At 37.5% G+C, this 72,089-nt stretch overlaps 1 protein-coding gene and 1 non-coding gene across 2 annotated transcripts; one reads left to right on the top strand and one right to left on the bottom strand.

The window, feature by feature from the left end:
- Positions 1 to 21,764: 21,764 nt before the first annotated feature.
- Positions 21,765 to 56,917, bottom strand: Gc (GC vitamin D binding protein). Its single transcript, XM_090343450.1, has 13 exons — positions 56,728 to 56,917; positions 46,910 to 46,979; positions 46,236 to 46,368; positions 43,525 to 43,736; positions 42,304 to 42,436; positions 41,862 to 41,956; positions 38,950 to 39,079; positions 37,950 to 38,152; positions 34,756 to 34,885; positions 34,172 to 34,269; positions 31,666 to 31,798; positions 28,491 to 28,543; positions 21,765 to 21,934 (listed from the first exon to the last, which is right to left on the bottom strand). The coding sequence occupies exons 1-12, from the start codon at positions 56,783 to 56,785 to the stop codon at positions 28,508 to 28,510; spliced, it is 1,431 nt and encodes a 476-aa protein (XP_090199576.1). The 5' UTR covers positions 56,786 to 56,917; the 3' UTR covers positions 21,765 to 21,934; positions 28,491 to 28,507.
- On the top strand, positions 23,173 to 23,300 carry LOC150055631 (small nucleolar RNA SNORA40). The gene has a single exon (XR_016537539.1). It is a non-coding gene; the product is annotated as a small nucleolar RNA SNORA40 (small nucleolar RNA).
- Positions 56,918 to 72,089: the final 15,172 nt, after the last annotated feature.

The raw sequence follows: 72,089 nt of genomic DNA, 5'->3' as shown, positions 1-72,089 counted from the left end.
TCCAGAGGTTTTATCAAAAAGGGGTGTTGGATCTTATCAAATGTTTTTTTCTGCATCTTTTAAGATAATCATGTGGTTCTTATTCTTGCTTCTGTTGATATGATGAATTATATTAATTGACTTGCATATATTGAACTAACTTTGCATTCTGTTTGGTCATACTGTATAATTTTTTTGATGAGTTGTTCAGTTGGCCCATATTTTATTGAGAAGTTTTGCATCGATGTTCACCAAAGAAATGAGTTCACAGTTCTCTTTCATTGTTGAGTCCCTATATGTTTTTGGGATGTGGGTTATGCTGGCTTCATAGAATGAGTTTGGTAGAGAATTTTCACTTTCAATTTCATTGAAGTGTTTGTGTATGGTCTGAGTTCTGATTTGAAGGCCTTATAGAAGTCACTTGTGAGTCCATCATATTCTAGATTTTTCTTGGATGGGAGGTCTCTTATTGCTATTTCTATTTCATTCTTGAAATCAGTCTATTTAGTTGGTTTAGATCTTGGTTTAGTTTGGGTGTACTATAGCTTAGTCAGTCACTTGATTCTAGGAGGGTTTTTTGTTTGTTTTTGGACTTTTAATAGACTTGAGATTTTCTCTAGATATATCATGTTTCCTGAAATAAGGATTTCCTTTCTCTTTCCTACAGATTGGAAAGAGGAAAGAAAAATATTTTTCAAGTATCTCATTGCACTTATTAGGATTTCTGTTATGGTATTAAGATGTTGCATAGAAGTAATGGATTTTTATGCTTATCTTGTTTTTGTTTTTCATAGAAAGTATTCAGTTTTTCACAATAAAATATAATGTTATGATGTTTCATTGATAGTCTTTCCTTCTAGTCCTCGTTTTCTGGGAATTTTTATCATGTATGCTTCCAGTTTCTTTTTATAAATAGTTGATAAGATTTTTATGGCTTCTAACCTTGGGCTCTCCTAGCAGAGATTTACAATACAACAAAATCTAGAGACATAAGGCCAAATAGTATGACACTAAATGTAAGGACCTCCAGGATAAGGAAACAAAAGCCATATAATGAGTGACTGAGGTCCTTAATGTACTATGTTATCGCTCATCTCTTTTGCCATCCCTTGGTTATCTCATATTGTTACAATCTTTCACCTTGTTATCTGATATATTTTATATGTGCTTAATTGGTTATTTGAAATTGGATAGGGAAGGGGGAAATCAAGATAAGCAGTGGGAGGGTGGGAGGGAAATAGGGACGATATCATGAGAAAGGGTATCAATGTTTGTGAAGTTATGCACCTTCTATCTAGTGAATATAATGTAATAAAAAATTATAAAAACAAGATTTTATGGCTTCTATTATTATATACTGTTAATATGGTGATTATGTTGATGAATTTTTGAAAATTAAACCAACTTTCCATTTCTAGGTTGAAAAAAATCACTTGCTCATGGTGAATGTGTGTGTGTGTGTGTGTGTGTGTGTGTGATGTTTAATTGATAATATTTTATGGAGAATTTTTCATCTGTTTTTCTTTATTTTCTTTCTTCAATTTCAATACTAAGTTAGGCATCATATATAAGGTGAGAAGTATTCCCTCATATTCTATTTATGAAGCTCTGTGATTTCTTCTCTTAATATTTGGTTTTTGGTTGGAATTCACCAATGAAAGTGAGAATTTCTCTTCAGAAGGTATATAACCACAAATTTAATTTTCTTAAACACCATGAAGATTGTTTTGCAATCCTTGAAGGATTCTTATTCATGATTTGGCTTCTTTTTAACTCAGAGAAAGAGGAACCCTTTGCTACAATTCTTGGTGTCAGAAGACTAAGCCCAGTCTCACAGAACTCCATCTCCATTGACCTATCTTGCCAGTCAATTGCCTTGTGGTGGTTTCATTCATCAACATTTGCTAATTTCATATCTTATGACACTTGTGGTAAGCTTAAAATATCATTTCATATATTTCTTGTATGAAGCATAGAAATTCTTGCATTTTATACCTTCCCTTTAAGTTTTAAAATATTCTTTTAAAAAAATTGCCAAGCAGTTCAGGAGGTGATTGGAATGGTGAGAGTTCATGCTATGCTGAAGCACTCAAAAAGAGATGATTGCATGTAATTGACTGGAATCCTTCTTGCATTTATGTTACCAGTAAATCTCCTGTAAGCAGTTTAGTTGTTCACACACTGCAAAGTATGTGGATTAGGGAGGGAAAAGATGGTGTGGGAATTTCTAAAGATCAAAAATGTGGCTGGGTCTGTTGAATCCAAGTTTCTACTCCAGATGATCAGTGCAGAATAAATAATTGTCTTAAAATGAATACTAGTGACAATTAGCCTATGGAAGAAAGAAATAAGTAAAATTAATCAAAAGCTTCAGTAGACATGGACAGTATGTGCTAAGAGTAGGTCTTGAGACCTCTCTCTCTCTCTCTCTCTCTCTCTCTCTCTCTCTCTCTCTCTCTCTCTTTCTCTCTTTCTCTTTCTCCCTTTCTCTCTCTCTCTCTCTCTCTCTCTCTCTCTCTCTCTCTCTATATATATATATATATATATATAAACATATATGTCTTCTGATCTTCAAACTAATTGTACTATGTCTACAAAATGTTTCTATAAAACTTACCATTAGCTGTAATCGTATTCTGAATGACCCAGCCACCACCTATACCAGATACACAGGGAGTTTACATTCCTTTGAAACCTATAGGTTTGGGATGTTTGAATTCTTTCGTACTGTCATACACATATCCAGCTGGAGGTCACAAAAAGACTAACAGGTCAGGGGTTCATGATCCTGCACTTTGGTCACCCAGCAGGACAACATCACAAGGTTTGGTTGCATGGTCCCCAGTAGTAACTAAGGCAAACATTTCTGAGAGTCCATGTGTCTACTGCTAGGCTTTTCACTGATGATGAAAAGGCTATGCTGGGTGGGTCTTTGACCTCAGTGAGTTTATGGTGTAATGAGTCTATATTGCAGAATTTTCCCTGAGCTAAAATGAGAGATGAGTTATTATTAGTTATTCTTTTTAATTTTCTTCCACTTTTTATATGGAAATATATTATTTTGCATTACTCTTTCTAAAGGTGGCAGAAATGCACACAACACACACACACACACACACACACACACACACACACACACACACACACTGGGGCTTGAACTCCAAACCTTGGACATTGTTCCTTAGCTTTTTCTCTCAAGGCTGGTGTTATAACTTGAGCTATAGCTCTACTTCCAGTTTTTTGGTAGTTAATTGTAGATAAAGACTTTGGAACTTTTTGCCTAGGCTAGCTTTGAATCACTGATTCTAAGATCTCAGCCTCCTGAGTAGCTAGAATTACTTTGCATGAGCCATGGGAACCCAACTGAAGATTTTTTTGTCAGTCTTGGGGCTTGAAGTCAGTGCCTTTGCACTGTTCCAGAGCTCTTTTTGCTCAAGGCTAGCATTCTCCTATTTTGATCCACAGCTCTACTCCCAGTTTTCTACAAGTTAATTGTAGAAGAGACTCACAGACTTTCCTACCCTGTCTGGCTTCAAACCACAATCCTCAGATCTCAGCCTCCTGAGTAGCTGGGATTACAGGTGTGATCCAGCAGTACTTGCTTTTTTATTGTTGTTGGCTATGGTCCTGGAACTTGAACTCTGGGTCGAGGAGCTGTCTTTGAGTTCTGTTTGCTCAAGGTTAGTACTCTACCACATGAGCCACAGCTCCTTTTCAGATTTTTTCTGATTAATTAGAGGTAAGAGTCCCATAGACTTTACTACTCTGGCTGGCTTCAAACTGCAATCCTCAGATCTCAGTCTCTTGAGAAGCTAGGATTATAGGTATGTGCCACCACCACCACCACCACCACCAACAACAACAACAACAAAACATTTCATCTGCCTTTTTGAAAGTCCTGACACATCTTCTAAATAAGCACTATGGTAAGCAGATAGATTCTTAGTATTGCCTCATTAAATGGACAACCATACTCTCTTTATTCTTCCATGCTGCCCAAACCACACCAGCAATTGAAAGTCATTGAGCATTGCTGAGTCTGAAGTTCTTGTTTTCATACCTTTTAGCATCTAAGGATGAAAGATGGGAGATGTTTTCAGACTCAGCTCATGCCTGTTTCTGCTTTCTTCTGACCTGCTTTGCACTTGATTGAACCTCATTTGCTTTGGGCTGGGCCATGTTCTCTGACTCACCACTCCCTGTCACACTGATATCTTGAAGTGAGCTTACCCCGTTCCGGGGACGTGAAATCCTCATGCACCTATATCATGGCTCAGCAAGTTGTATGCCAAATACTGAATTGCAATGGAAGAAGAAAAAGTTGTGGCATGAAAGCTCCTTAGAAAAAGAAGTGAGGGGTGAGTGAAGACATGGTTTCTGGTTGCAAGCACAAGCAAGCTTTGCTTTTCACTTTCATTCTGTGAGGTTTTCCAAGTATTTCCAAAATATTGATAACTAATCAGGACAAAGGAGCAAAGTGGATCCTGTGAGTTTGGTTTACTTCAAGGACTTGATTCCTTTGACCTTCTTCAGTAGTTCACATCTTCAACTCTTTAAGTCAAATAGTACATAACAATGCTTTTTGGTGAAGTTAATATAATTGATGATGGTAATAAGCCAACAGAACTAGTTCTAAGAAGAACCAAATGCACTGGCTTTTGTGATTAAACTTAGGTTTCTTTCACAATTACTCATCTTGGTTGAGTGTTTTGTTTGTTTTTGTTTTGTTTTGTTTTGTTGTGGTGCTAAGATCAGAATCCCCAGAGACCTTCCAGCTGACTCCTTACTCCATAAGAAGGAATTGAAAGGCCCTAGATTCGGATCACTGAGCCCAAATTCAGATCACTGAGCCTTAAGATCACCCAGGGAGTTCTGTGAGGCTGTGTCAGTGCAAATGACAAGAACTCTTGGACTTCAGATCAAAATCCTGAACTTTCCACAGCACTTACACTAGAGATTATGAACTTTAATGCACAAAAACCACAGTCTGCAGCCATTGACTCAATGCCTACAAACCTTCCACGAGAGTGGGGCTGATCACCAGAGTTCGAAATACTGTGGACAAACCACCTGCAAGACACCAGCACCAACTAATTCCTACTGGCCTTCAAAAAATTGCTACTTTCCCACTCAATAGATGAGGTAATGCAGAAATGTCAATGACTCAATGTTTCATAGATAAAACATGGAATTTCTCTTTGTGCCCATTTCAAACTCTTTACATAGCTCATGGTAAAAGGAAGGAAGGAAGGTAGGAAGGAAGGAAGGAAAGAAAAAGGAAAGAAAAGAAAGGAAGGAAAAGAAAGCGAGGACATCGCTAATTAAATGGGCATTGGTCTTGCAATGGTAACAATATTCATGGTTTTATCTCTTTGAGTCCCTTTGATTTTATAATGGAATCAGTAACTTTCAAAGGTTCATTTGTTCAAGATCATCCAAGTAGTAAATGAGCGGGCTGTGAATAAAAACTGGAGGTTTTCATATGCAAGGCATAGTTCTTTGATGAATTTTTTGACAGCCAAATTATTGTTGGTGCTTCGCAATCATTCCATAATCAGAGTTTTGCTACCATCTAGTGGATCAACTGAGTTATTGCTCTTTTAAAGCTCAGCTACTACATTTAGTGAATCCCTCCTGCATGCACACACACACACACACACACACACACACACACACACACACACACACACACAGTGTTATAGAATTTGGGTGAGGATGACTTATACAAATTTTTAAATCTATTCCATACAGTTCACAGAATATACACTGAATTACACCTTTAAGATCACACAGTATTACCTAATATTAAAAGTAAGACTTCAGATCATTTTACTGTTGGTTCAGTGCTCTTTTCCTGTTCTATGAATAGGTCCCTTCAATTTACAGAATAAAAAAATCAAAGTATTTGCCTAAATATTGTGAGATTTGTTTTAGTGTATACAATATCATTTCACTATTTTGGCAGTCAACTCAGTGATAATGAAAGGGAAAGCCGTGTGTGTGTGTGTGTGTGTGTGTGTGTGATATGAATATATATGTAATCCCATGTCTGTATACATTCATGTTTCTGTTTATCATTGTATTTGTGATATTTTTTATATTAATAGAATATATTTCTATTGCTTGGTATCCCAATGAGTTATGATAACCCAGAAGTATATTTAATGGCAGTATATTGCTGGTTAGTATTTTAAAATATGATTAGTAAATGCCAACACAATATAAGTAATGAAGAATTCTGTATCCAATGTATCAAATGTATTTATGCCATCATAATCATAGAAATAGAGGAATATTGTAACAACTTTCAAGCAATTCTAAAAGCATATTTTACACTTGATAAATTCTCTTTTTCATACTAAGTAGCACAAAAGATCTATGATGGTGTACATTTTATGAATTTTTAAGGATTGTTTTGTAAATGTGTGCAAGACCTTCAGTAGTAGTAAAGTAATATTTCATATATTATATGCACATAGTTATTGAGACTTTGGAATCCGTTCCTGTGCACAGAGGGATTGCAGTCATATGAGTCAGGTCATGAGTACATTCTGTTTCAACAATGTTAGCTCTTTCCTCCTTTTCTCCCCTGTTTCCCTCCTGACCTGCCTCACAAATGGTATAGTTCATTTTTACCATAGGTCAAGTGTCCCTGCTGCATTTCTTCACCCTTTATCCCACCATTTCCGTGCTCCCTCTCACCTTCCCCAAACAGATAAATGTACAATGCAAAAGATGTGGAAAAAAGAACAGCAACAAAGGATGGGGGGAAAAAAACAAAAAGCAAAGTAACAAAAAGCAAAGTACTTCCATTTCTTGGAGTTCATCCTGATAAACATCATTTTATATGATCATATGCACATAGCCATTGAGGCTTTCTGATCCGCTCCTAAGAATATTCTCCTTTGGTCTCACTATGTGAATGTCTAGAGACCTGTAGAATTTATCATGTCCTGCTATATTTTTAAAAATCATACAGTGGATTTATATGCACATTTCTAATTACCACATGAGAGAAACCAAGTGTAACCTATGTTTGTTTGGGCATTTATCCAATAAAACCCAAACAACGTCACATTAAGGCTATCCACACAACCATGCTCATAGCAGCATTATTTCCCAAGATATAGAAGCAGCCCAGATGGATCAAGAAAACATGGTACATACATAATGCAATTCTACTCACCCATTAAAACAATCATCACAAGGCTCACTTATTATCATCCTCTTTAATGCTACACAATTCTGAACACATTTAAAATCTTTACCAAATGTGGAATCATTTTTGACCAATAGGAAAAGAGGCCAAAGGAAAATTTAAGAAAAAACTTTAAAATCTTTTCATGTAAACAAAATATATGAAAGGAACCTAGCTGTTAGGATATGTCAATAGGAAATTACCTTTCCAAGCAAATCAAACACAATTCCTTTCATTACAATGAATTGCTTTCAGTAACCACCATGTCCAATGGGAGAATGATTGTCCTGGTTCTGTTTAAGTTCAAAGTCTCCAAATCAGATTGCTCAGGTTTAAGTTCCAGTACTTTTGACATTAATCAAACTGCAGCCTGCCACTTAAGTACTTTCTGTCAATTTTCTGACTTATAGATTAGCATAATTATTGTGGCTATCTCCCTCTGTGTGTCTATGTGTATATTCTATGTGTGCTGCTCATACAGCTATTAAAATTATTATTGTTGTCTCTGGTTAGAGATTTTGAAACTCTTTAAGTCTAGGCTTAACTCAATGGATCATGAGTCAGATAATATCTCCTAATCTTTGTTCTAATCATTTGTTAGTAATCCTGTCCCTGGAGGAACAGTTTCTCAATGTCTTGGACAAAGCAGGATTACTCTGAACATGTCAGAACTGCCTGTAGTCTATTCTGTGTAGGGCTATACTAACACAGCTAGACCAAAATTGAACTAATGTATGGGGAGGCATTATGCTGACAGCTTCTCATTAAGTGTTGGAGTTGTTTTGGCATCCTAAAATCAAAAGATGAAATAGGCTAGTCTTCAAATGGAAAAGGACAACACTAATTTCTGGCCTCATTGTTGGCTTGCAGGTTGCAGATGACTATAAACAAAACTCATCTCTCAGAGGTCCCAACTTTGTGAAAGGTGAGACGTGGGCCAAGAAGCCCTGGGCATTGTTGTGGTGAGATGTAGGATTCCTTAGGAAATTGTGTTCTCCTCATTTCTCTGTTAGTGTCTTAGACTGCGGGAGAGTTGGAGAAAAGCACCATGGAAAGTTTGTACCTGAATCATACTGTAAGTAGGCACAAAATGACAAAATTCTAGCATAGAAAAATTTCTTTCTTTCTAATTTCTATCTTAAAACTTATTTTTTAAATCTGATGTATAAAAATGTATGTATTGATGGTTTGCAGTGTAATATTATAGTATATGAATGAACTGTATAATATTTAAATCAAGATAAATGAATATCCCCATATATTTCTTATTTCTTTATGGTGTGAATTTTTTTGAAGATTTGGTAAATGTGTTCTATTATGTTAGTATAGCATTGGTTCAGTCTTCGTTCTCTGGAGCTTTGGTATTTTGTAGATTACTTGTCCTTTCTTAGTGAATGAAATTTAGCTGGCTGATTTATTAATAGTTAGTTATGATATATTTCTTATATTCAATTTTTCTTCATTTTTCAAATGTCATTGTCTTTTATCTAAAAGTAACTTTTCTTCATGCTTCCTACATGTGCTTCCATTGTATATGTCCTTGTAAAATATGGTCTTATTTAATATGTATTTTTAATTTGTATTAAAATGATGTTTCTTATTTTATATCAACACTAAACTTAAGATCTGTCCATGTTTCTAACATGGATAACTTCTTTTTTTCCCATATATTTTATTGTAATTAATAGAAGGGTTACATTATATTCACCAGATAGAAAGTGCATTACTTCACAAATATTGATACCCTTTATCATGTCTTGGTCCCCATTTCCTTCCCTCCACCTACACCCCTCCTTTCATCTTGTTTTCCCTCCTTTCCTATCCTAATTCAAATAACCAAATACACACATATATATAATATATCAGATATCAAGGTAAAATGCTGTAACAATATGAGATAACCAAGGGACAGCAAAAGAGATGAGAGATAACATAGTACATTAAGGACAACAATCACTCATTATATGGCTTTTGTTTCTATATCCTGGAGGTCCTTTCATTTAGCGTCATACTGTATGGCTTTATGTATCTATGTTTTATTCTATTGTAAATCTCTTCTAGGAAGCCCAAGGTTTCTACTGATTATGACAAATGAGGGAAACCATTGAGCCTATATTCCTTTGAGTCTGTTTTACTTCACTTAATATGATTTTTTTCTAAGTTTTTCCATTTCCTTACAAATGGGGCAAAGTAATTTTTTCTGACAGCCGCATAGAATTCCATTGTGTACAAATACCACACCTTGTTGGATCCACTCATCAACTGAAGGGCATCCAGGTTGGTTCCATATCTTTGATATGGTAAATAGTGCTGCAGTGAACAGTGGATTTAGTATGTCCTTTTTTCTGAACGACTGGGTAAATGCCAAGTAGTGGAATTGCTGGGTCATAGGGGAGCTCTATGTTTAGTCTTTTTAGGAATCGCCGTACTGCTTTCTAACATGGATAACTTCTGAGTCTATTAACTTCATAGTATTCCATGGTATGTATCGGTCACATTCTAGCTGTTAAGTTATATTGTAGGATTTCCTGCCTATGTTTGTACAGAACAAAACCTTACTACTTTACCTCACTATATTACCATGTAGATCATTCCAGACTACCCCTTTTCAGGCCTATGAAACCCCTCACTTCTCTTCATGCATATATTTAATTGTCCAATACTGAACAATTAAATAATAATATATCATTTGTATCATAGTTTCAGCTTTTCCAGACTTCGTGTTTGGGGAAGAGAGTCAGAAACCTATTTTTTTTTTTTTTGCCCGTCCTGGATTCAGCTCAGGGCATGAGCTTGTCCTTGGGCTTTCTCAAAGTCAGAGATCTACCACTTGAGCCACAGCACCACTTCTGGCTTTTTTTTTTCCTATGTATGTGGGACTGAGGAATTGAACCTGGGTCTTTGTGCATACTAGGCAAGCACTCTACCACTAGGCCAAACTCCTGGTCCCTCAGAAACCTATTTTAAGTCAGTAAGCATTCAGTGTGCTATTTGTTATTAAATCTCCTCCCTCCCTCTCTTTCTCTTCATTTCCCCTCGTTTTCTCCTTCTCCTTTCCTCTCTGTCCCTCTCTTCCTCCATCTCTCTCTCTCCCTCCCTCTCTCTTTCCCTTCCTTCCCCCCATAAGTGCTAGGTGAGCATTTATCACAGAGTTACAGCATAAGGTTAAATCTGCTTGGGTGGATTTTTATATTGCTCTAGGCAGAGAAGATATAGATAAAATATATAGGTGACTTATTTCGCTTATTTCAGTATCTCCAAACTACAGACCTGACCCTGATTCTGCAGTTCCAGCATAAGAATGCAACTGAAGGTGCACGTGATACATATCTAATACTGAAATCCTTCAGATCATGCTGGCAATCTCTTAAATATGCTCTATTCTTGTAAGTTGCCAAATAGATCTTCACAACAATTTGGAAATCCAAGTTTTTTTAAAATTCTAGACTCCAAGCACTTAACAGAATGTACATGATCAACTTTCAACTGCCAGCCTGTCCTCCCCCCCCCCGCCCCCGCCCGCTCTAATTGGGGGATCTCATATATAATGCAGGAGAAGAGCTTGCTCCACATAATATCCATGTACTTCACAAACTGGGGCCTCTTGGCTCTCCATGGTATCTGCAGCATGGCTCAGAAACAGTGGGGCATGCTTAAAGAAGAGGCCTGGGTAGGTGATGGAAGTTTGCTTAGAACACTGGGTGGAGCATGACAAAAGGGAGAGTGGACTCTCAAAACAAACAAACAAACAAACAAAGAAACAAAAAACAAAACTTTGGCCCTATGGCTGCCAGATTCAAGGGGAGGAGTCCTGGCTAGAAGACTAGATCAGGACTTCTTAAAGTGTGCTTGGTGCCCCAGAGCTAGTGTCTAAGACAGAAGAAACTGGTCCTTACAAAAGACTTAAAATTGTTTTCATTTCATTTCCTATAGGCACAATTGCTGCCTAAGATGATGTGAAAGTGGCTTTTCTATTCGAGGAGTAAAATGAGCTATGAGTTATAACGAGGGACATGCTGTAAGTCTTCTTGCGTTCTGTTTTACCTGAATAATACAGATTTGAATCACAAGGTCCTGGTGTTTCAGGCCAGCTATTTCATGAGGACAGAGCAGCTTAAAATAGACACTGGGAAATGCGAGCGGGGAAAGAGTCTACCTTCTAACAGAATTTTCTTAATATAGGAAGTGTAGTTGTTTCAAAATGGGATGATTCATAGGTTTCAAAGAAAATAATATTTATTTGATTTTCTGTGTATGGATGTCTACATTATGGATGATCTTGACATTTTATTCAAGGGGTGCAATGAGTCTTTTGTTAAATTGTACAGTGAGGATAAAGAACACAGTCAAAACCTTACTCGTAATTTATATCCTGAATCTCTATTGCTACTAGCCTACACTGGGAAGCACAGCTTGGAGCTGAAGTGTGAGACTCTGATTTCAAACTCTCAATGCTACAAACAAACAAACAGTATAGTATGCTGAACCTGTAGTTTCATAAACAACATTTTGATTGGAAAGAGTCAACAGATAGGCTTACTAACTGGAGAGACAGTGACGCTAGTGGGTGTGTTTACTTGTTTATTTAAAGTAAGATCTTTTAACATAGCCCCATCTGGCTGTGAATTTGTAATTCTCCAGCCTTAGTCTTCCAAGTGCTATTATTACATGCATGTATCAATGTGTCCGGCATAAGGTGATTTATTAGCTTTCCAGTGCCTAATTCTTTCAAGGTATTTGAATGATTGACAGAAATGGACTCATGTCATTTAGAACCCAAAGAATGATTGCGGGTGATGGTCACTATTGTGACAGAGTGCCTTTCTGGAAGAATGTGTCCTGTGAAGTGATTTCTTTTTGTCATTTGTTTTATTTTGTTTCCCTGTGGTTTCTTCCGTATTGTCACTGTATTTGATTTTGGTACTCTGTGTCGTGTGTGTGCGTGTGTGTGCGTGTGTGTGTGTGTGTGTGTGTGTGTGTGTATTTATCTGATTTGGGGAAGGGAAGAGGAATAACAAAATGGCAAGACAAAGGACAAGGGTAAAACAATGCAACAGGGATACCCACAAAACACTATGTTAGACATGAACTTAATTTGAGGGCATGGAAATCAGGGGGAGGGAAGTAAGAGAAAAATGAGGGAGGAAATATTGTTCAACAAGAAATGTACTCATTGATTCACATACATGAATTAATACACCTTCTATCTGGCAAATATCATGTAACCCTTTTACTAATTACAATAAAAAAAATAAAGCAAAAAAAGAAGAAATGTACTCATTGCCTTACTTATGTAAATATAACCCCTATGTACATCACCTTTACAATAAAATTTAAAAAGAAAATAATTAGCATGTCAATTGAATATATAGATGGCAACATTAAAATAAGATTATGTAGAGAGAGATTATAATGACATGAGTCAGGAAATGAGTGCATTTCCTTTTGTGCAGTGTCTTCTGCTCCCTTCCTATCTCCGGGTCCCTTCCTCCCTTCCTCCATCTCTACCCATAAGTAGTATAGTTTACTTTCCTCAGTTAGCTCCACTGTTACATTTTTTACCTTTTCCCTGGAGGTCTGTGCCCTCTCGCTACCCTCCCAGAGATATACATGCAAATCAAACATATACAAAGAAAAAAAGAAGGCCAGATAAAAAGCTTCCACCCCCGAAAAAAAAGAGAGAGAGATCCCAGTCCAGGAGCATAGCCTAGTGGTAGAGTGCTTGCCTAGCATGCAAGAAGGCCTGGGTTCGGTTCATCAGTACCACATACACAGAAAAAGCTGGAAGTGGTGCTGTGACTCCAGTGGTGGAGTGCTAGCCTTGAGAAAGCTCAAGGACAGTGCTCACCCCTGATTTCAAGCCTTAGTACTGGCAAAAAAAAAGGAAGGAAAGAAAAAGTTAAAAGAGAGATCTATATCTATATTGATATATAATTTCATATAACTATAAGGAGGCATGTAGGCCAATTGCACCTTGTTTTTCTCCTCTTGGTCTCACTATGTGTGAGTGTCTAAAATTCTGTATCAAATCCCACTGTATTTTGGACTTAATTTCTACATAACAGAAGGAACATGTGCCATTTGTTACAAACCGACTTGCAATTTTCAACTGATGGAAATATGGATTTTATTGGAATCAAAACCACGGGTTTCGTTGGCACTTGTCAATAACTGAGAATTCTTCACAGTGCAATTCTCTCCTTTTCTCACAGAAACAATTGGAGTGCTGGCTGAGGGTAATTGCCAATTTCACTTTTGGATCACATAATGGAGATCTTATGAATGACAACAATCAAACATATGATAATCTAGATGAGAAAACAGTCTGCAGATTAAAATGAGCTATTTCCTCCCATGCTATTCCCTCTTATTTTGAGTTTAGTATTTCATTTTTATTTTATTTGACAATGTCTAAACTTATTTTATAAAGTACCTCCTGAATTACTAATATAGAAAGTTTATTTTTTCCATATATTTTTATTGTAATTAATAGAAGGGTTACATTATATTCACCAGATAGAAGGTATATTACTTCACAAAAATTGATACCCTTTATCATGTCTTGGTCCTCATTTCCCTCCCCCCACCCCAGCCCATCATCTTGTTTTCCCCCTTCCCTATCCTATTTCAAATAACCAAATACACATATATACGATATATCAGATACCAAGGTGAAATACTGTAACAATATGAGATAGCCAAGGGACAGCAAAAGAGATGAGAGATAACATAGTACATTAAGGACAACAATCACTCCTTATATGGCTTTTTTTTTTCTTCTCTGCCCAGAGCTGAACCAATTGCTTCATGGCCCTTAAATTCTTGCTAGCTAGTGTTCTGTTTCCCTTACATGGTGAGGGAATATGACAATCAATGGCCGAATTTGAATCTCCATTAGTAAGGAGCCTTTAGTCCCATTCCCTTCCCAATAAAATTAGGAAATAATCTGTGTCCAGGCACCAGTGATTCATGCCTGGAATCCTAGCTACTCAGGATGTGGAGACCTGAGGATCACAGGTTAGGGAAAGAGCTCAGTGCTCTCTATTGTCAAGCCCAGTCTTTGCTTGTCAACGGTGTGTGACACTGGTAGAGTTTATCTTAGAGAGCTGATTTGTCTGCACATCACAAGTTAATTGGACCTGCATTATGGGCCTCATGTGGCTATGATGAAGACAAGATGACATCATACACTGGCAGTTCCTCCCAAATCAAGAAAGTGGATAAAAGTCTACTATTACTGTTTTATTACTATTTTATATGCTTTTATTAATATTTTAATTTTTCTTAAACTTAGCAAGAGTTTTATAGAGAGAATATATCCATACTCTATCACCAACACTATTTTTGGAAGAGATGAATCTGATTTATTTTAGAGAAAAAAAATACACAGTTTTCAGGAATTAACTGAAAAATTCGCACGAATATTTGGTGTGTTGTGTGCCAACTTGTTAGATGGACATCATTGCTAAAATAAATCAGAGTCTCTCAATATAAGTTGGAAAATCTGCTTCTAAACCCCTTTCCATGTTGTTCTACATAGAGCAGTTGCACCAGACATATTCCTAGCCATCAAGTAGTAATTTCATTAAGATCTGATTTTAGAGTCTCATTCTATGCAGCCATGTGCATATACCCACAAGGTGGAGGCAAAGGTTCTTATTTGAATCTCACGTGTTCTGAGACTTCACAGTGCAGTATATAAAAGATCCCATCTTCACCTTGAAGACTGGACACAGACACTGAAAGGAATTCATTCCGCCCTGGATCTAGGAACGATTGAGTAGGCCCTGCTATTGCTCACTGCAAGCTTAGACCTTGGCAAGCAACATATGTTACGAAATAGGAGCCTTGAGGTGGTAGGTGTGGTGGAAAGGACAATAAGGCGCTTTCTTGGCCTGATGTGGAAAAAAGAAATATGACATCCAGGAAGAACTGGACAAGGAAAAGGCTGTCATTTGATACACTTATGACTAGAATTTCCTTAGGGGAAGATGAAAAGATTTCATGCATTCTGTAGTTTAGGACAAATACTCAGTGTGCAATGACAGATGGAGGCGATGAAGTGTTAGACATTTAACCCTTGCTCGGGTGTCTTCAATTACTCAGCCAACATGTGAAACCCATTGGCTGAGCTCAGATTCTTTCCTAATTTGGGTGAGAACACTAAGCTGTTAAAGCAGTGATTTATCAGGCTTTCCTGCACCACAGATGTTACTCAAGGCTGATTAACTCTGAATCTTAGGGTGTTGGCATTTTCTTTAAAATTCACATTTCAGTTTGTAGGCAGAACTGTGGCTCACCTGTCCACGAGTTGGATGTGAGTGAGAGCTCCCTGGTGAGGGCAGCTTTGCAAAAAAGGAAACTAGAGGCATAAAAGGCAACCTTCAGAATCTTCTTGTTTTCTTGGGAAAACTGTAATGTTACTGAATTACATGTCATCATAGACTGTCCAGTTCTACCTGATCAAGCATAAAAGTTCTTGTTGAAATGGACCAATATTCAGTACTTCAGGGGTGATTTGTAAATGTCATTTCTCATAAAAGAACAGAGCAGAATTTCCCAACCTTTTACTCAGAAACAATTCCAAGCAGTACAAACAGAAGAAGGCTTATGATTTAAATGTACTTGGAAAATGTTGAGTGAAAAACAAAATTGTGGCTCTTCAAGTGAGATATGCCAAACAAATGTGTTTTTTTCACCATATCCCTCAATCTTCCATGGAATGCCAGGATGGAAAAGTAAGTCTCTGCCTTGTTCTTTACAAACTCCATGGCTTTAAGCCATTGATTTCTTTGGTGGTTTATCTACTGATATTTTTTATCACTGCTTGTTTGAAGCACCAGTAATACAATTTTTCAATACTATGATTTAAAATTTTACCTATAATACTACTTTCCCATGCAGTGGATACTTTGTTGTTTTGTGACATTGTGGCATCTGAAGAGCTTATTTGAGGTTAATTTTCTATTTTGGAAGTTTTATGGGTGGTAGGGCTGCAGCTTCCACACATACACTACCAAGGAGCAGACATTTTATTTCCTCATTAAAGGTGGGGACATTTGACCTTGGTTTAGTTAACAAAAGGTTCCTTGTTGGGACTTAGAATTTTGAGAAGTGCCAGGGATGGTTTTAATTAAATTAGTTGTAATTATATTGTCCACAACATGTTTTATCTCTTATCTCTACCCTATATTGACATGAATATATGAGATGAATATATATTATCTGATTTGATTAGCTCTACATATAGAAGAGATTTCGTGGCTTGTATTATTCATTTCAGAGAACTATTCTAAAAATAGTGGTAAGTTATCTTCACTTTTTTTTACTATCATACCTTTTTTTAATACAGTAGATTGAGTTCAGTTGAAAAATTTATCTCAGAAAGTTGCTTTTAAGAGTTATTAATAAAAATGACAAACCTTGGTCACAGTGTCAGCTCCCGAGTCTGCACTGTGTCCCTGGCCGGTCAGTTCTCCATCTACTTCCCCAATAAATTCACCTTTTTATGTGAGACTCTCTCTGTGTGGTGGACTCTGGTGGGACGTGGAATCCCCACCTGGAGGGATGTGGAATCCCCTCCTCTTGACCCCATAACATTTTGGTGCATGGGCCGGGAAGAGTCCTTAACCACAGGGTGACGCGTGGGTTCAAGTCCTACTGGTGGATGTGGAATCCCATCGATGGCGTCAGACCCAAGGGAGTCTCTGATTATCCTCTAGGAATTCTTAACCATCTTTTTGGGGGAAATTGCCCCGGTGAAAAGTAAAGTCCTCCGAAGGTACGTATATCTGGAAAGTGCACTGTGGCCTAAAACAGAGAGGAAAAAGCTGGATGCAGCAAGCTCTCTAAGGCCGGGGTGGTCAAGGGACGCCTTGACCCCCTTGGGGAGGTTCCTGTCGGGAGGGATGTGGAATCCTCTCCCTGGAACCATCAGATCCTTGGCGGGAGGGATGTGGATACCCTCCCCAGGACTGAGGTGATACTGAGTCTTGCCAGAAACGAAAAACTTTTGCTCCCTGATAGCAGTTTTGCAGGTAGGATGGCCTAGGCTGCCAGAGATAGGAAGTCTCCACGGAGAGGCACCCCTGAGAGTTTTCAGGGCCCCAGGTGTCTTCCTCACTCTGATTGCTGTCAGGCATGCCATCAAAATTTGGGGGTACTTAAAGGTCTCTGCTTCTGTCTTGTGAGGTGTTTTTTGTGTGTCTGGTTTTGTGTTCATAATTGGTACCAGTCCTAAATATGGATCCTTGTGATTTTTGTGTGTGTATGTCTTTGTTATTTATTTGAATGTTTCTGGGTCTCAGGCCTGGTATGGCCGCTCCTGCATGGCTGCAGTTGTAAATCTAAGTTTAAATTGCAAGAAAAGTGTTAGGGTTAAAAGTTTCCAAAGTTTTAAAGGATTACTGCATTGTTTTAGAGAGGAACTGGTAAAAAGTATTTTTCTAAAGATCCTGAAATCTGCATTTTAAAAATATGGTATTGTAATGCATAGAGCTGTTTACATTGTAAACATTGTATCCTGTTTAGCCCAGGGGTATTAGGGAATTTGGAATTTATTTCCTTAAGTTAAAGTTTGGAGACAAGTATTAGAAATTTATATCAGAATTTGTTAATCAATGCCAGAGGTGATGGGATTAGTGTTTCTTAAACTGCCCCCTAAAACGTATTAAATTGGGGAAAAGATTTTTTAAAAGGAATGTTTAAAAGTTTATCTATGTATGATTTGGTTTCATGCTACTGGATTGCAATTGGACGTATTTTAGAAAACGAAGGAAACTAAGTCCAGACTTAGACTTTTGGTGCACTGATGATGTTTGTAGTTCTTGCATTAGGAAAAACTTACTTGAGTTTAAACTGTTGGAGTTCTAGGCAGTAATCTAAACTGCAGGAAAAAAAAAAAAGACCTCTTCTAAAAGGCAAAGGGAGTGTCTTGAGCCCTAGGAGGCCTGGAGGCAAAAGGAGTTCTTTGAGCCCTTAAAGGTTTTTTCAAATGCAAATAAAGACTAAAGTGTTAAGTGTTTAAGCAAATATCAGTAAAAGTTTTAAAGAACATTAGAAATGGGTTTCTGAACAAAATTTGAAAGTGAAATTGTCCTAATTGTTTGTTTGAAGAAAGAGAAAAAAAGGAAAATTAGGACTACCAAAGTGATTGCTTAATTGCTATTTCAGCTTGCTCTTGTAAGTTACTTTATAGCAATTTCCCACAGGCCCATGGAGAAGGACAGCAATCCTTATTCAGATGTAACTTTGGCTCTTACAAAGTTCCAGGTAAGATCATGCTTAGAGACTATTTTTGTGTTGACCACTTGTTGCTTTAATTGGAGTATCATGGCCTTTTGAAGGACTCATTGATCTGAAAGCTGCAGTTTTGAGCCAACCAGGGCAAAGCAATGTCCCCGTGAGACTGTGGTGTCTAATCTGCCAGCAGAATGCTAGGGCAGAGTTGCTTTGGAGCTCAAAGTGGCAGAGTGCTAGCTTTGAGCCAGAAAGCTGAGGGGCAGCGCTCAGGCCCTGAGTTCAAGTCCAGAAACCAACCAAGTGAAATGCAAATGGGATGTTTATCCCTGTGTGGAGAGATACTACTGGGACGAAAGCAATGAAGCATCCAATGCAGTAAACCACTGCTTGGATGGCAGAGATGGTGTCAGATCCTAGTCACTTGTGCTTGGCCATTCAGAATTATTCAGAGCCAGGAGGTCTTAGAATAGTTTGTAAGCATGCCTTACTAATGACCATGTTCATTTACTCCATAACTGGGCAGGAACTTGTCAGTCATCTGTAATAGTGGGTAGTTTACAATCCTGAACCCCATGGTTGCTCAAAGCCCTAACTGAGCAAATTTTGAATTGATACCAGCCACAAATTCAGGAAAGTTTGTGGATCTGAGGCTTGTGTCCCCATTGATCTGTCTATAGGCCTACATAGGTAACTGAGGCGTTGTTGGGGTCACAGGGATTAAGTTCCCCAGACAATCAAGAAAATCCCTTTGCAAATGGGTGCTATTGTAGCCAAAGAAGGTTTGTGCAGTTGTTAAATGTTTTATATGATCTCCAGTTTGGAGTAAAATATTGCTCCTGAAATGTAGTCCTGGCAACCCCTTCATAAAATAGTCTAAGCTTTTTAGGGTCCCTAGCTAAGGATAGAGACAACGCCCCCTGAGTCAGCTTGAAGAAGTTACAGAAGCTGAATCTCCACCCATCAATCCCCTTTAGATGAAGGGACCAGAGTCATTTTTGGAAACTGAGAAAGGATAAAATTAAAGACATGGGAAAGAGTAATCACAGATGTGCAAGAGTTAAACTTGTGGGGAATGGCTGCAGGTTCAAGTCTTCTATGCCTGCCTAGAAAATCTTAGCCTCATTTAAAAGAAATCTGGTTACTAAAAGTTGTCACGCTGGTATTCCTTTGGAAAAACTAATGAGGTGCCAGCCTGAAAAAACAAAACAAAACAAAAACAAGTGTGCTCGGGTAAAGCAACCAGGAAAGCATTGGGAAAAATCACCTTAGGTTAAATTTGCAGGCGACCCAGCAGGAGGTGTGACATTCCATTGGAGCTACTGAGCTGTCCTGCCTGATTCTACCACCATCCCACAGCTGTTTCCTGAGAGGACTGGAACTAAACCCTTGGTGATGGGACATTCTATCTGTGCTAAGTTCAAAGTCCCCTAGGTTTTTGCAGCCATTATGGTGACTCTGGATGGGTGAAGGGAATTTTCCATCCAGTGCTGAGCAGCCTAGAGGTGAGAGGTGCTAAATGTGAATGAGGGCTATAGTCAGGTAAAGAAGAGAAAAAGGTTAGTAAAGAAAACCTTTGGAAAGGAATTGAGGAAACAGAAGAATAGTTTATGGATAAGGGAGGATCTGAAAAGAACAGTCTTTGTTCTACAAAAAGGGAGAAAGACAAATCCTAGAGAGTTCCTGTATGTAGTAGATGGTATGAGCATTATCTTAAGAATGGAGATTACAAGCAGAATTGGTAGGTATGTAATTGAGTTAGCCATGATGCAAGATGGGTCAGGATTAGTACACTGATGTGGAACTATTCTTTGTGCCCACCTGAGGGATTGTTAAGCATGCTTCCTAGCTGTGAGAGCTTTTTCTTGGGTGCAGAACTGGGAGGGCACGGTATATGCCCCTCCAAACTAAAGAATGCTATGTGCCCGAGTCTGATAACAAGTGTTGGCCCCCCAAGTCATGTGTTATCTCAGCTGGCATTGTTAACCATGATTCAATCCAGTCCTTTACAGGCCTTACAAGTTGATTTGAGGACATGTTCATCATCTGGTTTCCAGTACGCTGGCACTCAAGTGAACCTATGCTGTGATTCCCAGCACTCCAGCCACTGTGAAGGCAGCAGGAAAGAGCTTCTGGGTTCATCACTCCTAGGTGAAGACAGCGTGTGAGGATTCTGGACTTTCAGACTCCCAGAGAACTCACTGAGGTCCCTAGCTGAAGTTGTCCTCCAGAACAGAAGAGGACTAGATATATTGTTCCTAGAGGTTTGAGTGTCTCCCTGGGAGGAGAATGTTCCTGTTGATTGGCCCATGTGTAATTACTGAAATGATGTCTTTAGTAAAAAAAGGATCAGAGTTATAAAACTGATGATCCTACATACCCAGTATAACCCCGTTTGTACTAAAGTAAACTAGTCAAGGATTTGACTAGGCTAAAAGAAAAGCGGGGAGTGTTAAGGGGAGCAGGGACTGGCGCCATCCAGAATGCCTAAGAGTTCCCCCGCCCGATTGTGGAAGGTCGACAATGGTACAGCCCAGCCACCTTGAACTCCCCACCCCCCCATGAGGAGGGATATCTGATACAGCCCAGCCACCTTTGCCCTTCTAGGGAGGGGCAACCTTGACCTTCTCCCCACCCCCCATGAGGAAGGATATCCGCTTTGGTGGGGGTGGGCCTGCTTTGTGTGGAGACCTTCCCAATTTGCACCCCAACTCCAACTAAGGTGATAGGTAAATTCAAACGCTGGGCTGTAACCCTATTGGCTACCTGCGTGTGGCCGGAACTGGCAATGGTCCCTCTGTGTATGTAACTATCCCATTGGCCACCTGTGTGGTCAGGTTCGACCGCATGGATTTTGCCCTTAAAAACCCAGCATGAGAGCCACTCGGGGTCACAGCGTCAGCTCCCGAGTCTGCACTGTGTCCCTGGCCGGTCAGTTCTCCATCTACTTCCCCAATAAATTCACCTTTTTATAAAAAAAAATGACAGACCTCCCTTTAGGCAATCCACAGAGACTTTCCTTTCTGTAAGACAAATACTAATTAATTGGTGCCAACAGTTGCATCTGAAAGCAAGAGGGTGTTTTGCTTTGTTTTAGAGACGTGACATCTACCAGGCTGTTTGTAATAGAAGGTGGACTAGCTTTTCCTTCATGGTGTCTATTAACCCTGAGAAGCAATCAGAGAATGGGTTGAACACTCATTAGAATCATAAAGTTGAGCATAGTGTTCTGAGTCTTTAAGAGAGTACAGAGAGCAAGGAAAGAGGATGGCTTGTGCATGCGTGGCTGCCTACTGTAACATCTCCATGCAGTCTTGAAGATCAACATTATTCTCAATTGAGTTTACAGTTTGCATTATATTTCAATTTATTTTATAGGAGATCATCATGCTAATTGCTGAATGAAGATGATGTAGCTGGAAGACGTAGGGGTATCCAAGTAGTCTTTCCAGAAGTTTTGTGGTTTTGTTCGGTTAGGGTCATCAGATGTCATTCCCTGGAATGATTCCAGCTCTAGCTCTGTTAGAGAAAAGGCAATTAGTGACATGTTGAAAAAATGGACATCTTCTTACTAGATGCATGGTAGGCCATGCTACTTTGTGTTTATGACAGAGATAAACTTGTCCCCGTTTTAAAAAATCAAACTATTCCTAGACATAGTTTATATCACTTTAGAGAACTGGGAAAGCAAGAGATCATAGTTCAAAGCTAGCCTAGGCAAAAAGTTTGCAGACACTCCCCATGGGCAAAGTAATAAGTGCCTTTCATCCCATCTTCTTTGGAGGCTGAAATCTAGGTTGATCTGCAGTTTCAGGTCAACTTGCATAAATATAAACAAAAAAACTTATGACAATCTCAACAGACAAAGCTAGGTGTGGTGGTGTATAACTGTTATGACAGCTATGGTGTTATGCAAAATAGGAGAGCTGAGGTCTTGGTGTAGGCTGGACAAAAAGTAAAACTCTACTGCAAAATAAGTGGTACAAAAAGGGGCTGAAGGGATGTCTCAACAGTAAAGTACCTGATTAGCAAGTACAAGGCTCTGGGTTCAAACTCCTGTTAAAGCCGAAAACCAAAAGTAAATTAACATCATACTTATAGAAAATGCATCTTCATTTATTTTAAAAATTGAATTCTGTTTTCAAAGTGCAAAAACATCTTATTTTACTGAATTTATAAGTTCATGCCTGGGAGTGAAGATGAGATGAAAGAGTTGAACATGTTTTTCTCTTCCTTGCTGTTTCTCTTGGTTTCATGTTTCTCTCACACTGTGAGCTGCCTGTGCGTGTGGTGATTCTGGTCTTTAAAACATTTTTCACCCAGCTTGGTCCTACATGGTGTGGAAAATTCTATCTCGTGGCAATTCAGGCAATACTACAATACAAAGCTGAAAAGAAAAAGTAAAAAAAAAAAGACTGGATACGTGAAACTGAGTAATTCCTTCTCTACTGGGTCTTGTTAAGGTGATAAGTAAAGTTTATAATAACATTTTAAGAGTAAAAGTATTGATTTTATGAAGCACAAACTGGCCATGTCCCTAGTGACCAGAATTCTGAAAAGCACAAAGGATACAAGTTCAGATCTATAATCAGAGCAGGCTTTGATTGGAAAAAAAAAATACATGCCCAACCAGAGTTGGATTAACAGTTTAAAGTAATGTGCAACCCTTAAAAATGAGTTGAGCACTTCTGCGCGCGCGTGCACGTGTATGTGTATGTGTGTGTGTGTGTGTGTGTCTGTGTCTGTGTCTGTCTGTCTGTCTGTCTGTCTGTCTTTGTTTAATTTGTAGCAAAGCCCTACAAGTAGGTATAAACAGTAAATCCTTTTTTGCAACCCAGAACTCATAGTTGAATATGAGATTGTTGTGTATGAGAGAAGGAATATGATTCCTATAACAGTTGACAATGTAGGGATTTGTTAACTCACAGATTGGCTCTGAGAATAAAGTTGATATAAAAGCTAAACAAAATAAAATAGAAGTGTTATTTTTACTGTCGAAGAGTTTATTAGATTATTGTAGGGAGGAAAAAAATTATAGAAGAAATTGATAATTTTTAGAGTCCCTTCACATATGGTGGAAATGCTAGTTTATGTGAGGGAAAATAGTCTAGAATCATTAAATGAAGACCTAGGTTCAAGTAGCTTGTGATATGGACTCAGGTGGTGGGGGCGCAATGTTACAGATAATGGGTAAATCCAGGTTGATCTTCTTAGAACCCAGAAACTACAATATGTGAAATATATATAAATGGATATATAAAATATATAAAAATAATGTGTTTAAGAAACCTAGTAAAAGGTTCAGGCATGTAGTGTCATTATTTCTGGATACCTAGTACCTCAAGCCTATAACTTTACGAACAAGGCCAAACCACATATCCATTATCAATGTGACTGAATACTCATAGTTCTTAATTGAAGATTTTGGTAAAGATGAAGATGAAGAGGTAGCAGGCATACTTAAATTCAAATGAGCCTCTGCATTTTGTTGAAATTGATGGCAAGAATACATGAATGATTTTTGAGCTTCTAATTCAGATGATGAAAGTATGTTTGAATGGGCAAAAAAACTGGAACAGAAACTGAAGGACTGGTTGAAGGCTGGAAAAAAATAGTAACTCACATAGGACAAATGATCAAAATTTTCCTGTAAAAGATGAAGACAATGACTGAACCAGAGAACTCAGTAGCTTAGACTCTAAAAATTGGGTTTACCTATTGACATAGTATTAAAAATACTCCTGAAAATTGTTACGTTAAAAAAGATAAAAATCAACCCAGCACAGTGGTTCATGCCTGCAATCCTAGCTAGTCAGGAGGCTGAGATGTGAGGATAAGAGTTTGAAGCCAGCTGGGCAGGAAAATCCTTTAGGATCTCCTCTCCAATAAACTACTAAAAAATAAAATACAGCTTCAAGTACGTGGGCACACACACACACACACACACACAAACACAGAGAGAGAGAAATCATTAGCTTTCCAAGCAACTATGATGCTTTAAGGCTTAAAGTATCTTGAAGATTAGCTGGTGATGTAACCCTTCTATGTTGAAATTTTAGTTCTATGGAGGTAATTGAATATGGATTATAACAAAGAAAATATGATTTATTTAAGTGGATAAAGAGAAATAAATTAGCAATAGCAGACCAGATAATATATTAAAACAAATAATTTGTATTCTGACTTTCATCCTCCAGAATTTAGAGAATTCAGTCTATTTTTAGGACATTATATATTTTTGTTCTTTGAAAAACAGATATTGACAGGAAAGCATTCTTAGATGAGTAATACAGTAGAAATAGTGGCAAAATGTTGCTAGCATCATTTGTTAATATTTGTCTTACTATATTTTAGACATTTTACATACATGATCTCAGTCTATAGCAACAGTGAGGTAGATATTAAAATTTCCTTTTGCAAAGAGATAGAGTCAAGTGTCAGTGGCTCACAGCTGTAATCTTAACTTTCTTAATGTCTCAGGAGGATAAGATCTGAGGATGGAAGTTTGAAGCCAGCCTGGGTAGGAAAGGATATGAGACTCTTCTCTCTAATAAAGTACTCAGAAAAAGCCAGAAGTGGCACTCTGACTCAAGGGGCTGAGGTCTCGCCTTGAGCACAAAGAGGCTCAGAGGTAATTCCCAGGTCCTGGCTTCAAGCCCCAGGACTGGCAATAAACATTTGTTTAAAAAAGATATGTAGAGCAATGCAGGTGGTATTATGGTACCAGACTCAAACTCTACTATAGAGCCATAATAACAAAAACAGCATGGAGATTGGCACAAAAATAGACCAGAAGATCGATGGAACAGAATAGAAGATCCAGAAATACAACCACTTACCTATAGTCAACTTGTATTTGACAAAGGAACCAAAGATATACAGTGGAACCAACACAGCCTATTCAATTACTGGTGCTGGCCAAACTGGGGATACACATGCAGAAAACTAAAAATTGACCCTAGCCTTTTGCCATGTACAAGCATTGACTCAAAGTGGATCAAAGACCTCAATATCAGACTGGAAACTGTGAAACTGCTACATGATAGAGTTGGAGAGACACTGGAACTCATAGGCACATGCAAAAAAATTCCTAAACAGAATCCCAGGGCCACAACAGATTGGAGAGAGACTTGATAAATGGGACTACTTAAAAATAAAAAGTTTCTGCACAGATAAAAGCATAGCCACTAAAGTAGAGAGATAGTCAACCAACTGGGAAAAGATATTTACCAATAATACATCAGACCAATGCTTAATATCCAGTATCTACAGGGAATTCAAGAAACTAACCCCCTCACCCCCAGGCAAACCCAACAAACCATTCACTAAATGGGCAAGGGAACTAAAGAGAGACTTATCAAAAGCAGAGGTTAAATGGCAGAAAAGCATATGAGAAAATGTTCATCATCCATGGTCATAAAGGAAATGCAAATAAAAACAACCCTAAGATACCACCTTACCCCAACAAGAATGGCCAAGATTTTGAACTCAGACAATGACAGATGTTGGTGGGATTGTGAGAAAAAGGAACACTACTACACTGCTGGTGGGATTGTAAGCAAGTTCAGCCACTCTGAAAGCAGTGTGGAGGTTTCTTAAAGAACTGAAAATTGACCTTCCCTACGATCCCGCCAAAACCAATCCTGGGCACCTATCTTGAATATCATAACCCAGGATATGATAAGGACACCTGTTCAGCTATGGTTAATCTCTGCACTATTCACAATAGCCAGGCAATGGAAACAAACCAAATGCCCTACTGCAGGTAAATGATACAGAAAATGTGATATATATATATATATATACACAATGGAATTCTACATATCCAACAGACAAGATAAAATAATGCAGGGAAGTGGATGAAGCTAGAGCAAATCCTGTTGAGTGAGACAAGTCAAGACCAAAGGAACAAAAGGCGCATGGTATCCTTAATATGTGGCTATTAGATCCAAACAGTTCAAGAGCGAAGACTCACTATTTTATGTACCCAATGCTATGGACATGGTATTGGAAATATAAACACAACTACATAGACATAAAAATCTATGACTCTATAGACAATGTTTTATTGCATAGATTAATATGTATCTATGACATACCAACCCTCAGCCTAAGTTTAGTTATGTTCTAAAATCTAAGTGCCAGTGATTGTATATAGAGATTTCCTTCTTGAATACTTTTTTGCTAAATATGTCATTTGAAATATGATGTAAAAATCAATGTTAATTAATTCTTTAATAAAAAAGATATATGTCGGGAGAATGAATCACTGGCTCAAATTCACCAAGGTAGATTTGAATGGCTAATCTAGCTCAGATTAGCTTATTCTGGAAAGGAGTTTTCTTGATTTCCCAAATCTTTTACTCTTTGGCAAGGCATTTTCATTTTTACTGCTTCAACTAAATCAAATATTTGGTAATTGAAAAGCTACATATCATGAAGGGATTGTTTCCTTTGTCAATAAATTAGAGGGCTTATGTTTGCATATCATTTTTAGCAATGTCAGTAAACACAGATATTGATAGCACTGGAACATTTCAGTTCAATTAAGACAAGATAAACATGTAAGGTTTGGATATGAAATGTCACTAAAAGGATTCCTATACTGAGGCTTGCTTCCTAACTGGGGACAAAAATACACTGGGTGGTGAACGGGTTGATCCATTGATGAGTTAGTTCATAGCTAAATGGGCTGTTAGAAGGTGCTAGGCACCTGAAAGAAGTGGGCATGGCTTTGAAAAATCTATCTTGTCTTTGGTCCCTTCATACTGGCTTCAGGAGGTGAGCAGGTTTCCCCTGCCACTGAGATGTTTTTTCTCATGACCTGACCTGCAGTACTGGATTCTGCCAAGCCTGGACTGAAGCTGTGAGCCAAAATAAACTCTTCCTGTTTTAAACTTGCTCTCAGGCGTTTGTCACAGTGATCAGAAGTCTGACCAGCACAATGTTGGTATCAGTATAAAATGTCACAGTGATCAGAAGTCTGACCAGCACAATGTTGGTATCAGTATAAAATCTCAGATATATTTTTAAATGAGTATAATTGAGAAAATAGTGTTGGTGAAATGTACAGAGATGAGGTCACCTTCACAGAGTTATATCTGCAGCTGGTTTATGTTGGGAATATGTTCATTAGCCATTTCTAGATGAGTGAAGATGTCATTGACAGAAGCAAATGATAATACTTCAGCAGTGTTGGTGCAGCTGAGGGAAGGAAAGAATTTCCTCCTGAGAACCCTGATATGTTCATTTTAATACTTGATGAAACTTATTTTTTTGTTTTTAATTACAAGGTTTGAACTCAGTACTTTGGGCTTTCTAGACAGGCAGTTTACTACTTGTGCCATGTCCCCAATCTTTTATGCTTAGTTATTTTTGAATAGGGCTGGCCTTGGACCGTAATTCTCCCTACTTCGGCCTCTTGTATAGGTAGAATTACAGTTGAAAGCATCATAACTGGCTTGTTTGTTGAGCTGGAGACTAACTTGTGTGCCTGCTGCCTTGAAACTGTGTTCCTGCTGACCTCTGCCTTATGAGTAGCTAGAGTTAGAGGAATGAACCACCATGTTTGGTCTTAATTATAAGCACTATGTTAAATGGTCTTTTCTATTGAAGTACATCAGGATACCCTTCTTGATACCCTTTTTAAGTATGATTAAACCTATGGTCACATGCATGCTTCCTAGGCAAATGGCCTACCATTTGATAATGCTCCCAGCTCTCCACACCTTTTCTTTGCTTAATGTCTTGCTAATTTTGCCCAGGTTGGCCTCAATCTCAAGATTCCTTAAATGATCTGTATGGGGTCATTAGCCTAGAAATGAAGTTATCATGGAACTAATAAGTACAGACTTACTCCTACACATCAGAAGTTGGCTATAACACAGGCAAGTTGTTTAGGTGCTTAATATTCTCAATTGTGAATGAATTTGAATCAGTAATAAGTAGAGTAAATAACTCCAGTAAAGTCTCATTTGTGTTTTTTGATTATTAAAATGCAGTGTATAATTCTAGAGTCTTTGGTGCTATATGCTTAAAAATGTACTTACCAAAAAAAATATATGTATATACTTACCAATGATAATATACACATCAGAACTGCAGGATGTCTTTCATTTCATTTTCAATCTGAAAACAAAAATGGCATGCTCTGTGATTAATGAAGTATTTCATTGGAAGACTCTGAGATCATCCAGAAGATATGCGTCTGAAACCTTGCTCAGGTTGAGAGTCTCAGGACAGGAGTATTGCCAAATGTAATTTTACGTTCAAATTTTATTGGCTGTGCTTCAGACTTATTTAACAATTAATAAGAGATAATTATGGATAGATAGAAAATGTATTGAAGTAGTCCCAGAGGTGTTGATATCTGAACTGCAACCCAAAGTCTGAGATAAGGAAAGCAGGTTCAGCGAGTCAGCAAAAGCTCAGAGGTCAGAGCAAGTTTAAGGAATATGCTTGAAACTATACATATAGTTCAGGAGAACTTTGAAAGGGCACACGAGAAATAGTGATGCAGGTCACCCAGGAAAGAAAAGCAACCAAAACCTTTTCATTTAAAGAAAAAAAATTAGAAAGTTGAACTTAAAACCAAATAAAGGGATAGCCATTAAATGAATATTTATTAAATAACTTTTAATAAATGCTATATAAATGCATTTATTTAATTTAAAGACATTTAATAATTATTACATAATTATTAATATATAAATGTCAATTTAATAAAAATATATTCCGTTATGTATAAAGATATTTAATCAAATATTTACCACATAATTATTAATAAATATTGTGTAAATATATTTATGAATTATAAAGATATATTTATATAATATAAAGGCATATTATATAAAGCTGAATATAAAGATACTATATATATTTTCACAAAGATTTTATCTTTTAATCATAGTATTAAGATGGAGACACTGGATAGACTGTAGTTATGTACCAATTGGGAAATTGTAGTCTGGATGAAGGGTTACACAAAATTAGGAAATGTGAAAGTAAATGATAGCATACTGAGCTGTATTTACGCATTAGAATTGTTAGAGTGTGTGTTTAAAAAGAGAAACAGAAATTAAGTATTATTAAATTTTTATTTGGGGACAATGAGTGGAATGAGGTGCTGTTGAGACATTTAGGAAACACAAGAGAAGGTTTTAGGGGGAAGATTTTGGTCACACTGGTAATGAGACAAGAAGTCATATAAAAGATCCTATAAGGAGCTAGCTAATTCGTCTGGTGATAATAGGAAAGATCATGGGTGGACATAGATATTTGGACATTAAAAACGTGAGGACATAAGAACACTCAGGAAAATGAAGTATTGTGGAATTGAAGAGCAAGGACAAAATGCTGAGAAGAGAAGTTCAATGAATTGATAGAGGAGGAAAAGATAAAATAGAATATAAAAGGACAAATTATAGGCCAGAGACAATAGCAAATGTTAACATAGATGCCATAGAAATTGTTTCAATGAATAGATCTGAGTATTAAGTGTTTGGAGAGAAGTCTACTAAGGACCGAAAAATGTTATTAGATTTGACAAGAAGGAAACTGGTGGTTCAACCTGGTTGATGGTATTATGGTACTACCAGGATCCAGACCGCAAAGGAATGAGAAATTACAAGGAGGAATGGGGAATCAGAAGATATACTATTGCTTCAAAAATGTCACAGTGCTGGGCTGGGTGGACCAAGCCTGTAAGCTTAGCTATGTGGGATGCTGAAGGAATTTTGGTTCCAGGCCAGTCAAAGCAAAGTTTACCATACTCTACTTTGACCGATGTCTGAGCCTAAATAATAGATTGCCATCCAGGATGGCCCAGGCCATAAAATGAGATTCTATTTCAATAATCGCCAATCCAAAATGAGCTGATGGAGTGTCTCATGTAAGAAGCTATGGCTTGCCTTGCTAGCAACAAGGCCCTGAGTGTAAATGCTAGTTCTGCACAAACAAGTAAGAAAAGGGAAAGGGAGAGAGAGGGAGGAAAGATCTTGTGAGCATAAAAAAGTGATGAAATTAAAGAAGAAAGCATAATTGATGGAAAAATGATTCCAAGGAAGAGTGATAGATGAGTTCAGAGTGATACTTCCAATCTGGTGAACTTTTGCCGTTTGAACAAAAGAAATTTGGATTTTCAGTCAATAGTACTAGTTTGGTATCAAAACTTGGCCTTTTTCATTATTAGCTAACTTAAGGTTCAACACTATGACATACAGGGGAACAGATGAACTCAGAATAAGCTTGCTATTTTCCCAATACTACATAAACATCTCTTGTTCAAAAACTACAGAAGGAAAATAAATGACATTTAACAAATAGAGTTGTTTTAGGTTATTCTATAAACATAGGCACCCAAAGCTATTAATATTCTGCTTTCCCTAGGTATTGAGAAACATAATCAACTAGCATGGATCTGTTATTTTTCCCTAAAGTATGAGATGTAGAGTGAAATTTAAAAATGTATCAGAGTTGAAATGTTATTATGTTAATGAATTGGGAGTCAAAACTTTAAAAAAAACCCCACAATTATGAGTATCTTACATTTATAAACAATTTTAACATTAAATCTTTTTAACTCTAAATATAGAGTGCACTGGTAAAGAAGACATGTGTGACCTTTACAAATTCCTTAGCCAAGTTTCTTTTTCTTGTGTCATACAAAACACAATATTCTTATAGTTAAAACAAAAAGTATGGTATGACCCCACTTTCTAAAATGATTCTATCAGTTACCTTCCTATCTGCTACACAAACATACATAAATATGTTTCAAATAGAATTTTCCTGAAGTAGTATTCATGTTAGATGGACTCTCACCTGTATTTTTTTAGTAAAAGCTATTAATAGCTGTTTTGTTAATAACTGGTTTTGGTCTACAGACCAAAAAATACTGTATTTACACACGTTTGTTTCTTACAACATTTTATACATTTACTCATGACTCAGTTTCTTATTTTTTCCCCACTTTTTGATATTAACATCATTGAATCATATTATGAGTTGGCTAGTCCATGCATACATAAAGTGTGCCTTGATTCCACTCATTCTCCATCACTTTCCCTCATTCCCATTTCTGTTGGTTCTTAAGTGACCATGCCACAAGGGCATTGTTTCTACTTGTCATTTCTAAGGGAAAGAAACTACAAGAGCAACAGGAGACACTTGTCACATAACATGTTTCAATAGCAAGAAAGAACAGTGCATGAGCTCTTCCAGTATTCTGCAGTAATGAAAAGGTTACCTACCACAGAGTCACAGTAGAGGGGAGGGGAGTTTATGGAGCAACACTTGGAGGCAAAGTCTGAGTTTCTGTAAACCAACACATCCAGCTCTTCAGGTGTAGCATCTGGATATTTTGCTCTTAGTCGCTCTGTCAGTCTGAAAGATCATTTCATATATATGGTGTTATCAGGTGTATTTTAGAAATTCATCTAAAACAAAGTGACAGGCCCCTTCAGATCTCACACAGCAAATAAAATAAAACCATTCTTAAGAAAAGTCTAAATCTGAAGGTGATTTTTTTTAGTCAATCTTAGTTTGCAAAGTGAGATCAATGCCTAATTAGATATTATGAAAGTAAACATAGAAATCACAGCTGAAAAGCCAGCTGCTGGTGGCTCACACCTGCAATCCTAGCTATTCAGGAGGCTGAGATCTAAGGATCGCATTTCAAAGGTAGCCTGCGCACGAAAGTCTGTAAGACTCTTATTTACAGTTAACCACCAGAAAATCGGAAGTGGCGCTGTGGTTCAAGCTAGCCTTGATCTGAAGAGCTCAGGGCTAGCGCCCAGGTTCAGAGTTCAAGCCCCATAACTGACAATCACAATTGAACTTAAAGTTTTCCTTTTCTTGGCTTAGTATTTCAGCATGAATAACTTCCTTTCCTATTTTTCAGGACCTTTTACCTTCTCTCTAGTTTTAGATAAAAAAAAATCTTAAAAATATTCCTTTAGGAATTGGAGACATGACTCAGCATGAGCTGGTTACTAAGCAAAAGTGGACTTAGGTACTGAGTTTTGGGTCCCTGTTTTGGATCAAGAAAGAACAATATTTCCTTTACGAGACTCCACACCACTGTTGAGCATTTTCTGGTCTCTCCCATCTTTCTCAGTTAGACTGTTTCTCAACTCATTCTATTTACAATGACAAAATGGGAATCGTGCATGTGGGCCCTTGTTTTCAACTGTTTTGTTAACTAAAATTCTGTCTCATTTTCAAGGGGGCAACAGAACTTGCTAGCCTTTGAATTTTTCTCTTAATCATGATCTCTAATTGTGGTGGCTGTCTACTATTATCATGGACCACTCAGCCTGAGTTAAGACTTTTTCTCAGAAATATTTACCAACATAGCAGTAGGCAATGGATAGTAGAGGAGATCCAAATTTGCTGGTGCGGCAAATGGATACTGGGAGGAGACAAGAGTGTTAAGAGGAGACTCATTTGTTTATAAAAAAGCAATTAAATGAAATAATAGTGAACAAGAAAATGAGTCTGAACTAGAAGAAATGGTAAAGGAGATCAAAAGAAACTCAAAAGGTAGTAGTAAGAGAGAGGATTTCAAATACTCCTTACAGCCCTAATCTTCTGTAATATTGTAACCCATGTCAATTCTACTATATGTTTGCCTGGAATATAGGACTGACCTGTTCTATTTGGAGGAGTGTTTGCAGAAAATCTTACTGTGGAATTCTATTTGTGCTTACTTCAGGCCTATCTTGTCCAAGCTGATTTGAAATGGATCTAAGACAGTTACTACTAAGTTTAAATAGAAATGACATAGCTTCTCAATGAAGACATTTTTCCCAAGAAAGCAATACCATATCTTTCATTATTATAGGATTAATTCCTACTGCTTTCTATTTTTCTCCTTATTGTTTTTCTTTGTCAGTCATGGGGCTAGACTCTGGGCCTGGCCACTGTCCCTGAACTCTTCAGATCAAGGCTAGCTCTCTATCATTTGAACCACAGTGCCATTGCCCAGGCTGGCTTTGAACTGTGATACTTAGATCTCAGTTTCTTGAGTATCTAGGATTACAGGCTTAAGTCACTAGTGCCTGGCACTTTCTCTTCTTAATTGATAAAATATTCAACTTAATGGGAATGACTGACTCATAGCAAATTAAAACAATTAGCTCTTTTTGTCAGTTAGTATGTAGTGAAGTTAGATAATGTTCAGATAATATTTTCATAGTTTCTCAATATTTGTAGTAATATTCACAGAATACTTTGATCAAAATTTTTGATAAGCTATGTGTTTGTTGCCATTTTGAATCAAGTCGCTGCAGACAAATTTCTGCAATTCCTATGTTTTGGCTGGGTTCTAACTAGATACCAGATAGATTTTTGTCCCCCAGAATAGATTTCAGTGGGGTTTGATATAGATGTTAACTTTGGACTACTTTTTTTTTCTTTGCCAATCCTGGGCTTAAGTTCAGGGCCTGTGCACTGTCCTTGAACTTTCTCAAGGCTAGAGCTCTACCACTTGAGCCACAGCACCACTTCCGGCTTTTTTCTATGTATGTGGTACCAAGGAATCGAACCTGGGTCTTCGTGCATGCTAGGCAAGCATTCTACCATTGGGCCAAATTCCCGGCCCACAGACTACTTTCTAAACTCTTCTAATTGTACCTCCTTTTTTGTTCTTTGCTTAACACAACCTAAGTTTCTAATTGTACTTTTAAATAATAATACTAGCTACATTAATACATGTATTAATATATCTGGAGACTACAACCAAAACAAATGTCTTACTTTTTCTTGTACTCTGTAAACGTGTTTTCTGAATAATCGGCACATATTTCATGTACCTTTCCGAGGAAAGAATTTAGCACCGTTGTCAGTTGAGGGGTCTGGAAAAGAAATTATATATTTTGTTTGAAAATATTTTTGTGTGAGACTGTTAAACAAGAATTCTGAGTCCTAGTTATTGTAGGCATTTTTCTGTGTAAGTCTAAATAGTAAGAACTATACCCTCTGAAGGCCATTGTATGATTTTGTTTAGAACCACTTACTTGTGTAAAAAAGCAGTCAGAAATAATGTGTAAACAATGACTATGACTGTGTTCAAATTAAATTTTATGAAGGCTGTATTTTAATTTCACTTAATTTTCATATATCATGAACTGTAAACTCCTTTTGATGCTCTCTCCCCACCCCCACCCCCAGAAATTGAAAATGTATTTCCATCTGCACTTAAAGGTCACATAAAAGCAGACAGTGGAACAGGGTTGGCCCATCAGCTATAGTTCCAATTGTCATTTTGTTAGTTGGAAATTAACACATTAGTCAAAGGAGTCTCACTCTTGAAATCTACATGGTTGTAGTGGCCTTGGTACCTTATCATTAAAACAGGTGGTGGGGTCTTGAAAGTCGCAGCACTCACTGAGGCCTTTCAGGGTTGGCTCAAGTATTTTGCTGAGGAACACTTCTGGAATATTAGTCCTTCTGTTTAGCTCAAATGCATACCTGGCATCAAAGAAGGAGAATATATGCTTTCAGGTGGATGTTCATGTTTCCAAATGGGACTTACCTATTACAATAGCAGAGTATTTCAAGAGAGCCCAAATTGACTCCATTTCAATGGGATTTGGATGAGACAATATTTTGTTGCTAATGCCTGCTTTCAAAGGGAACAATCTTTTCACTGAAGCACAAGTTACAAGCACTAGTTTGGAAGAGTGTAGTGCATATGTATATATTGTATAAAAATCTGTGGATTTCAAGTTCATATGGAACTTACACTTGAAGTATAAAACATTGACCCTATGCATAACAGCTACTAAATATTTTAGGCGGCTTCTGGTAAAACATGATAACAACAACAACCAATAGTTTGAGTAAATTTTTCTCATGTTGTGTTCAGTTCTTTTTTTAGTTATGTGAAACAAGAAGCAGGCCAACAGTCCATTTTGCAGAGCCAATAATAGCCCACTGTCAGCATGAAGGAAATACCAAAGAGGGGCCATCTGTGCTCTACATCCCTTTTAATATTAATAGAACCACAGTATTTAGTAGAAAAAAATGAGTCAGGATAGATAGATGAAGATGGATGAAAAGATGGGGATGCTGTCTTATCTTTTTTTTTAACAGACTAGAAGTTAAAATCAGGAAGTAAATGGAAAGAGCAAACCATATGCCCTTTCACCAAACTTTCTTTCAGATACTAAAGTTACAAAGACTGAGATCTAAGGGTGGCTATTTTAATCTGCTCTCTCCTTTGGAATGGTTAAAAAAAATCTACTAACTCTGTAAATGGATAGAGATAGAAAGATGGAAAGCAAATCTAAGGATCAGAAGTCCATAAACTATTATATTTTTGGGTAGGTCCAGAAATACCTCTATATTTTAGAATTATATGCAGCACCTATCTTGGCCACCCAAAGCCATGTCTACTGATTGAAGGTTGCTGGTCACAGGACCACATACATTCTCCCAGCTCAAAAAGAATAAAGGCAATAGATAACAGGTGCCATTTGAGTCTGAAATTTCTCCCTCCCTTCCTGTTTCCCTCCCTTCCTTTCTCTGTCTTTCCCTCCATCTCTCTCTCTCCCTCTCCCTCTCTCTCTCTCTCTCTCTCTCTCTCTCTCTCTCTCTCTCTCTCTCTCTCTCTCTCTCTCTCTCTCTCTCTCTCTCTGTCTGTCTCTCTCTGTCTCTCTCTCTCTGTCTCTCTGTCTCTGTCTCTGTCTCTGTCTCTCTCTCTCTCTCTCTCTCTCTGCCTTCCTCTTTCCCTCCCTTCCTCTTCCCCTTCATTTCTCCCTAAGTAGCCTATTATACTAAAAATAAATCCTTGTTAAAATTTTTAGAGTAAGAAAACAAAATAAAAAATTCACTATTGCTCTCCCTTTCTCTCTTTTGTCTTACTTTCAAAGGCCTTGGACTTGTGAAGCAGGCATTCTATCAGTTGAGCCAAGGGTCCAGCTCTTTTTTGTTTGTTGTGGAGCTTGAACTCAGGGCCTGGGTGCTGTCTCTGAGCTCTTTTGCTCCAGGCTAGTGCTCTAACTACTCTTAGTCCCAGCTCCACGTCTGGTTTTTTTGAATGGTTAATTGGAGCTAAGAGTCTCTTGGAGACTTTTCTGCTTGGGAAGCCTTTGAACCATGATCCTCAGATCTCAGCCTTCTGAATAGCTAGGATTATAGGTATGAGCCACCAACAACTAGCCCCAAGCTCTTTTTGCTTTACTAAATTTTGGGACAGTATCTTTCATGTATACTCAAGCTGGACTAGACTGACATATACCTATTTATGCGTTTTTCATAGTTGGAATGTCAATGTATGCCACTAGCACTAGCAATCGGTTGAGATGGGATCTTGTGATCTTTTTGTACAGATGGCCTCAAACTCTGAGCTGCCTAATTGCCATCTCTAAGTAGTTAGGATTTATAGGCATGAGCCAACAGTGTCTAGCTGTTCTCTTTTTATTTTCCCAGTTGTGGGGCTTGAACTCAGGGCCTGAGCACTGTCCTTGAATTTTTCTCAAGTCTAGAGCTCTACCACTTGAGCCACAACACCACTTCCAGCATTTTTCTACGTATGTGGTACCGAGGAATCAAACCTGGGTCTTCGTGCATGCTAGTCAAGCATTCTACCACTAAGCTAAACTCCCAGCCTAGCTATTCTCTTTTTATCTTTCAACAGTAGAGAATATTACTACTTTCAAGAAAATGATTCTATATTTGATGTGCTTCATTTGCATCCAATATTTATTTCCTGAAAATCTGAAAAGCTTTAGCCTGTTGATTTGTGACATAGTATCACAAGCAACAAAATGAAACAAGTTAATAATGACATTTCTGTCACCAAGCTATGTAAACTGAAAATCCACAAAAAAAAATTTCAAAAACACTTTGCTTGAGTTTGAGTTGCATGCTAATGTAGTCATTTGAAAGTCATAACATCACAATAGGTAACCTCATAAGTCCACATCAGAAGACATACTTTTTAACTTCCTGGGCAATGCACCAGCTGTGTTACCAGAAAGTTTAGAGTAGCTGAACAACCTTGGTGCTTGCATCTGGTGAGAGAATCCAGGAAAGATGTAAAGGTAAGTAAAGATGATAGAAAAGTTGATTAGGAAAGACATATGTCAGAGGGGGGCTTGTGAATAGGCATGCCATGTGGGAGGCAGTATTTTTAGCTGATGTCTGCCATCTGGGCTGTTTTGAGCTGTCTTCATTATAGAACTTGGCCTTGGGTTAAATAGTGAACATTGGAAGGCTTTCTGATTGGTGGGTTTTCTGTCTGAACCCTGTAAGCATGTAATACCAAATTTCCTTATTTCCTCATTCTTTTGTCTTTCCTCTTTCTTCTTTGTAGCCCTGATTCCTCCATGTCTTTTGTTTGTTGTTTGTTTGTTTGTTTGTTTTTCCTTTCTGGCAATGTTTTGCTTATGAGCCTATCCTTCCAGCTACAAGCAGCCTCGGTCTTCTTTTCTCCTAACTTACATCTAACATACCTTCTCTGGCTTGTAATGAGATTCCTTTGGTTCAGGGGAATCAAAACAGAAACACACTTCACATCGCCTTTACTTACTGAGCCACAGCTTTGGTCTTTCTTTGATTACACAGGTCTTGAGTTATGGGCAATTCAGCAGCTGGCACTTGGGTTGGTTGGAGAGCTTGCATGAAGTAAGTGCACACAAAAATGTCCATGGGTGTCTTTTCTTGACAACAATCTTTAATCTTAGAATTCATTGTGGATAAGTTGTCACAGATTTTTGCTGTGTATTCAGGCAGCTATAAAAAGAGCAGTACATTTGTGTGTGGTTAGTTTTCTTATTAGAGTTATTAAAACTAAGGCATTCTGAGACATACAAGCTTGGATATCATGCTTACACAAGTTAATGAGAATGCTGTTAGGAAACTGGGAATAGGTATGGTCGCTAATGCCTGTCATTATAGGTTTTTGTAAGACAGAGATTGGGAGACTGGTTTAAGGCCAGGCCAGGCTACAATTCATGATTCTCCACCTCACCTATAAAATTCTGGGCTCTGTAGCATGCACCTGTCATCCTATCCACGTAGGAAGCACACCTGAAATAGCATGGCTCACACTGGCTTAAAAAGAAGCATAAGATCCTATTTTTAAATGTAACCAAATCATGGCACACGTGGTAGAGTGCCTACATGCCAAATGTAATATTCTGAGTTCAAATTCCAGTAGCACCAGAAAAAAGAGGGCAAATGAGCTAGGGATGTTGTTCACAGTGATTATTAAACATTCATGAAACTCTGGGTTTGACACCCTTCCCCCCTAGCACTGGGAGATAAAGTAAATTGATTCAATATTTGGGAAAGTAATTTGTCAATACAAACTATGTTCTTTTTTCACCTGAAGTATGATTATATTTGCAAGAATTTGTACTTAGGAAATAATTAAGGATAAATAGAAGACCCAACCAGAAGGTGATAATGGTATTACTTAAAAATTAAAATGCAACCGAATACTATAATAAGAGGATTAATTACATTTAAAAAACTGATACACATTCCTCAGCATTCAGCAGAGACTGATGGGGTGGTGATGGCCTTACCTCTTTAGCCATGCAGTCCTCAGAGGTAGACTCACAGCATCTCTCCAGGATGTTTGCAGCACCTTCAGCTAGTGGTAACACATGCTCGAGTTGAGCAGTAGGTGCTTTTTGAGCTAGTTTTATGAGGTGACTAGACAGTAAAAGATGAATTCATTAGCTTTCATTCACAGTTTTCTTGATTTCATTAGAAACATACAACCTAAAGGAATACTATTGTTTTAACTCTGGACTCAAAAGATGCATGAAACATATCTGAACTTGTAAGCTAGCTAAATATCCCAGATTCAACATCCTCAATAAATCTTTGCTACATTTCAGTATGTGAATGAAGTTCCTCTTCTGACAAGGTGTATGTAGTTAAAGGATGCCTTTAAAATGTTGGGCCTAATATAAGGAATGATTGTTGTCCTTAAGGTACTATGTTATCTCTCATCTCTTTTGCTGTCCCTTGGTTATCTCATATTGTTACAGTATCTCATTTTGTTACCTGATATATCGGATATATTTGTATTTGGTTATTTGAAATTAGATAGGGAAGGGGGGGAAACAAAATGAGGGGTGGGGGTTGGGGGAGAGGGAAATGGGGACCAAGACAGGCGGAAGGGTATCAATGTATGGGAATTAATGCACCTTCTATCTGGCAAATATCATGTAACCCTTCTATTAATTACAATAAAAAATATATGAAAAAAATAAAATGTTGGGTCTAAGACAGCAATGAAGAAAGCACTTACATCTTTGTATTTATGAGGTCAAGTTGTTTTTGTAGCCTCTCACAGTGTTTAGAAAAGGTCAAGTATAAATTAGAGATAAAGAGTTTCCATACATTGGGACAACTTCCTTCTTTACTTTTTTTTTGTGATTGTGATAATGCATTTTTTTACTTGCAAGATAAGAGTTGATAATACAGGGCTGGGGGTTATTTCTAATGGTAGAATACATGCTTAGCAAGTACATGAAGCCTTTAGTTCAAACTCCATTACCACAAGAAGAAAGAATGAACGAATGACAAAGTATTGAGTAGAATAAAGAACTAAAGAGCTGTTAAAAAGTAAGGAAACACCTATAGCTCCATACACCAGTGCTAGTAAATGCTGATAATCTGATGCTTTGTGAGTACAAAACTTGAGTATTTATAAGACTTATTCTTGTGACTAGGATTTATCCTTCAATTCTGATTTGTTCTTTCACTTGCTATAACAGGAATGCCATTAAATATACTTTCTCTATATTATTAATCTAACTGATTTATGTTGTAGTAAGGGACAGAACAGAATTCGTGATCCTCCTGAGGCTACAAGATTCACTCCCTCATCTAGCCAGGGTTGTCTTTTGAAAGATTATGTTTTATTATGTTATATAAATAGACAATGTTTTCTTTATCCCCTCATCTCTCAGTGGATGACAGATTCCACTTGTTAGCTATCTGGAAAATGCAATGGTAGACACAATACTGGAAATATCTTTTGGAGAGCTGCTTTCAATTTACTCCTTTTGGTTTATATTTCTACCTTCATGCAGTGTCACCTCATACTGATGATTATTGCTTTGCAGAATCTTCTGCAATCAGCAGGTTTTAAACCTCCAGCCTTGTTCTATTGAACAAGCTATCTGGAGTCCCTTAAGATCCCATTGAAATTCCCTGTTCATTACCAGGTGGCAGTGCAGATTAGGTCGGGACTGCCTCCAAAGCCTCCTGTGTTAAATGCTTGATGCAGGATGGTAGTATTAGAAAGTGGTGTGACCCTTCACATATGGGGCTTACAGACGAGAAGAGATGTCTTTATATCCTGGAGGCATGCCTTAAGAGGGCAGTGGAACCTTGATACTCCCCTCTTCTTCTCTTTTGCCCCTGGTTAATGAGATGTTTCTTCTCCCACACATTCTTATCATGATGTCATATTCACTGCAGGTTCAGAGCAATGGGCTAACTAATTGTGGACTGGAGTCTCTAAAGCAATGGCCTCAAATACCTCTTTTCTTTTTATAAACTGATTATCTTAGGTATTGGTGATAGTGGCACATGTGTCTAACATCACTTTTTGTCATTAGGGTTTTGAGTGACGTACTGAGTGTGGTTTACTTTGAGTCATATAGGCATTGTAATATATTGAATCTTCTAAGCCACATGGGATGGCTTTCTTCTTACTCTTTTTTATTTCATTCCTTTGACCAATTTTTTGTGCTTCTGGTTGAATGCTTATAATTTTGACACAGTGTTCTTTTTTTATGTGTGTATTACAATTTGAATATTTTCTATTGGGAAGACATCTAGAAAATTTCGATTTTTTTTAAATAGAATATTGCAGAGCTATTTTGTGCCTTAATCTTTGATCACATCAAATGTTACTTCCTTGGCGCAGCCCTAATGCAAGTATAGGTAATGATTAATTAAGCAATAGATACAATTTGAGATTATAAAATCCCATGTTCAACTTGGTAAATACACTGTCTTAATGAAAAGAAAAAACTAAAAGGAGGACTAGAGAAGGATCACTGAGTGTTTCAATAGCTCTCGGGTGATTATGATGTTTTCATTTTTTTAATATTTGAAAAGAACCCTAATATGAGGTGTGGAAAGTATAAAAACTGTCAAACATGGTCATGGTTTAATATTTAAGGTGACTTTTGTTCTTAATGTACTATGTTATTTCTCATCTCTTTTGTTGTCCTTTGGTTATCTCATATTGTTACAGTATCTTACCTTATTATCTGATGTATTGTATATGTTTATTTGAAATAGGATCGGGAAGGGGAGAAAACAAGATGAGGGGAGGAAGTGGGGGAGGAAAATGGGGACAAAAATATGAGAAGGGGTAGCAATGATTGCTAAGTAATACACCTTCTGTCTGGTGAATATAATGTAACCCTTCTATTAATTACAATAAAAACATAAAAAATTAAAAAATTACCTGAGCCTTGATTTCTCCTTTCCATAAGCAGCATATTGTGAACAGACTCGATTTGACATACTGGTAAGAAGTGATAATTGTTTAATCTGGAGTCTCTAGAATTAAGTGACAGAATTTGTTAGATGATCAAAAGCCACTGGAAATAGTGTGTTTGAGTTGTGGCTCAAGCAGTAAAAAGCTGGCCTTGAGCCAAAGAAAGCTAAGGAAGAACTGGGAATGTGGCTTCGTGGCAGAGGGCTTGTTTAGCATGTCTGAGGATCCTAGGTTCGATTCCTTAGTACCACCACATAAGCAAAAAAGAAGTTAAAGGACAGTGCCCAGGCTCTGTGTTCAAGCCATAGTAGTGGTACATGGCCACACACACATACACACAAACACACACACAGCATTACAAGAAGAAAAACGAAGGATATAACTGTGTAATAGTCATGATAGAACCTACCTCTTTCAGAAAGCATATTGTTGGATTTGCGGAGGTACAGCAGGACCCTACCATAGAAAGATAACTCTTGGTATAACTGACTAGAATTGGCAGAGGAGCCTGTCCATAACTACTGGAATATTCATACAAAAATCTGTGGGAAAAGAAGCAGAATTGGTCAAAACATTGTAAGAAAGCAAAGCAATTTTTTCTAAGTATTTGATGGAATTTGAAGTATGTTTATTGATTTATAGTTTTAATGTCAAAGAAACACTAAGTATTTAGAGAAGGATAATATTGATACTTCTAAGAAATATATCCATTTTTAAAATATATTCTTTGATTCTCTGTGATCTTCCTGAAGAGAAAGGCTATTTATGCTTTTCTTTACTTTTTCTCTTGCCCAATATAGCACCCATGTTAGCTGCTAAATTACACTGAATGTAATTAGGGACTTAGCACACACCTACCTCAGTTTACTATTCTGGATACTTGCTGTTCACTTATTTGTTAAGAAAATGATTTTAAGTTTTAGAATGAAAATTCCCTACGGGGCTAAACAAGACTCTTGATATGGTAATGGAAATCTTTGAAAATTTCTAGGAATAGTCAAGACAACCAACTTTTATAAATTTTTGACCATTTTGAATGACATTGTTTTTCTGAGGTTTGATTTTCACACTGTTATGAATTGACTTTTCCTTCATTTTTGTTTATTTCCATGACTCTCTAAGACTAGCATAATCAGAGTATAATTTGGCTTCTTGAGGACATTGAACAAGAAGCTCAGAATTACATGTTTCATTCATGTTGATATGCTATTTTTGAAAGTGTCTAAGCATGTGTAACTAAGTTCTTCATTTCTATGTTTTATTGGCAAACTAAAAAATGTGAACAAGAGTAAAAGTGCTTTATGATAGGGAGTGTGTTAGGGTCCCCACCCTAATGGAAACCACAAGATGGGCTGTGGCATATTGGAAAATACATTGGTGAATAGGAGATCCAATTGATTCCACTGCGGATAACAGAAGGAAGGCTAGTGAGTAGGGATAGTTGCTTTAATCTCCCAATAACCAGTGCTAAGAGAAATGAGATGGGCGGAAGTCAACTTCCCATTGTCCATTATTTGTAGACATCTGAGTTACTACTAAAGTCTTTGTATAGAGTATGGGCTTAGATTGGAATCATTTCAGATGTGTTAATGTTTGCAAGTTCTAGGTAGAATGAAAACAGCATACTTACTGGTCAGCGAATCCCTTTGGGTCTTTCCTGAACGCCTCGCAGATTTCATCATTGGTTGGCTCCACATAGGTGGGAAATTCTTGTGGCTGGTGCTTCAAGCTGGCCATGCAGAGTTTCCGCTCCAGGCCCTCCTTGGAGCAGCACTCGGGAGTTCCTGGGTGCACCGGGTAAGGGGCGTCACTTTCACAGGACTTCACAGATAGTTCTGTTGTCTGGAATAAGAGAGGAAGACAAAACAGGGAAGGGGGATTGTATAAATTTCCATAATATCTCCATTCAGTACAACATCTTAGTGCACAATTTAAAAAATCTCAGCTAGTACTCAAGTGGTCCACGTGAAGGCTTCGTGGTGTGATTTGTGAACAAGAAAAATTGTGTAGTTATAGGCAAGGATAGGTGATGATTTACATCAATAAACAGCTCTTCTAAAAGTAGATAAAAACAGAGCTTCTACAGAGCCCCTGTGTGTCTGATTGATTTCAGTAAATTGTTGGACCTTAGCTGGTGTATTTTCTTGGGGATTTTAGCATCTCTGAAGATGAGTCATTGGACAAGGTGTAGCAGGCACTTACAATCTACCCTTGCTTTCTGCTGAATTTAGCCACGCGGGATGAGGATCTTCCTGTTCCTTCTGTCCTCCCTTCATAAATGAGCAGGCTCTTGACCCAGGACTGCTTTAGCTTTCTACCTTGGTTTGCATCTAACTGAACCATTTCAGAACATGCTTTTTGCGCAAGAATTATTTATAGGATAATGTTTGGGTATACAATTAAGCAATTCTGATCCAGAAAGCTAAAAATAAGGTCTGAAAACCTTTTATTCCTGCAAATATTTAGTCTCAGCATAAATTGAAAACCAAGGGTGGATTACAGCTTCAACACTGCTACTCCAATCCATGTGTGTGCTTGAAGCACCACCCAAGGAATGAAATTTCAGCAACAGGATGATATTAAGAATAACACTCATACTTGCTTTACATGTTAATCATCTCTTCAAGGTAAAGCATATTGTCTTGTGATTATCTCTGTTACACTGATTCATCCTTTGCCCTTTGTCTAATCATCTTATTTTCTCCTTTCCTTCTCTGGTTTCTCTCATTTGTAACCATTAGTATAGGTGTAGGATTTTCCTAGCAGAGGATCACAGTAGCTCAATAGCTATGTACATAGGACTATATAGGATGATGCTAAGAGACATGAATGCCAGGATATGGGAACAAGAGGTTTTTCTTTGTGGTGGTTTTTTTCAATGAAAGATGTGAAGTTATTTCTTTTCTCTTTTGTTTCATCCCCCACTAGTCTTTCAGAATTTAAGAATTAGGCTTTCATAAAACATTATTAACCTTTTATTTCCCGGTTTTTCTTTTGAAAATGACCCCCTTTCAAATAAAAGTCAATGTTTAAAGTTTTGATAGTTTAAAAAAATTTTGTTGGGGTAAAGAGGGGCTATAGTTACATTTGTCAGGTAGTGGGTACATTACTTCTCAAACATTGATACCAGTTCTCATGCTTAAAAATTTGATGGATTTAAAAAAGAAAAATTGGTAATAAACATGAGGAAGGCATCATACTAAAAATGCCGATTTTCTTTCTTAGGCTCTAGAATTTTAGACATGGATTGCATATATGATTGAGATAGAAATAGAAAATAGAGATTAAATGCCAGCTTGGTGCTGGTGGCTCATACCTGTCCTCCTAGCTACTCAGGAGGCTGAGATCTGAGGATCATGACTCAAAGCTAGCCTGGGCACAAAAGTCCATGAGCCTCTCATCTCCAATTAACCACCAGAAAACTGGAAGTGGTGCTGGGGCTCAAGTAGTAGAGCAAAGGGACAGTGCCTAGGCCCACCAGAGTTCCAGTGCCATGACTGACAAAAGGGAGGGGGGAGGAAACAAAAAAAAGAAATTAAATACTAATGTGTTTTGACCATGTGAAATGACAAGTGTTTAGGAAATTGGTTGGTAGTGGTATAAAATGATTATGAATATCTTGGAAAGTTAATAAGGGCCAGATAAAGAAGTCAATGGGTAGGTATATTCATTGTCTATAATCTGTGCTAGACTTTTGGAGCACTGGATCTGTGTGCTAAGAGGCTTGAGAAGCCAGACTCAGTTGCCATTTGTAAAATACACCTATCAATCATTTGCATCAGGTCAACTGCATTATTGCATTGTTGAAGCTATCTAGCTTTCATCTTAGAACTCTGGCGTTTGAGAGCCTCAAATTCTCTTTATATGTATACTGTAGAAGAGAAAAATCTAGAACCTCATATATGGATATAGAGACATTTTTGAACTCTCCAAAAACTTTAAGGCCAATACTAAATTATCCTGGGGCTGATGATACTAGTCTAACTTAGTGATAAAGGTATAGGCACGTTTTTTTAAGTTATAAAGCAAGATTTGAAATTAAGAAATCTACAAGTTGATGTTTGTGTATGGTTCATATTTAGGGTGACTATAAAAATATGTAGATTTTTAGAGTCAAACCTCAATTTAAATCCTATACCCTCTTCTAACTAGCTAAGCATATTTAGTAAGTCCGTTAGTTTACTTTCACCCAGTGCTCTTCTTTGAAGCTTGTAAGCATAATTAAAACAGGCACATTTCATTGAAACAAACCTGAGATTCAAACATAATTAGTGCCTAAAGTTTTCTATAAAGGCCTTCTTCTCTGGGCCACCATAGAGATGGCTGGCCACATGCACATACCCTGGTGTCATAGCAGTCGGGGTCAGCTCCTTTTGCACAGCATTCTTCAGTCAAGGAGACAACATCTTCCACAAGATGGCTGACCTGCTCAAATGTTCCACTGGAAAATTTTCTGCTGTATAAGACTAGAGCTCTGAGGGGGAGTGCAGGAATTCATTAGGATTTGTTTTCATGTGTTGATATATGTTAAAATTATACCTTTAAATAGAATACACCACTTAAATATCTTTAAAATGCATCTATCTTTAAAAAATTGGCTGACTCCCTAAAAATATAGGCAATTTACTTGTGAACAGTAGAAATTAGATTAGAGGTAAAATCAAACCAGCCTGAGGTTTCAAAACAGTTTGAACCTTTCCCAGAAGAATCTGTTCCTATGTCACTGCTTTTGTTTGCCATCATACTCAAATATGCCATTGTATTTCAGATTTATTGCAAGATGCTCTATGTCTTCACTGTAAACTCATCTATAAATTCTTGAGTGATGAATTGTATGGTTACTGCATGAATGGGAATCTCTGGCTGATATTTGCCTGACATCTCTATCCACTGTAGCCCTGATGCTCTATCTTCATCACATTCATCCCTCCATGCTGAACGGAAATGCACTTACCTTGGTTTTGCTCAAGGTCAACAAACCAAGGACATTGACTAAGTTAATCCTGCACACTTACAAAGATCTGAAGTCTTCTCTTCCCAGCATGGCAAGCTCTTTGCAGACTTTATCCTTTTCATAATCTCGACCTAGAAACCAAAAATAGAAAATGGGTATCTTTTTCCTTTTAATGAATATTATTACACTTTTGTACTCATATAATGTGAGCATTCAGTTGATCTATGATAGAAGTATTTTCTCAATATCTATATGTATTATATTTTGAAAGTGTCTTTCTATAAGTAGGCTATCTTTTTAAAACATAATTTTATTATTATTAAAGTGTTGTACAGAGGGACTACTATTCCATTAGTCAGGTAATGAGTACAACTCTTTTTGGATAATTTCAACCCATCCTTCTCTTCCCCCGTCCTGTCCCTGCCCATAAGATACATAGTTCAGTTTTTTACATATCTTGATTGTTTTGGTTCCCCCTTCCTCCCTCCATTTCTATGTCTCTATGTTTCTCTTTGCCCTAAATGACAGAAAATTCTGAAAAGAAAAAAAAAACCCACCAAAATAACAAAAAAGCATATTCATAGACTATGATTTTTATAGTCAATTTTATTACACAGTAGGGAAAAAAAGAGAAAGTAAACTGGTACTGAAAGTAGGTCAAAGAATACGTGTCAGCTAGTGAGTAAGAATATGTTTATATGAAAATCAGTCTCTTAGGTTCCTCTTTGTTTGCTGTGCTCCTCATCCTGTACCTCTCTTCTCCTCCTTCCTCTCTTTTCTTTCTCTCCCTTCCTCTTTCCCTCTTGTTCTTTCCCCTTTCTTAGTCTTCCTTTTCTCTTCTTTCCTCCTTCCCTCCTTCTCTCTTCTCTGTCCCTTCTTTCTCCTTCTCTCTTGATCTATCTTTTGTTTCTCTTCACTCTTTCCATCTCTCTTTTTGTCTTCATTTCTTCTTTCTTCATTCTCTTCTCCCTTTCCTTCTTTCTTTGTCTTTCCTCTTCCTCCTTTCCATTGTCTCAGTTTAACCTAATGCCTCAACAGGCAAAAATAACAACGAAAATTAGAGAAGGTTCTCCATTGCAAAATAAGGTCCAGCTTCACTAATGTAAGACTCGAAAGGCATGTGAATGAGGAGAGCCAGCCTAGAGACCGATTTTTAGGTCCTGGAAGGGAGAGCCAGTTGTTCAGCTTAGGAAAAGATGGAAATTAGACAAGTTTTTTTTCTTTTCTTTTGTTTTTTTTAAGGAGAGTTGTTAGTAGGGTAAGTTGCTAGTAAGATAAGCATGTTGAATGGAAAGCACTTTCCCTCACAGCTAGTGAAATGCTCTTAAGCCTTTCTTCTAAAAAGAAGCCACACAATGACATGAACAGGTGGTACCTGAAACTTGGGGTACAGAATCAACAGGTGTCTGATTCAGACTAGAGAAATTGAAAGAGAATGGATGAGCAGCATGGAGAATCAAGAGATCCAAGGCTGTAAAGTAGTGTTGTGACCTATAGATCTGTAGATTTGATAAAGAACAAGCAGGAAAGGTTATTTGGAGGGTAGCCAAGAATGAAATACTTCAGTGCAGAGGCAGGTGATCAGGAAATCAGAGTCCTAAAGGGAGTGCTAAGATGCCAGATAAATATATGACATTTCTAGGAATGATTGGAAAGAATCTGCTAAGAGAACATGCCAGCTTTGCACATCTTCAGAATCAAAGCAATGACACTCAGTGTACTGTTCATGGAATCCTTTTTCACTACCTCTCCTGCTAGCTTTTCCCTCCCTTTGTTAGCCTTAGACATTCTAGAAATCTCTCAGTGAATGAGGTGAAAAATAGGAAGTATGTAGAGAAAAAGAGGGAAATGTCCAGTTTCTCCTTTCTTATCAGATGTTTCAAGGACTCCTGTACAGAACAGATAGCTTTGCCTTTTCTATGAATTTATGGATTGTTGAGTATTAAATACAACCAGACATACCCTCCCGACTTAGACAAGGCTGTCATTTCAGGGTTCAAAAGAGCTTAGGACCTTTGAGATATTCAAGGATGAACAGAAAAATTCTATGAGCTTGTCTTTAGGCTATTCAAGCAGCAGGGAAAAGCTCATTCTCCCAGAAGCAGATGACACTCATTCATTCAACATGTCTACTGTATGTGTCACTGGGTGGGCGCCTAGAAGTCAGTGAGTGTTCTCTCATTTCATCATTTATACAAGTACATCCAGGAAATGTCCCACCCAAGCCCTTTTGATGAATGGTTAAGCATTTGAGGAATGGCCTAGTTTCTTTTCTAAGTAGCTTCATCTTTTGGTGATTTATCTTCATGTTTTCAAGTATTGGGAAAGTAATCTCAGAGATTATGACAGTAACTACTTCATGTGATTTTTATTCTCAAGATACTGTCTCCTCTTTAACATTTATTGTTCTGGGAAGACTGATTATGCCAGGATGGGAAAGAACTCACACATTCAATATTCAGCACCAGTACTATAAAAACTAGGTCAAGGAAAGAGGATAGAAGAAGATAATGGTGAGAGACATAAAAAAGTCCACTCGTAACAAACCTCTGTCATGGCTAAGAACTTTCAGGTCCAGTTCACTTTCTAAAATATATTGATTAGTTTACACAGCTGGAGATTGTAACAAGTTTAAAAGGGCAAAGTAAGACAAAGTTTTTATTAATCATTAGTGGTATTTTGTAGGATGTTCCTCATTTACTAAAGAATTCTACTTCAGAATAGAAGAGGTCAGAATTAAATATTAGGTCATAATAAAGTTCCTACCAAAAGGTAATCTCTCATCAACCCCTAATCATTTTCTCGTCTGACTAAAAACAGCAAATAAATACTGAAGTTAGTGTGTATTTTCATGACTGCAAATTCCAATAAGTCTTACTTAATAAATATTATGATACCAGATGATTTTACTGTGGTTCATACAGTTAAATTTATGTCGCAAATGAATTGGAAATGGTATGCTTTCTTTTGCAAGTTACCATTTACTTACAAAGAGCTTGACTTCAGCCAGAGTCCATAAATATTGGAATAATTTTAGTGAGTCTTATGAAATCATTGTCACATTAAATGACATCTTGTTACTAAGTGTTTAAAAATTTCCTTAACAAAATTTTTATTCTTTATTTTTTGCAATGTCATGAACAATTTTTAATCTACATTGTGAAACACATTCTGGTAAATCATATCTTCTGCAAACATGTTAGAGTAAATTTTAGGAAATCTTTATTGCTTCATGCAACCTCCTGACAGAGCTGACATTTGTTCATAAGTGCAGCAAAATTTTTTAAGGACTTAGACTGCCCCAGGCCTTGGGTTCGGCATTGAATTTAGATACACAATGTAGGAAAATGTAGATATAGCCCTAGCCTCATTCGACATTCCTTCTGATGGAAAGAGCCAATGAGGTAAGTATAGTTTAAAAAAATATTTTGGATACTATCACTATTATTATGACCTTTCACTAAGGCCAAATTGGGCCCATGGTCCCCTGTTTGTATACTAGGAACAATGACCAGATTCTAAGCAGCACTGAATTGAGTTTATGCATCTATAGGATGCTAGAGGCTGTCTAGAGTTGCTAAGAGTTTGGGAAAATACAAGATTTTAAAACACTTGGATATTTTATAATTTTTTTCTTAGTCATTTTGATTTCTATTTTTAGTGACAGTCTCTATTTCAGAAAAAGTTGTTATATATCATATATGTATAATATGTATAATCTATATGTACACACATATATATGTATATAAATTGCCTTTTATGTGGTATCTAATGCTTCCTAAAAATGGTCTAGATATTGGTGACTTCAGAATAGTGATTTTACTTGAGAAATGAAACACTAGCATTATTTAGGAAATTGCATTGCTTATGGGAAACAATAGATCATGAACAACATGTTGACATTTTAAGAACTCCAAAAATAGTTATGAAGGTTCTATATAACCTAAAGTTAAATCATATAATCTAATAGGAATGATTTATTATATGTATGTTATTTCTTTTAATTTTCATATATTTTTATTGTAATTAATAGAAGGGTTACATTATATTCACCAGATAGAAGGTGCATTGCTTCACAAACATTGATACCCTTTCTCATGTCTTGGTCCCCATTTCTCTCCCCCCACTCCACCCCTCATCTTGTTTTCCCCCTTCCCTATCCTATTATAATTTCTTTTTATACCAACATATGTGGTGTTTTTTTTTGTCAAGCAGAGCCTCTGAACCATTTAAATGAATTTTATAATTTGTCTTTAAAAATGTTTTTTGCCAGTCCTGGGGCTTGAACTCAGGGCCTGGGTACTCTATCACTTGAGCCACAGGGCCACTTCCAGCCTTTTCTGTTTATGTGATACTAAGGAATGGAACCAGGGCTTCCTGCATGCTAGGCAAGCACTCTACCACTAAGCCACCTTCCCAGCCCCAGGTAAGAGTCAAACTTCCTGTTCTGGTTTAATGGTCTAGATGCTGGCATTACTGGTATGTATTTAAATTCCCTGTAATGTTAGTGGATTACTATAAATCACACTGGTGTATATAGAGAATATTCTAGGCTGACTTCAAACAATGAGTCACTAAATCTCTACTTCTTAAGTAGCTAGAATTGGAGCCATGGGACACGATGCCCTGCTTCTCTTTTAAAGTAAGGGTATCAGTCCCATTGTAGTGAGCCCTACTCTCATGGCCTCATCCAAACTCAATCACCTTTGAAAGGCCCCACACTCAACAAATGCCACCACATACTTGTGAAGCTAGAACTTCAGCATGTGAGCACTGGAGAGGAAAGAAATGTCATCTACAACACACGATCAACATGCAATGAGGACAGGCAATGATTTTTACAGCAAGTATCATGGATAAAAATTTATCTGATGAACCAGATGTCAGTGCCTCATGCCTATAATGTTAGCTAACCAGGAGGCTAATATCTAGAAGACTGCATTTTGAAGCCAGCCCAGGTAGAAAACCTTCTGAGATTTCCTCTCCAAAAAAAACCATATGTGGTAGAGTAAGCTCAAGTTTCTGAGTTCAAACCCCAGGACTACCACAGTCTTCCTGTCTACCTCTCCCTGGATCTGGCCAATGGAATGGTCACCTAATAAAAGTGCCATACCTTGGCTCTGAGCCCCTTTCTTTGGGGATGTCTCTGCCCTTCAGGATGCTGAAGCAGTCTTAGGTTCCTACTGCTACTGTAAGAAATTGCCACAAATGTAAAGGCTTCACTATTGTTAATATGATACCGTGGAGTTCTGCCATCTACAGGACCCCTGGACTAAATATCAAGATGTCCGGAGGCCTGTGTTATTTCAGAGGTGCTGAAGAAGGATCTGTTTCCTTGCCTGTGACAGAGTTTGGAACAACATTGCTTTACTCCGGGTCTCTTTTCTCTGTCTTCACAGTCAACAATCTTACATGTCCTTTGCTGTTTTCCTCCTTAGATATAGCTCTGATTTTCTACTTTTCCATTCCACTTTTTTTAACCAAGGGACAACAAAAGAGATGGGAAATAACATAGTACATTAAGAACAACAATCACACAATATAAAAACTCTTGTTTCCATATCCTGGAAGTCCTTTCATTTCACCGCATCCTGTATGGCTTCATCTATCTAACTTTTGAGCTATTGTAATCCTCTGCTTGGAGAGTCCAAGGTTTATACTAATTATTACAAATGAGGGAAACCATTGAGCCTATGTTCCTTTGGGTCTGGCTTACTTCACTTAATATGTTTTCTTCCAAGACTTTCCAGTTCCTTATAAATGGGGCGATGTTGTTCTTTCTGATGGCAGCATAAAATTCCACTGTGTATAAATACCACATCTTGTTGATGCAATCATCTACTGAATGGCATCTGGGTTGGTTTCACATCATTGCTATAGTAAATAGTGCTGCAATGAACATCGTTGTGCTAGTGGGTTTAGTATGTCCTTGTTTCTGGACTTTTGGGTAAATGCCAAGTAGTGGAATTGTTGGGTCATAGGGGAGCTCTATGTTTAGTCTTTTGAGGTACTGTCATACTGCTTTCCATAGTGGTTGAACAAGTTTACACTCTCACCAACAGTGTAGTAGCGATCCCTCTGAGCCACATCTCAGCCAGCATCTGTTGTTATTAGATTTCTTGATCATGGTTAATCTAACTGGAGTGAGGTAGAATCTCAAAGTTGGTTTTTTTTTTATTTATTTATTTTCATTTTTATTTTTTTTGCCAGTCCTGGGCTTGAGCTCAGGGCCTGAGCACTGTCCTTGGACTTTCTCAAGGCTAGAGCTCTACCACTTGAGCCTCAGCACCACTTCCAGCTTTTTTCTATGTATGTGGTACCGAGGAATCGAACCCGGGTCTTCATGCATGCTAGGCAAGCACTTTAACCAGTAGGCCAAACTCCCGGTCCCTCAAAGTTGTTTTAATGTGTATTTCTTTTATGGCCAGAGATGTGAAGCATTTCTTCATATGTCTATAGGGCATTCTTATTCTTCAGAGAAGTCTCTCTTTAAGTCTTTGGCCCATCTTCCATCCCACTTTTTAAAGACCCTCGTGATTACATTTTGTCATACAGATAATACAGCATGTCTTTTTTATGTCATGCTTCTATTTGATCTGTAACTTTAATTGGCCTTTTTGCTGTGACCTATACATAGCTTTAGGAATTAGGATATAGACATCTTTGTGCAGAATGTAGGGGGTAAAGAAAATGTCCGTATTTTTTGCCAGTCTTGGACTTGAGCTCAGGGCCTGAGCATGGTCCTTGGAATTTCTCAAGGCTAGAGCTCTACCACTTGAGCCTTAGCACCACTTCCAGCTTTTTTCTATGTTTGTGGTACCGAGGAATCAAACCAGGGTCTTCGTGCATGCTGGGCAAGCACTCTACCACTAGGCCAAACTCCCGGTCCGAGAATGTCCATTTTTACCTACCAATTAATGTGTAAGCCTGATGACATAGACATAATCAGGTGACTGCAAACAGGGGCCATGGTTGAAGTAGCTTTGATTCAGACAGCTTGAACCCTTCATCACATTTTGTCTTACCATTTTGTCCATCTCACAGTATAACCATGGTGTCTCTGCAGTTAATTCAGTTTTGGACTTCTCCTCTCATGTTGTCTTATTCATATGGATTGACTGGGGAGATGTGAAAGGTAGCAGATTGGTTAGGGAGCCATTAAAATCACTAGGAGAAAGGGGAATAACTTTAATAAAAACAGACTGTGGAGTTTAAACAGGATATAGTAAATTTGAGAAGGAATGTCCACAGCCTTGAGCACTAGACAGATGGAAGAGGTAGAGAAGCCACTGTGCAAGGTTAATTTATTACAGGCCCAAACTTTATAAAATATAGAAGTGAATGTGGAGAATAAAATAATATTCAAGACAACACTAAAGCAGTGAGTGAATGATTCAGATGTGATGGTGCCATATGAGCAAATAGAGTAGTTGGACTGAGAGTGTTTCATGGAATGGTGAAGTAGCATCTGGACATGTAATAGATGAATACATGGGACTATAAGGCAATGAAAAAAATCTGTTAAAATACATTCCTATATATTGGGAGACAATGACCCAGACAGAGTCTGATCAAGTTTTATGCAGTAAGAACGGAGAGGTCATTATAAATATTTCCCTTTTTACTTTTAGCATGTCATCCTTCACATAGCCAAATTTCTTTACTAACTGTAATACAGTAAGTAAAGCATCTTTCTATCATATTGGTTTGCTTCCTTTCTGTTAATCCAGAGAATAGGTTTTCTGAAAGTTTCCTACTTTGGCCAGGTGACTTAGCTCTTGTTAATTACATTTTAGTTACATACATCCTTTTCTTGCTGCACTTTCATTAAGATATCATGTTAGAAATTCCTTGAATTTTAACTACATCCTGTTAATTAAGCCACATCCTTTTTGCAGATTACAAACCTGAGCTCAGCCAGTTCCTGAGCAAAGGCATGAGGCCTTCTGGGTTAGGGATTAAAAGGGAACACCTGTCTGCTTTTTGTGGGCTTTGTTACCAGATTTTTGGCTGACTTCACACCCTTCTGCCTTACCAAGTTCCTTTGAGTTGGTGTCCTTATACCTTCATGATACTCCAGTATCCCAAGTTATTTCTAACAATACCAACTGCAAACCATTTTAGACCCCGAGTTTCCAAAGAGCGTTCCATAGGTTCAGGCATTTTAGGAATGAATCAACATGTATGCAAATTCTGAATTAAATAAGATTTCCTGTATGACTTTAGTATAGCAAAAGCATTGATGGTGAACTGACCAAGAAGGACTAATGTCTTAAATATGTTATGGCAGGGGAAACATTTTTCAAGATGATTCTGGCAAAATGTACTGCTATAGGATAAGGCTTTGATTCTTCTGATCTATAGGAACCCAACACATCTCCAATGCAAACCAGGCTCTCACCCTCCAGGACAGCTACTGTGAACCCAGAAGACTGCTGAGTTCCTGTAATCTTGCCCTGTAAATTCCTGTAAAACACTCAGCTTCTAGGCCATTGAGTCATGCTCAGTTCTTGTAGAATATGGACTAATGCAGGAAACTTCTAGCCCCAAATGTTGGACATTTGTTTATTACTTGTAAATGTATTTGATTTGTGTCAGAATATTATCAGATCTAGGGAATCTGGATAGTAAGACTGACGATCAGGTCTTTAAGGTTGGCAAGTTGGAGTTTTGTTTGATTTGGAATTAGGACAGCTGAAAAGATCAAAATAGAGATTGCCAAATTTCCTGTAAATTTCCAGAGGACACTTGTAATTATGGTTGAGCTAGTGCACACTTGAATCAACAGTGCAAGATGACAATCTTAGGTCTTGTCTTCATACTTATTTCTAACACCTAGTCATTATAATTCCTTTGTATCTGAAGATCCTGATCTGACCCCAGTTTGAGCAAGACTTCTGCCTTGGTAAAATCTTTAGATGTGGTGTGTGAACATAGAAATTACTTAAGGGTCTATGGGCTAGTAAGGCACAATTGAAAGTTGAAGGACAAAAGTAGCATGAAAAGAGGGTGATTAGGGCTTGGGGTTTGGTCTAGCGGTAGAGTTCTTGCCTAGCACGCATGAAGAACTGGGCTAGATTCCTTGGTGCCACATGTACAGAAGAAAGCCGGAAGTGATGCTGTGGCTCAAGTGGTAGAGCACTAGCTTTGAGAAAACTCAAGGAAAGTACCCAAGCCCTGAGTTCAAGCCCCAGGACTGGCAAAATAAAAAAAAGGTGAAAATAAGAACATTTAGAGTAAGGAAAAATAAGAACATTTAGAGTAAGATAACTCAAATCAGTTAGTAAGTGCTAATTCCTATGAACAGAAATTTTATTTCACTGAGCATTAAATAAATCAGATAAAGAACGCTAGTCTATTCATAGGAATCATTTATAAAATAATACTGACCCTGAAAAATAAAGTGTTAAAGGTTAAAAATATCAGCCAGCAAAGCACATTGAAATTAACAGAGAATTCCAAGCTTCAGAATTCATAAAATTGTATTGTATACATGCAATCACCTACTTTAAATGTCATCATTTTAAAAATAAAATATTGCTAAAAGATAAAGACAGCATTTACAGAGCAATTTCATGAAAAAAAGCATAGCTTAAACATGTCATTTGTGATTGTTTCCTCAGTGTAGAAAATTCCAGTTTATATGGGTGGTGGATGGTATTTTAAAATGTCTAATGCTTTTTCAAGTACTCCATGCATAGAAGTCCTTGAGAAGAGCACAGAACTCTCTCTAGCAAGGTCATACATTAGTGATATGATATCCTTCCTCCAACCCCCAAATATATTCACTAGTTCTTTGTTATCACTTGTATACTTTTAAGTGGTGAGAGAAAATGAAACTAGGAAAAGTTCTGATAAATAGCTCAAGGGATAGCTTACCTCTTTCTAGAGCATTCCCAAATGCTATAGCAAGCAGGAGAACCAAGACCTTCTTCATTTTTTAATAGGCTCTGGCAGCACCTCCTGTCTCCCGTGGCTCACCAAGGAAAAGGTAGAAGCCCAAAGTTACCAGTCCTTTTTTTTTAACGAAGCCTATTAGACTCCGAACTAATCAATTATTAATGTCCACATAGAAGCAAGGTGCAGTCAGTCATCCTTGACTCGACAGAGATAAAATATCATCATCAAGACAAATAGATACCATGGGGATAATAGAGTGAAAAGTCAAGGAGATTTTAATCATTAACTGCAAATGAGCCCAAATAGGTAACCTGTTTTTCCACTGCTCTTTTCACCTAAATCAATCTGATGCTTTAGTAAGGGACACAATCTCAGTCTTTTTTTTTCTTTTTTGAACATTTATCTCTCTTATGTATGATGGAAAGTGGAGTTCTCTCAGTCTCTCTCTCTCTCTCTCTCTCTCTCTCTCTCTCTCTCTCTCTCTCTCTCTCTCTCTCTCTCTCCCTCTCTCCCTCTCTCCCTCCCTCCCTGTTTTCAACTACAACAAATATGTATTACTTTAAATGCTCATAGACATAATGTTTTAAGTAGGATGGGGGAAGCTCTATAATTCCAATGCTATAAAATAAAGGTGGCGCAGTACTTTTACAGGTTGTATTATAGGTTTGAAACACCTGAATACATATTAAGAATAGCCCTTGGACTTAGGAAAATCATACCTAAAAGGTTAAAGTTTGTGGCAGGCTTTAGATTCCCTACAGAGGCTTAAAGCTCTTTCTACTACTCCACAGCTGACGTATTTTATAATAATAAATGTAAGAACTCACAGAAGCCATATGAGACATTAAATCTGATGTCTTCATTTGGCAGAAAAGAGACCTGAGCCCTAGGTAAAGGTGACTTGTCCAGAGGGATCCAGATAGAGGTCATCAGGATTGTATCCTGCCTTTTGCAGCAGTCTTCTCCCCAAGGACTGGTCAGGGACAGGCTGATCACAGGTACAAGGATCAAATATTTCCCCAGCTCCAGTTGTTGTGTAATCTCATTTTCCTCCAACTATGCAGTGACAGGCTTAGTGTTTGTCACAGGACTGCAATAGGGCCAAGAGAACTGTGTAGAGCTTACCACAATCTAACACAGGGTACCTTACATCCATGCTCCTACTTTCCTCTTGTAGCTACTGCTGCTTCCATTTCTGGTGGAAGAATTTTTTTTGCCAGTTCCAGGGCTTGAACTCTGGGGCTGAGCACTGTCCTTGGGTTTTCTCAAGGCTAGAGCTCTACCACTTGAACCACAGCACCACTTCTGGCTTTGTCTATGTATGTGGTACTGAGGATTTTAACCAGGGTCTTCATGCATCCTAGGTAAGCACTCTACCACTAGGCCAAACTCCAGGCCCTGGTGGAAGATTTTAAGACCCATCTTCTGTGCTGGTGGGGCTTAAATTCTAAATCCTGAGAGAGGGTTTAGATTTCTGATACACTATAGACTCAGTCACTGAAGATGAATGATATAGAGTCCACCAAAATACCAAGAAACCACACCAAACATTTTTTAGTGATTCGTCCAACTATGTAGAAAATTTAGCAGTGATATAGGTTCAGTAAGTAGAATGCAGCTAGCTGGAAATGGTAAAAGTACAAGAACTATCAGAAACACTTCTGTAAACATCACTGAAAACCTGTATGACAAGGGAGAATACATTTTAAAAAGGAAAAATGGTGAGTATCTAGTTGTATAAATAGAATGTAGCGATTATTGCTATATTTCAATCAAGGCTCAATTTACTAAGACAAATATTTAAAAGTTCTCTTTCCTTTTTTTTTTTTTTGCCAGTCCTGGGCTTGGGTTCAGGGCCTGAGCATTGTCCCTGGATTTTCTTAAGGCTAGAGCTCTACCACTTGAGCCATAGCACCACTTCTAGCTTATTGCTACCTATGTGGTACTGAGGAATCGAACCCGGGTCTTCATGCATGCTAGGCAAGCACTCTACCACCAGGCCAAACTCCCGCCCTTTCTTTCCTTTTGAGTCAACAAAACATTACATTTTTATATCTACATATACCTAGGGGCATTTTAAAATTTAACAATATTTCAGCTATCTTCTGATTAGTCCATTCAAAGGTACATTTAGATTCTATAATTATTTTGTTAAAGGACAGTCCATTCTTTTACAAAAATCAACATACAAGTTTATCACTGCTTTTGCAATACCACCATTTGTGTTTAATGATAAACTACATGTTGCAAGAATTACGACATCTCATCTGTGTGTCCTCTTGAGAAATCTCTATACAAGCTGCAAAATGTACTGTCTTGGCTGTGTTTATCTTTCTGAACTGGAAATTGGCACCAGCATGCTTTTTTCAGTCTTATTTCTCCTTAATGCTCAGAAGCTGATTGCTTACTTGTGATCCCAAAACTGGGCAGAAATAATCTTCAGTGGCTGAAATGAGAAAACACCATGTCATAGTGTTATTCTAGAAAATCAGATGAAAAGTGAGTGGAAAAGCAGGCCAATAGTCCTGTGGAACATGTCTGGTACAGTAGCAATTAGAATGGCTCAGAAATAGCAAAGAAATAGATAGCAAGAATGACTCATCATGCATTTCATTGTGGGGTTTTATAGGAATTGTTTTTCCCTATCAAGAATGGATTTGACAAAGGGTAGTTCTCAGCAAAATTCAGGAGGAAGAAAAGGCCATTTTTTAAATTTTATTTTTATTGTATTTTATTGTTGGGATAATGTGTAGAGGGGTTACAGTTACATTCCTCAGGTAGTGGGTGCATTTCTTCTCGAACTTTGATATCCCTTCTCATGTTTCTGTGCCTCCTTCCCTTCTTCCCTGTAGTCATCTTGTTTTCCCCCTTCAATACCCTATTTCAAATAAATAAGTGTATATATAGTATCTTAGTATACAAATTCAGATACAGTAACCCCATGAGATTAACCATAAGTGGAAAATAAAGAGAAAAGAAAAGAAACAACTTCACATAGTACATTAAGAACTGTAGTCACAAAGATAAACCTCTTGTTTCATTAACCTAGAGTTCATTTTGTTTAGACTCTAATTGTATGACCTTATGTACACAGCTTTTGAGCTATTGTGATCCTCTGTTAGGAGAATCCTAAATGTGTTAATTATTACAAATGATGGAAATTGTGGAGCCTATGCTCTTTTGGGACTGAGAAAAGACCATTTTTAAAGTTATTTTCTCTATCACATTTGTCTTCTTTAAGTAGCTATCAAATATAATGAAATCTTCATGATTTTTATGATGCTGGAGGCTGCTGAAAACTATAGGGTGGCATCTGTGAGGATGCAGAAATGACTCTGAGAGAAATGACTTCGTAAGGGGGTTTAATTGATCAGATAACATCTTCATCTGGTTTTTATTTATAGTATTAAAACACATTTTTTTTCTGGTAAGCGACCTAATGAAATAGGTGTTCATGGCTTAAAGTGATTTTCTCTATCTCTTTGTCTCGGTCTCTCCCTTTCTTTCTTTTCTCTCTGTTTATCTGTCTGTTTGTCTGTCTGTCTGTCTCTCTCTCTCTCTCACTCTCCCCCACCCGCCTTTTGCACATCTTTAAACTTGACAATTTGTCATGTTCTGGTAGTTAAAATCTTGAAAGTCTTTTTTTAGCAATTTGAAATGTATGCATATGTGAAAATACAAAACTTATGTGAATGATGATTCTCTGAACTCTCTCTAATGCCCAAGATCATTAAAATAATTTCCTTCCAATCCAATTGAAACTTAAAACACTTAGAGTAATAATCTCCCTCTGTGTATGTCTCCAACCAGCCTATAGTAACTACTTAACCACTTTTTGAATTTTTGTTTCTAAGAGATTGGCCTTTTTTGTATGTGCCAGGGTTTGAACTCAGGTCCTTGTGCTTACTAGGCTAGTACAATAGCCCTAAACTATGCCTTCAACCCTAGCTTATATTTTAGACCCCACATATAAGTGAGATCATAGAGTTCTTGTCTTTTTGTACCTGGCTTATTTTATGATTTTATGTAAATTAATGTTTTCCAGGTATCCATGTTGTTTAAGACTGATGGGATTCCCCCTTCTAAAAGTAATAACATGTATACATAAATATGTGTATAAAATAAGTGTAAATATGAACACATTTTCTTTTTATTTTTTCATATATTTTTATTGCAATTTATAGAAGGGTTACATTATATTCACCAGATAGAAGGTGCATTAATTCACATACACTGATACCCTTTCTCATGTCTTGGTCCCTATTTCCCTCCCCCTACCCCCACCCCTCATCTTGTTTTCCTCCCTTCCCTACCAAATATGCATATTTATAATATATCAGATAACCAACTGAAATACTGTAACAATATGAGATAACCAAGGGACAACAAAAGAGATGAGAGATAACATAGTACATTAAAGACAACAATCACTAATTATATGGCTTTTGTTTCTATATCCTGGAGGTAGTCATTCTATATGACTATATATAGAATGGCCTTAAGTATCTAGGTTTTGTTCTATTGTAAATCTCTGCTAGTAGAGCCCAAGGTTTCTACTGATTATGACAAATGAGGGAAACCATTGAGGCTATGTTCCTTTGAGTCTGGCTTACTTCACTTAATTTGATTTTTTTCTAAGTCTTTCCATTGTCTTACAAATGGGGAGATATTGTTCTTTCTGACAGCAGCATAGAATTCCATTGTGTATAAATATCACATCTTGTTGATCCATTCATCAACTGAGGGGCATCTGGGTTGGTTCCATATCTTTGCTATAGTAAATAGTGCTGCAATGAACATCGTTGTGCTAGTGGATTTAGTATGTCCTTATTTCTGGACAATTAGGTAAATGCCAAGTAGTGGAATTGCTGTGTCATAGGGGAGCTCTATGTTTAGCCTTTGGATTAACTGCCATACTGCTTTCCATAGTGGCTGAACGAGTTTGCACTCCCACCAACAGTGCAGTAGTGATCCCTCCTGCCACATCCCCTCCAGCATCTGTTGTTATTAAATTTCTTGATCCTGGCCATTCTAACAGGAGTGAGGTGGAATCTTAGGGTTGTTTTGATTTGCATTTCATTTATTCATTTATTCATTTATGGCCAGAGATGTCGAGCATTTCTTCATATGTCTACAGGCCATTTTTATTTCTTCTTCAGATAAGACTCTCTTAAGTCTTTGCCCATCTTTTTTTTTTTTTTTTTTTTTTAGCAGTCCTGGGCTTGAGCTCAGGGCCTGCACCCTGTCCTTGGACTTTCTCAAGGCTAGAGCTCTACCACTTGAGCCTAAGCACCACTTCCAGCTTTTTTCTATGCATGTCGTACTGAGGAATCGAACCTGGGTCTTCGTGTATGCTAGGCAAGCATTCTACCACTAGGCCAAACTCCCGGCCCCTGGCCCATCTTTTAATGGGATGGTTGTTTCTTTGGAGATTAGTTTTGTAGTGATTGCATTTTTTGAGCTGTTGATATATTTTAGATATGAGGCCTTTGTACGTTGTATGGTTAGTGAAGAACTTCTCCCACTCTGTAGACTTTCTAGTTAATTTGCTAGCTATATCCTTTGCCATACAAAAGATCTGCAGTTTAATGCAGTCCCACTTATCCAGCCTTTCTGTGATTTGTTGTGCTTCTTAGAAGGTCCTTAATAAGAAAGTTTCGACCTGTGCCAAGGAGACCTAGTGTATCTCCTATTCTTTCTTGTAAAGGTTTCAGTGTGTCTGCTTTTACCTCGAGGTCTTTAATCCATTTGGAGTTAAGTCTAGTGCAGGGTGACAAAGAAGGATCCAACTTTAGTTTTCTGCAGGTGCTTAACCAGTTCTGCCAGCACAACTTGTTGAAGAGGCTGTCTTTCTTCCATTCTATTTTTTGTTTTTTTGCTCCCTTATCAAAGTTTAGGTGGCCATAGGTCTGTGGGTTAATTTAATATCTGGGTCCTCAGTTCTATTACATTGGTCTTCAGGCCTGTTCTTGTGCCAGTACCAAGCTGTTTTGGTCACTATAGCTCTGTAATAGAGTCTAAAGTGTGGTATTGACATTTCTGCTGCACTGTTCTTTCTGCTAAGAAGTGTTTTGCTATACGGGGTCTTTTATTATTCCATATGAAATTTTGGATTGCCTCTTCTATTTCTTTAAAGAATGACATTGGGATATTGATGGGTATTGCGTTGAATTTGTAGATAGCCCTTTGCAAGATTGCTATTTTCACGATGTTAATTCTTCCAATCCAGGAGCAGGGGAGGTTTTTCCATTTCCTCAGTTCTTCTTTAATTTCCTTTTTCAAGGTTTTAAAATTTTCATCATAAAGGTCCTTTACATTCTTAGTTAAGTTAATTCCTAGGTACTTTATTTTCTTTGAGGCTATTGCAAAAGGAGTTGCTTTCCTGATTTGAACACATTTTCTTTATTCATCTTTTGATGGAATTTAGGTTCTATTGTATATTCTATATAGTAGCTATTGTGAGTAATATTGTGATAAACATATCAGGGAAATGCCTCTTTTGTATGCCAATTTTAATTTATTTGGGTATGTACTAGAAGGGATATTGTTTGGATAGTATGCTGATTTGTATATGTTTGTATGTTAGTCCTGGGTTTTGAACTCAAACCTGAGCGCAGTCCTTGAGTTTCTTTTGTTCAAGGTTAGTGCTCTACCACTTGAGCCATAGCTCCTTCTTTGGCATGGGCGTGTGTGTGTGTGTGTGTGTGTGTGTGTGTGTGTGTGTGTGTGTGTGTGTGTGTGTGTTTGTTTGCTTTATTGGAGATAGAAGTCTCAGACTTTCATGCTTAGTATGGCTTTGAACCTCAGCCTACAGATCTCAGTCCCTTGATTATCTAGGATTACAGGTGTGAGGCACTAGCATCTGAACATCTGCTAAATTTTAAAATAATTTTGGAAAAATTTAAGGTACCTTTCACAATTTCTGCCCTAAGTTATATTTCCACCCACAGCATATAAGCATTTTCTGTTCTCTACAGGTTCATCTTGGATAATTCTTATACATTAATCTTAAGTTCATTAACAATTTTAAACAGAAGATTTCTGTCTCAAAAATTAAGTCCTGATATGTAGTTCAAAACTGAAGATCTTAAACAAGAAGATAATAAATAACAATGATAGATAATTTTATAAACTTCTCCCTTTTGTGTTTGATTTGGAGAACTGTGTGAATTTTATAAGAGGAAGCCCTCTAAAAAGAAATCCAATTAAATATTAATGGATATGGTATAGTAAAATCACTAGGTATTCCTGGTATTCTGTTATTTTCTTTTTTGCAATCCTGCTTCAGATAGCTGATGTTTTTCTTTTCACAAACACAAAACATTAACATAAAATCATACCTCTTAACAATACTGTTTTTGTTTCTGACCATTTGTGTGGATGTAACTGAATGCTAAAACCACTTACAATGCTACACACATCATTTATTCTACAAGCTGCAAATCACTATTCTATAGTTCTTATTAAAATCCAGGACAGCAATCCTGATAGACAGTATATTACTTGTAATTTTACAACTAAGGAAGATAGGCTCACAGAGTAACAATAGTATTTGCAATTCTTCAGTATTAGACCTAAAATTCTAGTAATGTTTTTATTTCTATGCTTCCTATTGTGTTCTGAGAAACCTGGAATGGCCAGATAAATTAGTTATTCATGTTATTTTGGACATAATAGGACAGGAAAGTAGCGGGTACTCTATTGTTTTTGTAGGGTATATGGATGGCAGAAAGAGAGAAAGCCTAGAAAATTTCAGAAAAGTGTCATTTTAGCTTTTACGAAGATGTGAAAGGGCAAGGAATCTAGACATGTATAATACAAGCACTACACTGGAGTCAAATGATATATTGGCAATATGAATGAATGTGAGCAGGCAGGCAATACCTTTACCTCATTCCTGCTGCCTGGTTCACAGAATCATGGCAGCCATGCCATTTCACCCTTAGAAATATTAAAAGAGTAATTAAAAGGTCCATAGATTATGTGCTTATTGCTTTTCCTTCCTTAGAAAACAACAAAGTCTTTTAAAAAGGACATTTAGTTATTTTTTGTATTTAGTATCTAAAATAATGTCTAGAGAATTTGTGATCAATATTTGACTTGTTGAAAGAATAAATGAATGACCATTATTTCCTATGATCATCTACAAGAAAATATAAAAAGCTCTCTTTTGTGACAGAAGGTCATTTTAGAGCAATGCAAGTAATGTGGGACTTATACTCATCCAGAACTTGGGACAACAGAGTTCTGACATTTTCTGAAGTGAAAATTCCAAGGGAATAGTTCCTACGTACTTACAGACATTCCCAAGCTGTAAAGCTGATGAGGAGCTAATTTAACTTTAACAGAAGATTTACAGACATTTCAATGAATCACAGCATGCATTTACAAGCCTTTTTTAAAACAAACAAACATATGTTCTAAGGAAAAAAGGTATACATAGGTGATTCTCTTTCTTTATTCTCAACAGAAAGAATTAGCCTTTTTGTTTCTCCTCTGTATTTGCCCTTGCAATATTCAAAACAAATAGAACAGGTCAGGTGAACCATGGCCCTTTTGTTGAGTAATCTGATGCTGTGCAGAAAGTATTTGTAATGTAGTTGGCACTGTGTAGATAGACCAAAGTACCTCAACCATCATCTGCCCATAACTTCAAAGTGTATAACAGAAACCTTCCATTAATTTATTCATTTTGAGAGGAAGAAGTGGCTTCTGATGTTTTCCATGGGCCATCATATTAAGTCTTAGAAAGAAAAATAGTGGCTACTTTCTATTTGAATTTTGTATTAGTCCTAAATTCATTGTACCTTTTCTATTTGTATATTTTGCCCTCTACTTCCTTAGAGCTTCTTAAAATGTATTAAAGTTCTTTATTATTAGGAATAGGCTTTATAATTGAGTCCTAATGCAGCCATTGATCAACGTGTGCTATTATATTTGAATCTACTGTAACTACCCTATAGTCTTCTTGTTTCTGTAGAAATGAATCATATTTAACATTTTATGTAACATTTTCCTCGAGTCTGAGTAAATTTAGATATGATGATCAACTATAGAAATACTATTTATTTTTTGTGATAATTTATATAATGAGTAGTGAGTGTAACAGTTAGCAGAGGAAATAAATTAGTATTGGATGTAGTTAATATTTGAGACAGCCAGTACTCTTATTTCTAGAAGTTAGGAGCAGTCTGTGGTGCCAGTTAAGGCACCTTACCTCTCACTGTAACTGGGGGCTTGGCCTATGTGAGAGAAGGAAGGTAAGAGTGAGTGAAATGACAGTCCAAAGACTAAAATCTGACAATACTGAACATGATGGGTATTTTTTGAGAACTTGGGACAGGGATTCTCAGTGTTGAGTGCATAGTAAAATCCATCATGCCTAACCTCACCCCAGAGTCCTTCTCCCCAGTGAAGGCTCAGGGGCTCTTATCTGCTTTAGGGGTCCTTTTTCTCATTAATGTTCTCCATTTGCCTTCCTATTGGTTAGAATTCTGAAAGTGAGTCTAATATGAGGCAGTGTTGAGAACACAGCTTGGATAATTAAAAGATGTTCGTGTAGAACAAATATAAAGAAAGAACAGTCACAAACAGTGCCTGAGAATAGAATGGAAGTGAAATGATCCTGTTATAAAATATCCATGTTTAATCCAGTCCCACTTATCCAGACTTTCTCTGATTTGTTGTGCTTCTTGGTCCTTATTAAGAAAGTTTCGACCTGTGTCAAGGAGGCCTAGTGTGTCTCCTATTCCTTCTTGTAAAGTTTTCAGTGTGTCAGCTTTAATCTCGAGGTCTTTGATCCTTTTGGAGTTAATTCTACTGCAGGGTGACAAAGAAGGATCCAAGTTTAGTTTTCTGCAGGTGCTTACCCAGTTCTGCCAACACCACTTGTTGAAGAGGCTATCTTTCTTCCATTCTATTTTTTGGCTCCCTAGTCAAAAATTAGGTGGCCATAGGTCTGTGGTTTAATATCTGGGTCCTCAGTTCTAGTCCTTGGTCTTCAGGCCTGTTCTTGTTCCAGTACCAAGCTGTTTTGATAATTATAGCTCTGTAATAGAGTCTAAAGTTTGGTATTGAAATTCCTCCTGTGCTGTTCTTTCTGCTAAGAAGTGTTTTTGCTATATGGGGTCTTTTTAATTATTCCATATAAAATTTTGGATTGCCTCCTCTATTTCTTTAAAGAATGACATTGGGATATTGATGGGTATTGTGTTGAATTTGTAAATAGCCCTTGGCAACATTGTCATTTTCCCGATGTTGATTCTTCCAATCCAGGAGCATGGGAGGTTTTTCCATTTCCTCAGTTCTGCTTTAATTTCCTTTTTCATAGTTTTAAAGTTTTCATCATAAAGGTCCTTTACATTCTTAGTTAAGGTAATTCCTAGATACTGCATTAAACTGCAGAGGTTTTGTATGGCAAAGGACCTAGCTAGTAAATTAATTAGGAAGCCTACAGAGTGGGAGAAGATCTTCACCAACCATACAACAGACAAAGGCCTCATATCTAAAATCATCAACAGCTCAAAAAATTGAATCACTCCAAAACTAATCTCCAAAGTAACAACCATCCCATTAAAAAATGGGCCAAAGACTTAAAGAGAGTCTTCTCTGAAGAAGAAACAAAAATGGCCTATAGACACATGAAGAAATGCCCAACATCTCTGGTCATAAAAGAAATGCAAATCAAAACAACTCTAAGATTCCACCTCACTCCAGTTAGAATGGCCAGGATCAGGAAAACTAATAGCAACAGATGCTGGCGAGGATATGGCCAGGAGGGATCACTACTACACTGTTGGTGGGAGTGCAAACTCGTTCAACCACTATGGAAAGCAGTATGGCAGTTCCTCAAAAGACTAAACATAGAGCTCCCCTATGACCCAGCAATTCCTCTGCTTGGCATTTACCCAATCATCCAGAAACAAGAACATACTAAATCCACTAGCATAACAATGTTCATTGCAGCACTATTTACCATAGCAAAGATATGGAACCAACCTAGATGTCCCTCAGTTGATGAGTGGATCAACAAGATGTGGTATTTGTACATAATGGAATTCTATGCTGCTGTCACAAAGAATGACATTGTCCCATTTGTTAGGAAATGGAAAGACTTAGAAATATCATATTAAGTGAAGTAAGCCAGACTCAAAGGAACTTAGGCTCAATGGTTTCCCTCATTTGTCATAATCAGTAAAAACCTGGGGCTTTCCTAGCAGAGATCTGCAATAGAGCAAAACCTTGATACAAAAGGCCATATAGTATGATGTTAATTGAAAGGACTGCTAGGATATAGAAACAAAAGCCATATAATGAATGATTGTTGTCCTTAAGGTACTATGTTATCTCTCATCTCTTTTGCTGTCCCTTGGTTATCTCATATTGTTACAGTATCTCACTTTGTTATCTGATATATCGGATATATTTGTATTTGGTTCTTTGAAATTGGATAGGGAAGGGGGAAAACAAGATGGGGAGTGGGGGTGGGTAATGGGGACCAAGACATGTGAAAGAGTATCAATGTAAGTGAATTAATGCACTTTCTGTCTGGCAAATGTCATGTAACCTTCTATTAATCACAATAAAAATAATATATTCTCTAAAAAATAAAATAAAATATCCATGTTTCCTTAGAATATGAAGAAGTTTCCATGAGAGAAATGTACAGTAATGAAATGACTGGCCATATTCAGGGAATGTATAAAGGTCCTTTTTCAGGAGTTGAACTTAGTCATCAGTTGTTACTGGAGCTGATGATGCCCCCCCCCAGTAGAGTCAACTCCAGAACTATTGCCAGATGGGTGATTGGGGATGCGGCAGGGAGAAGGTCTCCTAAACTGAGGAGGCCTCTGTCTGGCTCTGGGATTCGGAGTTCATCATGCCCCAAAACAGAATTTGAAGCAGAGACCAAAAGAGGTTTGTAGTAAAGCAAAGGAAAGTAAAAGTAGAGATAGTACACAACCCAGACACGGTGCGGGCACAACTGCTGCCAAAACCAATGAATGCTTTGGCATCACACTATTTATGGTGGAAAGGGGAGTTAATCCACTCCACTGTTCTGTTACTGGGTACATCCCATCATTTTATTATTTCTTTTTACTTTTTCTTGCTTTTTTTTGCCAGTCATGAGGCTTGAACTCTAAGCCTGGGCACTGGGCACTGTCTCTGAGTTCTTCAATTCAAGGCTAGCGCTGTACCCCTTGAGCCACAGCACTACTTCCGGTTTTCTGGTGATTAATTAGAGATAAGAGTCTACCATCCTTTCCTGCCTGGCCTGGCTTTGAACCATGGTCTTTAGATTTCAGCCTCCTGAAGAGTTCGGATGGCAGGCTTGAGCCCCTGGTACCGGCTCATCCCATTTTTCCTCCTGGCATATCACTTTGGCCCAGGGATGTTGAGGTTAGCCTGATCAAAAAATTGAGGTCCTTGATATCTGGCCATCCTGAAAATCAAAGGCTAGCTTCTGCTACATGTTCCCTTCAAGACAAGTGTCCATTCTGGAGATAAGTATTTTAAAGCATGTTTGGGTCTTGGATGAATCTTTTTTCTCAAGTGTTTCTCTAACTCATTTCCTTCTCTAAGTTTTTCTTGCCCAGCCCCAGAGCATGCTAATCAGCTGGATAATCTCAAAAAGCCAGAGGAATAGTTGATGATTGGATCGACAAAATGTGGTATTTATACACAATGGAATTCTATGCTGCCATCGGAAAGAACGACATCACCTCATTTGTAAGGAAATGGAAAGATTTGGAAAACATCATAGTAAGTGAAGTAAGCCAGACTCAGAGGAACATAGAATGGTTTCCCTCATTTGTCATAATAAGTAGAAACCTTGGACTCTCCTAGCAGATGTTTACAATATGGCAAACCCCACATGCATAAGGCCATATCAGATGGGGCTAAATGAAAGGACCTCCAGAATATGGAAACAAGAGCCATATAGGGTGATTGTTGTTCTTAATGTACTATGTTATTCCTCATCTCTTTTGTTGTCCCTTGGTTATCTCATATTGTTATTGTATCTTACTTTGTTATCTGGTACTCTGTATATATGTTTATTTGAAATAGAATAGGGAAAGGGGAAAGTAAGATGAAGGGAGGGGGACAGTGGAGGGTAATGGGGACAAAAACATGAAAAGGAAGGGTATCAATGTTTGTGAAGAAATGCACCTTCTTTCTGGCAAATATAATGTAACCCTTCTATTAATTGCAATAAAAGAGAAGAAAAAAAAGCCAGAGGGAGAGAGTTGATTGTATTCTTTTTTAAATTAAGTATTGCATCTTATGAGAGAAATGCTTCAAAAGAAAAGTATTCATTAATACAGTGCTTATCTTTGGATTCCTGGCTGCTGTTACCATGACTCCTTTTTCTTATCTATCTTACCTCACTGTGGTTTTTGAAAGATTCTTAAAGTCAGGTATAATGAGAAAAGAATAGCAGAACTTATTATGGAAGGGTCAGAATTGAACTTTTACTTTATGCACAGTCAAGGAAGAGATCATAATCACAGCTTGATTCTATATTGATTTCTCATGTCCTATTTGTTTTGTATGAGGATCAATAGTAAAGGATTTGAGCTTCTTTGGCTTACTTGCTTGGCTGGTCTTCTACTTAAGTCATACTTTAACCTCACTCTTGTCATTTTGGAGATGGAGTATCACAGAATTTTTGCCCAGTTTGCAAAAAAGTACTGCTGTACTCCAGATCTTGGCCTCTTGATTATCTAGGAAGACATCTGTGAATCTCTGACACTAGGCTTACTTATGTTCTATTTCCTAGAGCTACTTATAAAAGTAACTGTTACAAGAGCTTATAGATTCTGTTTAAAACCATAGGAAAGGAATTAGCTGTCCAAGGTATCTAATTATCAAGTTTATAAAGGAAAGAAAACAAAAATGCATCTAGTAACTGCATTGTGCTACATTTCTATGAGATTTTCTTTCTGAGCAGATTTCAAGTAGAAAATGCTAACTTTGGTTTTTAATAATACGTGTGTGTGTGTGTGTGTGTGTGTGTGTGTGTGTGTGTGTGTGTGTACTAGAACATGAACTCTGGTTCTGGGTACTATTCTATATCTGTTTTGCCCAAGGCTAGTGCTCTTATTTGAGCCACATTGCTATGTCAGGCTTTTTGGTGGTTAGAGGCTAAGATTCTCAGATTCTCCTGCCCAAGCTGACTTTGAATTTCAGTCTTCAGATCTCAGCCTTCTGAATAGCTAGGATTCTCAGCATGGGCTACCAGTGCCCAGCTTTTCATAATACTCTTTTTTTTCCTTTTGCCAGTCCTAGCTTGAGCTCGGGGCCTGAGCACTGTCCTTGGACTTTCTCAAGACTAGAGCTTCAGTCATTTTCATTATCAGCCTCCATTTTCTCCGAAGTGACGTTGGTCAAATTTCTTTTAAGAAATACCTATCTTGCACCAGGCATGCTCACGCCTGTAATCCTAGCTACTCAAGAGGCTGAGATCTGAGGATTGAGTATCAAAGATAGCCTGGGCACTAAAGTCCATGAAACATCCACCAGATAGTAGGTGCATTACTTCTCACACATTGATACCCCTTCTCATGCTTTTGTCCACATTACCCTCCCCCCACCCCCTCCCAATCATCTTGTTTCCCCCTTCTCTTTTCTATTTCAAATAAACAAATAAATGTATATATAATATACCAGATAACAAAGTCAAATACAGTAACAATATGAGATTAACCAAAGGGCAACCAAAGAGAAGAGAAATAACATAGTACATTAAGAAAAACAATCACACTACATAAAGCTCTTGTTTCCATATCCTAGAGATCCTTCACTTAGTCTCATCCTATTTGACCTTATGTACCTGTCTTGAGCAATTGTAATGCTCTCCTAAGAGAGTCCTAGATGTGAACTAATTATTACAAATGAGAGAAACCATTGAGCCTATGTTCCTTTAGATCTGGCATATTTCACTTAATATGATTTTCCCGTCTTTTCATTTCCTCACAAATGGGGTGATATCACTCATTCTAATGGCAGCACAGAATTCCAATGTGTATAGTATCACATCTTCTTGATCCAATCATCTGGGACATCTGGGTTGGTTCCATATCTTTGCTATGATAAATAATGCTGCAATGAACACAGTTGTTCTGGTAGGTTTAGTATGTCCTTGCTTCTAGACATTTAGGTAAATGCCAAGTACTGGAATTGCTGGGTCATAGGGAAGCTCTATGTTTAGTCTTTTGAGGAACCACCATACTGCTTTCCATAGTGGTTGAATGAGTTTACATTCCCACCAATAGTGTAGTTGTGATCCCTCTGGGCCACATCTCAGCCAGCATCTGTTGTTATTAGATTTCTTAATCATG

The sequence above is a fragment of the Megascapheus bottae genome, chromosome 13 (assembly GCF_031878675.1).
Source record: "Megascapheus bottae isolate mThoBot1 chromosome 13, mThoBot2.hap1, whole genome shotgun sequence".
In the NCBI taxonomy this organism is placed as follows: domain Eukaryota; kingdom Metazoa; phylum Chordata; class Mammalia; order Rodentia; family Geomyidae; genus Megascapheus; species Megascapheus bottae.
Note: the sequence above shows the minus strand (reverse complement) of the source record. Positions and strands in the feature narration are given on the sequence as shown.

Bases quoted from the DNA above. Each gene is read 5' to 3' on its own strand.
- Gc (XM_090343450.1), bottom strand. From the start codon at position 56,785: ATGAAGAAGGTCTTGGTTCTCCTGCTTGCTATAGCATTTGGGAATGCT. The intron at 46,369-46,909 runs GTAAGTGTGCAG...ACTCCCCCTCAG, and splicing joins AGAGAAGACTTCAGATCTTT to AGCTCTAGTCTTATACAGCA. The intron at 34,270-34,755 runs GTACCAAGGCCA...TTTCTTTTCCAG, and splicing joins CCACCTGTTTTAATGATAAG to ACCCCTCAACTGACAACGGT.